This window comes from Somniosus microcephalus, chromosome 10 (genome assembly GCF_052327205.1).
Source record: "Somniosus microcephalus isolate GS21.2 chromosome 10, FLI_Smic_1.0, whole genome shotgun sequence".
In the NCBI taxonomy this organism is placed as follows: domain Eukaryota; kingdom Metazoa; phylum Chordata; class Chondrichthyes; order Squaliformes; family Somniosidae; genus Somniosus; species Somniosus microcephalus.
In genome coordinates, this window is record NC_140996.1 from 106,047,748 (window position 1) to 106,119,836 (window position 72,089).

Below are 72,089 nucleotides of genomic sequence, written 5' to 3' on the forward strand. Positions count from 1 at the left end.
GTTTTGCTAATATTTGACTAGTTGTCAGAAAGATGTCTGCAATTTCTGTGTTAACTTTTGGACTTCTCTAAATGTATCAGATCAGTGTTGCACAACGCAGTGATATAAATCAGAACATTTCTACATGATGATTACCATGGTTAAAAGAAAAAAAGAAAATTAAAATGACACACAGCTTTTCTGGTTCCATCTCACTGTCCCTTTAAAACACATACAGTGAATGTATTAAAATAAGGGATTAAAATTTTTCAACTTCATTAAAGCCCAGCGATTTCCAATTTAATTCTTATCCCCACTATAACATCACACTAATCTCCGCATCAAAGTACCTTTGGGCACATTTTCAATATAGCTGACACACGTTAATGGAGACAGTTCTTTTCATAGGGCATTTTCTCCATCACCAATTATTTCCTGGCGTATGTCAATAAGAATGTATCTAAATGCCAGGGCTAATGGAATTGCTTAATGAGGACAATCTGATAAATGCATGATTTTATTTTGGTCACAACATTTTAATTAGCAGGCTTCAATTTCAATTCTGCAGAACAGTCCCTGAATGAACAGTTAGTATTTACGTACATTCACAGTTTGATCTTGGATGAAAATTTCCAACTGGATCCTATCTCTGGTTAACAGCGTCTTAAATTTAGTGACGCACATAATCCAATATTATTGTCAAATCCACTCTATTTGTTTGTAATTATTGGTGAGATGCTTGATTACAGCCTGTAATTCTTATAGTATATATCCTAGCAGGTGGTAGTGACTACATGTTTATGGAATAACTTCTTAATTTGCGGCAATCAATTCGTTGAGCAATTTGCATGCAATTCTCGTTACCCATGTAAGATGTGATTAGTATAATGCATTCAGTTCAATGCATCTGATTTCACTTTGGCTCCAGTTTTAATGGACAACATATTTCTATGTGAATGCTTAACATGCAATACTGCCCATAAAATTTTAATTTAAGGCAAAGTTTAGCTACAATTTTAACTGGAATTGTTCCATTTTCAGCTTCATATTAGAAGAGTACATGACAATTACATTTAAAAAAGGATATATTTTCAGTACTCCTTGACGCAACCTTCCCACTCTGCCCAACACACATTAAATGTCACAGTCTCATCTCCAACATATCCCATTCCCAATTGAAAACCAAACTTCCAGTTAAACAGTATCAAGTAGAATTTCTGAGTTCTCATCCATGATGCAATACCTCGCAGGACACAAGTGTGAATAGGAAAATTGCAGGCCTGACACCCTTGATTAGCTGTTCATTGAGTTTAGCCTGCAAGTTACCTCAGCATGGACCATGACTCAGGAAAAATCTACCCATTTGGCCCAACTTTCCATTTTGTGACACGCAGCAGAAAATGAGAAAAGGGTAGATTTTTTTTCGATGTGCAGAAATGGTTTCCACTTGTGGGTGAGTCCAGAGCAAGGGAGCATAGATATAAGATAGCCACTAACAAATCAAATAGAGAATTTCAGAGGGATTTCTTTACACAGAGAGTGGTGGAATGTGAAATTGACTGCTACATGGAGGCTGGATTTTTCCTTACCTTGGCGGGTCCGGTGCGGCCGGTGTCTGTGGCGGGCCCCGACTCCGCTGCTGGCTCCATCCCACTGTACAAGATGAACTTACCTTAATGGAACCTATTAGGCCCACCCAGTGCGTTACCCGGCCTAATGAGATGGAGCAGGTCTGGTGACATCATTCATGACACGTTTTAAGCCAGGATCCTTAAAGGAACCCTGGCCACTTTAAATTTTAAGTTTAATCTAACATAGTGGGTATTGAATGTTTACCGCACAATAATATAATAAAAGTTATATATGAATGACAAGGAAATATTTAAATTAAATTATTAAGTAATATGACTCCATCTACAAATACGATCAAGAACATAATAAAAAAAGTACATTCGTTGTGAAGTTATTGGTGCTTCAGTCACAAATCTATAGGCTTTTGTATCAGTAACTGGTACAAATAAAAGATGTGTGTATATAGATAATACATAAAATTAAGCAGATTGTAAATGGGTGGATTTACAATTGTATGCAAGTTCAGCAGAAGAGCTGTGGAATCCCTGATAAACAGTGTAAGTGGTGCTTACAATGTGTTTCTGGGTATTCTGCAGCTCTTCTGTTGAAGTTGACAATGGACAAGTGAGAGAACTTCTGCAGAAATTCACCCTAAAGTCTCAGACTGAAAAATTAAATTAGTTATATTCAGGGACTGAAAGCAAATTGAACCACTGGACTGAGTGATGAGAATGAAATTGTTATGGTTGATGACTTGATTTAATGTGTAACTGGACAATCACAGTATACTGTGAGAAAAACCTGACCAGAAACAGCACAAAAATTTATTTAAATGGTATATGTCAATTTTTATAGTGCAGATCAATTCACTGCAATTACTGTTCAGTTGGAAGGCAACAGCCGAGAAGAGCCAGTGAAAAATTAACATTTACCTTTAGCTTTTCAAGTAGCACAGAATACCACCAATCTGTTAGCTGATGTAATCAACATGTTTTTATTTTGGTTTGTTTTCCATGCTGTCAAGTAATCAGCTGGAGCAATGGCCACGGAACTCACGCCTCAGGTTGACAGACGTGGTTCCCGAGCTGCGTGAATCCTGTGGCCATGCAGGGAAGTTTAAAAAGTAGGGGGGGAAGGCTCTTAAGTGCTTGTAAGCTACCTCATAATGATTTCAATTGGGTCCCCCGCTGCTGCAGGTCGTGTCAGCTCCAGGCTGACAGATGCGCCTGTGGGAAAGTCTCATGGGAGCGAGTTGGCAGTGGGTTCCCGATCTGCTGTCAAAAATAACAACTTTCCCACCTGACCCGCCACCGATTGCGTCCACTACCACCCTGGAAAATTCAGCCCAGAGTGTTTGAAGCAGAGAGCATTGATGGATTGAAGGGGAGACTTGGGGGGAAAAATTGAGTCGTGCCCCTTTTGGGGCACTAACTTCACCGGGGTGCTACTTTTAGCGCCCTGAAAAAATTAGCACCCCCACAGCTGAAATTCACTGGTAGTGCCCCAACAGGGACGTGGGGTGCTACTGGAAGTGCCTCGCCTCCCTCTTGGGGCGCTGCAAGTGAATTGTGCAGCGGCACATTGCGCCGTGGTACTGCAGGCCTACCTCCCCTTATTAAAGGGGAAGGGCCTAGCGCAGCGCAACCCAGGGTCCAGCTGGGCCACCAGGGATTGGAGTGCCAGAAAAAGAGCCCGGCACACAGGAGAATTGCTGGGCTCACGAAGTGCAGTTGGCACTCCGCTGGGGGGCTGCTCAGGAGGCCGGGGATGGCAACAGGGGCAGGTGCTAGCAGGTGGCCAGCAACAAAAATGGCCGCACGGCATCTTCCCTTTAATTAGTGCCGCCGCCGCAGCAGGTAGGCCCCCCTGATCCCATCGGGCATAGCGTCCGATGGTAAGTCAGGGGGTGCTACCGAAGATCACTACCTCTTAGGGCACTAACGGGAGTCACAAAGCAACCAAATTTTTAGACCTTGATGTCTACATGAGGGAGAAGGAATAGAGGGATATGGGGGCAGGGTGGGGTGAGGTCATTCGAGTGAGTGGAAAGGGATGTTCATGTGGATAATAAACACTGGCTGTCTGTCTTTTTCCTTCTTTCCTCTCAGGTAGAAGATGGTGGGTGATATGTTATGGAAGAAACCAGTGGCAGGTGCAAGGAAAATGTGGCCTGGTGTTCTCAGTGACACACTTCCCATTACACTCCAAACATAACCACCCCTATCCCTCTTGCTTCCCCATCCCTAAGTCCTATCGTATCCACTTCAATTTTGTCTTCCCACTAACCACTATACTTCTCACTACCTCCGCACTCCCATTGCCTCCCCTTCCCCTTTGAACTATACAGTCAGCTCCTATTCCTCCACTCCCCTTATCCTTCTATCCACGCCCCTCGCATCTCCATAAGATGTGTAGGAATTAACACCAGCGGGGTTGGGGTTATTTGTCTCTGGTCAGTCAGAAGCCTCTCAGCTGCTCCAGGGACCCCCGTGCGGTTTTGAAGCGCTCCCCTATTCCTGGTTCTGACCGCCGGACTTATTCGGTAGCGATGTGGACAGAAAACGTGACTCATGGTTTGGGTGCAAAACAGACCAGTATTTATTGAAACAAAAAGAAAGAAACAACTTAAAATGTAATCGATACAGCACTTATGCCTGGTACAGCACTTTTGCTTAATGCAGTATACTCAGTGTCCACTAGAGCACTCCTTCCTCAGTGCAACACTCCTTTACATACAGTACACTTAAAAAAAACAGCTACACAGTGTTCACCACAGCACTTCTCTGCTTGGTGCAACACCCCTTTTAATACAGTTTCAATATAGAACTCAGTGTTCACTATGGCACTTCTCTGCTAGTGCAACACTGTCTTGCTTAAAATAGGGGAGGAGAAACGGACACAACAAGGGAAAACCGACTAAAATCACAGTTCTAACAAAATTCCCACTTAATTCCCACCCCTATACCTATTCTAAGTTGCCTTGTAAAAGGCCAGAAAAATATATGCTCACCAATGAAAATGCTTGCTCCGTGCCCTGCAATCTTCGATCTTCACTGCCCCGAAGTAAAAACATCCCAGTATTTTAAAAGTAAACTGCTGGTGTTCCACTCCTTTAGGCAGGCTCCCACGTTGTAGAGGCATGGAGGCGAGGCCACAGAGAGAGCGAGAGAGAGAAAGATGGCATCTGAGAAGCTATCTTTTATACCCCATTTGGGGCCTGCCCAAATCAGGATGTACCTGGGATAAACAAAAAGGGATCCAAACTGCCCCATTGTCTATAATGGGTTTGGATGAATTGCTCATTCGTTTAAACTGAGTTTTTTTTCAGTTTAAATGTGTCCTCATTGTCCGTGATGGGCTTTTGAATAAAGCTGCAGTTTAAATGTGTCCTTTGAATAAAGCTGCCATGGTTTGAACTATTTCCTTGATTGCTTGAGTAAACAGTGTCATTGTCCTTATGGCCAGGCTGAAACCGCAGTAAATCCTTTGTGTACACAAAGTAGCAGTTTCTGTAAACACTTCGATTGTCTGCTGCAGGGAGGGGAACTCTCCTTTGATTGGAAGATTGACTGCCCCATTGAACCTTTTCACAGACACATCCAAGCTGCCTTTTCAAGTCATTTATCTTCTGCCATGTGGTCCGATGGCCATTTTGGTCCCTGGATTTTTAAAGGTATATCACCCAGGTATTCTTTAATCAAAATTAATCTTCAGAACTGTAGGAAATTTCAAAATTATTGCGAACTCCCTACAGTCTCCCATCGGATACTAAAACTTGCTTGTAGTATCCTTGCCAAAAGTGAGCAATAATTTCTGACCCCCCACAAACAACCTTCCCTTATACTTAACTAAATCTATCTTTGATCCCCTGACACCTCCATCTCCCCTGCCCAGAGAGAATCGTAGTACGGCAGGCATCTATCGACAGAAAACCCAAAATTAATTAAATAATCAATACACGGAGGGGACCCAATGCCCCTGCACCACTTATATTCACAATAAGTCAAGCATGGAGGGGGTCCTACGCCCCTGCACCACTTGTAACATAATTTTAACATGATACAACATCTTTAAAGGGATTGTCACCCAGCCAACATATCTGCTAAAAAAAAAACACGAGCTTCCCCTTTTTTTTTTATTACATTGCAATTGCCAGGCACTTTATTAAAATGGCCCTGTTCTTCAGCCAGAAATTTATTTTAAATATTCTTGAACTGCAAGCACAACAACTCCTGGGCATATGCTGTTTGTTCCCTTAACTCCAAACAAGCAGTAAAATAATTAACAAGTTCTGTAAATTGTGTTTCCAGCAACAGTTTACAGGTTGTGGGCATCCGCCTCCCGCGGACCCCTTCCTTCGCGAGCTGGGAGTGCTTTCTTTCTCGAATCCCACGACACGCTGGTCCCCTGTGCTTTCCAGAACTCTGAAAAACACAAAGAAAAAACATCTCGCCAGGTCCCCTGGCTCGGGGGGGGGAGGGGGGGGGGGGGGGGAGTGTAATCAGGTCCCACGACTTTGATCCACAATACAATTCTGGAACAGTACTACATTTAAAACTTGTACACTAATATTAATTGTAATATAAAAATTAAAATTAACACGTTCTACCTTAATCCACGTTCTACCTTAACCTTATACACACTACTTGAACAAAGTTATATACAAGCGCCGCCCATCTCCAGGCGGCCAGCTTAATCCCTGGTTGGGCTGCCACAGGCTGCTCCTTGCGGCATGGCTGGACTGATTCCAGCTTCTTGTCCCTCGCAGCTTATGGCTGCTAGTTGGGGACCTCGGGTGACTGTCTGTGTGGAGTTTGCACATTCTCCCCGTGTTTGTGTGGGTTTTCTCCGGGTGCTCCGGTTTCCTCCCACAGTCCAAAGATGTGCGGGTTAGGTTGATTGGCCATGATAAAAAAAAATTGACCCTTAGTGTTAGGGGGGATTAACTACGTGGGATTACAGGGATAGGGCTTGGGTGGGATGGCTGTCGGTGTAGGGACCGGGTGCTAGGGTTTGGATGATCAGCCATGATCTCGTTGAATGGCGGAGCAGGCTCGAAGGGCCGAATGGCCTACTCCTGCTCCTATCTTCTATGTTTCTATGTTTCTATGACCTCTGCCTTTTGGCCTCTCCCTGACTCACGAGACCGCCCTACTCCACTGGAAAGTGGGTGACCATACTTCCTTGGGCTGGGGTACCCGAAGAGATCTCCTAGGGAGTGTCGCCAGTGGGGCTACCTTGGCGAGCAGACCCTTAGCTCGGGTCACACTCCCTGCTGGCTGGGGACCTCCTCCTTCGGGTCCCTCCCTTCCCAAACCTGAGCTGGGGACAGGCAATCCCTTGCCACCGGCTGCCGGTTGCTGAGAGCCTTCCTCTTCAGGTCTAAAACCTGGTTCAGGCTCCTCCCTGGAGTACGACAAGAGAGGGGGAATCGCTCGGGCCAAGTGCTGGGGAGCTTCTACAATCCCAGCTGCCTGTTCCCCTGCCCCCTGCTTAAATAAACTGCACTGTTTGATATAACTGGCTGCCTGCAAGTAATCCTGTTCAAAATCATGAATGGCTCCTCCCCTGACACAAGCCACAGCGCCTGCCTGTGCAGCCTGTGAACTTGTGCCTGCTGTGGGCTGGGGATTTCTATTCTCAGGTTCACTCCCAGCTGCCTGTTTCCCTGTGGGTCCCATTAAGCTAGATGGGACCCCGTTAGACCGGGGTGAATTGGTCAGGTCTTCCGAGTGGACCACCGTGCTGGAGGCTCCAGTGTCCACCGAATATCTCCCCTGCACCATCTCCACCCCCATCTCAACATAGGGCCTGCTCCCCTCAGCATTTTCGCGGGGACACAGGTCAACAGGCTGCACTGGCTCTAGTCATTGCTGGGAGTGAGGTGGGGCAGACGGGGTTAAAATACCAGTGGTGGCTGCTACTCTCCCCTGGCCAGTCAGAAGAGACCGTAGGGACTGTAAAAATGACTCAATTACTGCAGGAGGGATGTCTGGCCCTGCCTTTTGGGCTGGGGCTGTGGGATCCTTTCCCTTATCCTTCCAAGAATTTTTACAGTCTTTTCTCCAGTGACCATCTTTCCTACACCCATAGCAATTTAACCTAGCCTGGGAGGGATGGTTCCCCTCCTGGTGCCACTCTTTCTTACTCTGGCTCCCAGGTTTAACCTCATAGACTCTTCCCTTGGGTTGGGGAGCCTCGATACCCCTCATGTTCCTGAAGGCTACTGTGAGCCGGCGGATCACCGCTTCTTTGGTGGTCTTGGGGTTTCGGGGGTCAAACCAAGCCATGACCTGGGCTTGGATCTGGGATAGGCTGTTTGTCATGAGACACCGGAGCCAGTGAGTCAATTGAACTGGGTCCAGTGCTGTTTGCCCTGGCATTCCCGTGCATGCACTCCGGTAGACTGGCCACAGCCTGTCTGCGAACGCCTGCGGGGACTCTCCTGGGAGCTGCACTGTTCTTTCCACCCGAGCGAACGGGCTACCATCATTGAGTACCATGGCCTCCAATACCTCATTCTTGAGACCCTCATAATCCCTCTGCCCCCTTTTTCACTCACCAGATAGGGACTGGAGGAGAACACCTGCCAGGGAAAACAGCAGCATTTTTGCTTGCCCTGCCTCATCGCAGTCATTTACACAAGCTGCTTGCTCTATCCCCCTGAAGTGCAGAGAGGGGTCTCCCTTTTTAGTGAGCTTGGGGATGTGGCTAACCATGTCCCTGAGCTGGTGGGTGCCATACGGCACCAGAAACTGATTCTGGATGGCTCCTGGGTCATCTTCATCAACGGGCAGACCGTACCTCCGTTGTTGGAGGGGGTACACTGGTCCTGGTCCTGGCCTATCTAGCGGGGCCTGCTGTGCTTCCTCTACCACCTCATCCTCCACCCCCCTTTGCTGCCAGAGCTCCTGAAAGCTCAGAGCCATGGGTGGCGGTCGTGGGACCTCTGATTCCCTGACCAACCTTTCCCTGGGTGTTGCCTGTGGGGCTGTTTTACTTAGGTTGCCAGTAAAATCCAGCTGACCTGCCTTTGGGCTGATCAGACATATCATCCCCTTTGCTCTTTTTAAAGCCATACTCAGGCTTTCTATCTCTGCCCTACAGGGGCCATGATCTGCTTCCTCAAACCCTTGCTCGCAGGCCAGCTTATATGCTGCCTTTACCTCCCTAATCTTCTCCTCCTGCTCTTTTATTTCTAGCATGAGGCGAGCGTTCTCCTCCCACACCCTCACCTCATTATTCTTGGCCTCTGCAACTAGGCACTTCAGGTACTCTGACTTGTGCCTCGTGTGGCTTTTGCCCTCACTAAACTGGAACACCAGGCGCTCTACCTTGGCCTCGTATTCTTTGACCTCCCTTTCCCTATCCCAACTCTCTGCTCTGGCTTCCCTAAGCCTGCGGGTGACTTCCCCAAGCCTGCAGGAAACTAACCACAAACAAACCAGTGGGATAAAAAGAAACCCAATAACTGCTGCTCTCTCCAGACTCAAACCACTGTCTGCCACATCGCACACCATGGCTGATGTCCCTGCCTCGGTCGCCATTTTGTAGGAATTAGCACTAGCGGGGTAGGGGTTATTTGTCTCTGGTCACTCAGAAGCCTCTGAGCTGCTCCAGTGACCCCCGTGCGATTTTGAAGCGCTCCCCTATTCCTGGTTCTGACCGCCGGACTTATTCAGTAGCGATGTGGACAGAAAACGTGACTTGTGGTTTGAGTGCAAAACAGACCAGTATTTATGGAAACAAAAAAAAGAAACAACTTAAAATGTAATCGATACAGCACTTTTGCTTAATGCAGTGCACTCAGTGTCCACTAGAGCGCTCCTTGCTCAGTGCAACTCTCCTTTACATACAGTATACTTTTAAAAAAACAGCTACACAGTGTTCACCACAGCACTTCTCTGCTTGGTGCAACACCCCTTTTAATACAGTTTCAATATAGAACTCAGTGTTCACTATAGCACTTCTCTGCTAGTGCAACACTGTCTTACATAAAATAGGGGAGGAGAAACGGACACAACGAGGGAAAATCGACTAACATCACAGTTCTAACAAAATTCCCACTTAATTCCCACCCCTATACCTATTCTAAGTTGCCTTGTAAAAGGCCAGAAAAATATATGCTCACCAATGAAAATGCTTGCTCCGTGCCCTGCAATCTTTGATCTTCACTGCCCCGAAGTAAAACCACCCCAGTATTTTAAAAGTAAACTGCTGGTGTTCCACTCCTTTAGGCAGGCTCCCACATTGTAGAAGCACGGAGGCGAGGCCACAGAGAGAGCGAGAGAGAGAAAGATGGTTTCTGAGAAGCTATCTTTTATACCCCATTTGGGGCCTGCCCAAATCAGGATGTATCTGGGACAAACAAAAAGGGATCCAAACTGCCCCATTATCTATAATGGGCTTGGATGAATTACTCATTCGTTTAAACTGGGTTTTTTTCAGTTTAAATGTGTCCTCATTTTCTGTGATGGGCTTTTGAATAAAGCTGCAGTTTAAATGTGTCCTTTGAATAAAGCTGCCGTGGTTTGAACTATTTCCTTGATTGCTTGAGTAAACAGTGTCATTGTCCTTATGGTCAGACTGAAACCGCAGTAAATCCTTTGTGTACACAAAGTAGCAGTTTCTGTAAACACTTCGATTGTCTGCTGCAGGGAAGGGAACTCCCCTTTGATTGGCAGATTGACTGCCTCGTTGAACCTTTTCACAGACACATCCAAGCTGCCTTTTCAAGTCCTTTATCTGCTGCCATGTGGTCCAATGGCCATTTTGGCCCCTAGATTTTTAAAGGTATATCACCCAGGTATTCTTTAATCAAAATTAATCTTCGGAACTGTAGGAAATTTCAAAATTATTGCGAACTCCCTACAGATGGCTAGTGGCCTCCTCACACCCTGTCCTCTCCCCCTTCCACCATCCTATATCCCCTTCCCCTCCACCCCTTCCCACCACCTTGACTCCTCCCAGAAACCTAACACTTCCCCCCATGATTTTCATTGCCTTTATAACATCCCTCTGAACCCTTTTATTTGCTGACAGCAGCCTAAGCACAAAGCAAGCTTTCCAGCACTAAGTTGGGAATCAAGCAATTTGTTTTTAAAGCGTTTATAGTGCTGTGTTCTATTCATAGTGCCAAAAGTGCTTTAAAAACAAATTGCTGGGAAATTGGTGGAGGCAGAGCATGGCAACTGGGACAGGGAACACAGGGGAGTGAAGTAAGATGGCAGAGGACCAAGCGTCCTGATGGTGATAAGCATGGGAGGGTCGCAAATAGCTTGACCAGAATGGCACAATGGGCTAGAATGGACAATGGGGAGGGAGGGTGGCCACAGGCCCAAGCCAGGGAGCCCTGTAAGGTTGGCCACGCCTTGGGAAGAGGAAGCAGGCAGGAAGGGGGGGGGGGGAGACTGTGGCCTGTGCAGCCAACAATAGGTAATTACATTTAAATAAAACTTAGATGGTAGCAATGAGAAATGAAAGTGACATCAATTTTAAAAAGTACCTGAAGGGAACAGGGGCTAGCATAAGTAAAGATTAAAAAGAAACTTATTTAAATTGCTATGTAGGAGAATGGAGCTAATAGAGAGAGTTTGGAGAAGCAGCAGTGCCATCTAGTGATAGGCAACCATAATGGTACTTTACAGTTGAAAGTAGCACCCAGGTATGGCAAAATTATGACACCAGAAATAAGTGTGACAAAGGGGAAGTGGATACTAGATCCAAGGCTTTAATAGAGGTAGGATGCTGATTTCCTGTGCAATTGCTGATGGTTTCTAAAGCCTACTTGGGAAAATAAAACCAACTAGGATCAGCTAACAGTGAAGGGAAAAATAGACGAGGATAATATTCACATAGAAAAAAAATAGCAAGAGGGATATGGAGTAGAGGAATAAAATCAATTGGACCATTCATAAACGAGGAAAAGGTAGGGGAAGCTTAGACAAAAACAGCGTGAGAAAAGGAGTCATGATCAAAAGGCAAAAAAAAAAGGTTAAAGGCTGTATTGCAATGTGAAGTGTGGGGGAAATAAACTGAGGGAACTTATTTTACAGGCAGATATAGACTTCGTAGCATTAACAAGAATCTGGCTATAAACTAGACAAAAATAGAAAATAAACATCAGATATAATATATTCTAGAGGGACAGAAAATATAAGAATAGAGGTGGAGTGGCAATATTAGCAAAAGAGGGAACTCATGCTGTAGAGAGGGCTGATGTAGAGAAGGAAGGGGCACTGACATAGTGAATATGGTTAGAGCTCAAAGATAAAAAGAGGTTTGCTAAATTAGTAGGGTATATTATGGATCTCCAAATTGTGGGAAGGAAATGGAAGAGGAAATCTGCAGTCAGATTAGAGAGATGAGTAGGAATAACAAAACAATTGTTCTGGGAGATTTTAATTATCCACTTGTTGATTGGGACAGAGAGAATAAATGCAGAAAAGGGAACTGAATTCCTAAACTGTGTGCAGGACTGGAGATTGGCCAATGTAGTACACATTTTTAAAAAGGGAGACAGAACTAATCCAGGTAATTACAGGCCAGTTAGTATAACATCTGTGGTAGGGAACATTTTAGAGTGTCTAATTAAGGATGAAATTACTGCGTATGTAGATAAAGAGAAAATAGAAGTAGCCAGAACTGATTTCAAAAGGGATGATTGTGCTTGACAAACCTCAGATTTCTTTAAAGAGGTAACAGGCAAGGTAGATGGGGGAAATGCAGTGGATGTAGTGTGGACTTTAGAAATGTTGACAATGTATCACAGAGGAGATTATTGGAGAAGGTTAAGAGGTATGGAATTAGGGGGAGGATAGCAAATTGGATTAAAAGTTGGTTAGAATGGAAGAAACAAATAGAGTAGGAGTTAAGAGCGATTTTTCAGGGTGGTTGTTTGTAGGTAATGCTGTCCCTCAGGGTTCAGTTCTGGGGTCACTTCTGTTCACTGTGTGCATCAATGATTTAGATTTAGGGCTAGAAGGAGTGTTGTCAAAATTTGCAGATGATACTAAAATAGGAGGTCTAGTTAATTCTTTAGAAGACCAAAGGAAACTGCAAAGGGATATTGATAAGATAGGGGAAGTAGGCTAAAAAGGTCTTCAATGCCAATAAGTCGTAAATTATACATCTTGGTTAAAAAAAATATAGCAGTAATTATACTCTGAATGGAAGTAGGCTTGGTGTTGTGGAAGATCAAAGGGATTTGGGGTGTAAAATTCACTGGATATTGAAGGCAGCACTTTTATCACAAGAGGTATAGGGCTAGAATTTGCGTAGTGCCCCATTTGGGGCGATAACTTTTGTGAGAGCACAAAAGTATTGCCGGGCGCTACACAACTGAATCTGATGGAAACTTCCGATTTAGCGCTCCAGGAGGGAAGTGGAGCACTAAATCAAGCGCTACCACTTCCCTTGGAGAGCTAAAGGGAGCGAGAGGGGCGATAGCTGCAGATCTCTGCACAATGTCCTGTGCAGCGCTGCCGGATTCACAGGCTCCTTCCCTCCCTTAAAGGGAAGGGCCAATGCTGAGGCCATTTCAAGGTGAGGCTGGGAATGGTCGGCGATGGCAACTGCGATCCACTAAGAGCAGCCCCAAGCACTCTAAGAGAGTGCAGGGCTGATCAATCGCAGGATGGAAAAAATTCAAAATACAGCACACTGGGGACATTATTACATTTTGGCCTACCTAACCACCACTGCCTTTAATTACCACTCCCCAAGCAGCCATCCGCAGTGACAACGCCTCCTGAAGCTGCCATTGTTGATGCCCGGCAATAGTGCAGGAGGCGGAAGCGAATTTCAGATCCGGGGCAAAAACGGGGAGCTGCGCACCAGATGACATTACGATCACTGGGGCGCTAGGGACCAAGGCACTAAGTCTTAGCGCCAGCGCAAAAGCGGCAGGGATTTTGTGGGTGTCACTCAATTTGCTGCGCCCGGTCCGTTATCGCCCCCCAGGTGCGCTTACAGGAGGCGCAAAGGTGATCAATTTCTCCACCATGGAATATAAAAGCCAAGAGGTAATGATGAGCCTAATAAAACTTCAGTTAGATGACTGGGTTCCACACTATAGGAAGGTTAGTGAGGCTTTAGAGAGGGTACAACACAGATTAATTTGAATGCTGCCTGGTATGATGAAATACAAATACAAAGAAAGACTTGAAAAATTAGATTCCTTTTTGTTAGAAAAACAGAGTTTGGGATAATATGAGTGTTTAAAATTATGATAGAATGGGATAGAGTAGACAGAAGCAGATTGTTTCCAGCAGTTGATGGATCTAGAACAAACGGCCATAAATATAAATATATAAGAGATTTAGAACAGAGATCAGAAGAAATTTGTTCAGAGAGCTGTGGGGCTGTGGAATTCACTTCCAGGGTTAGTGGTTGAGGCAGAAACTATAACATTCAAGATTAGATTGGACAGTTGGATTGAGGAAAAGGAGATGAAGGGATACGGAAACATGGTGGGTAACTGTGATTAGAACTATTTGCTCATGTGAAGGGTAAGCACGCTGCAGACTGGTTGGGTCAAATGGCCTGTTTCGGTGTTGTATTTCTATGTTTAGCTGCTAGCCTACCTGTCCCTTTAAGTCACTTCTCGAAGGGTGACAGATGGGTGACAGATGGTCCAACGACTTAGATAGATATATAGATCGGCCTTACTGCTGGTACCCACAATATAAATATAGTATTAAGGGCATTAAAATTTATAGGTGGAAAATCCTGGGGGATTTGCTGATCTCTGCCACAATTCCTGATATGACCTCTGAGCAGGTGAATCTCCATGCCAAGTGTGTAAATTCATAAAATGTATCCTTTAGGGTCCATTGAAAATTGTATTTATCCAATGTGTACACCCCACATACATCCTCCATTGATGTGATGCAGTTTAAGTACATTTCCAGAATGATTAATTTCAGCTCGAGAATTTGATTATCATCAAATCTTCTTATCTTAAAGAATGAATGTCATCATCACTGCTCCTTTTGAAAAGTCAAACAGTAAAAAGAATTCTGGTTAACTTTAACATAACTTTCCTTATTGCATTTTGATTCAAAAAAATATATATTTTCTTTTAAAGAATTTGTGTCGATTGCATCATCAGAGTAAATGGCTTGGAGTAGTAAGCAAACCAGATAGTGCGAAAGAGTTGAATTGGTGTGCCCAACTTAAAGTGAAGTTTGCTGTGGTTAATGACTGTCGCCCTGCTAATGTTAGTTAAACTTCCTTACAGGATTTAGCATCAATACGGTTTAAATGCTTTTCTTAAGTCAACAGAAAGACAGTAACAAAATATTTAATAATTTTAGTAAGCATTCGATTTATTTTACGTGACCACTTGTACTTTAATTTGGGAAGCAGTCTTCATTCCCTGCCAACCAAAAACTAAACACAAAAAAACTAACATCTTAATAATATTGTCAATTTTAACAACAATTCTGTCAATTCCCCAGCTAACCTGATGGAGTTTTTTGATGAGGTAACAGAGAGGGTCGATGAGGGCAATGTGGTTGATGTGGTATACATGGGCCCCGATTTTCTGCCAGCCGTTGGGCGGGTTTTCAGGTGGGCAGGGGCCGAAAATTGCAGAAATAGGGGGTCATGACACCCCCGCCTGATTACCCGCCCCGTCCGACTTTCGGACCGCCATTTCTCCGCGACCCGAATCAGTCCCGCCCGCCGCTGGCGGGACTGGCCATCGAAACACTAATCAGCAATTATTACCATCTTTAAACCTATTTTCAGGGGCCATTGCGATTTTGTGGGGTTCCCCACACTAAACATGCCTGCAGGGAACCCCGCTGATGAAACCTGGCGTGGAGCTTGGCGGCTTGCTTGCTGTCAGCTGCAGGTCATTTGGGAAAGCCGCGATTTAAATGGAGAGCATTTGTATGGTGAAGGACCTTGTTGCTGCAGGCTTGGGGCTACTTCTTCAAGGCTTAGGCACAGCTGTGGAAGGTTGGAGCCCCACACACTTCTCCAATGTGATCTCCTGGGAAGCCCCTCTCGTCACCCTCACTCAGCGCTTCCTCAGCGGAGGCATCTACGAGAAGCATGGGATGCCTTTTTTCCTTCCCTTCTTGTCATTAGGGGATCTCCAGCAGCAGAGGCGGCAGCAGCAGAACCAGGAACAGCAGGATGAGCACCAGGAGCACCAGGTTGCTGCTCACTCACCTGAAGCTGCACAGGCCAGAAGGGGCCAGCGCTTGGAAGTGGCTTGAGAGCACCTTGCTGCGCTTTAGGGGGCCATGGGGACCCGTATCTGCACTGGCAGTCCTACTCAGAAGGACTTCCATGAAGGTCTGATTTCTCTGTTCAATAGATGGCCAACGCTCCTCAAGAGATGTCATTCTCTTATGAGCACTCACCATGTTTTCCGTACCCTGCTGAGTTATCTCCTCCATGGAGGTTGCTAACCTTTCCATGGTGATGCGTTCATGCGCCAATGACTCCACAAAGGCTCTGCTCATGGTCACTATGGACTCTTCCATTTGCTCCACACTCGCAGCGACCCTGGAGACAAAACCTGCCAGAGACTCCTGCAGTTGTGCATGGAGATCCATCACCTCTTCTCTTGCAGATGGACCCAGAGGCAAAGGGTTGACATGCAGCGCAGCTGAGCTGAGCTGGCAGTGTCCTGCACACTCCGACGAGGACTCTCCACTGCTGTCCCTGTCTCCAGAATCTGCTGAGGCTCACTTGTCAGCTGTGAAACACCAGTTGACAACACTACTCTATGTCCCGAAGGTCCCCCCGAGGTGTGAGTGTCTGCGCTGCTGCTGGGTGCGCTTACTTCTGCTGACGCTGCGCCCTCAGAGGTTGGAGCTTCCTTTGAGGAGTCTGGCTGCACAGCCTCTTCCTCCTCCACAGTGGGGATGGGGGCTCTGGATGGTCCTGTGGGAGAGTAGAGGAAGGAGTTAGAGATGTGATGCCAAGGTTACATGCACATTCGAGTTGACATCTGCTGACACCTGCATCCATGCAGCCTTGGTCTCAGTGGGAGGCCTCTTCCTGCTTGACCTAGGGAAGAGGACCTCCCTGTGGGCCCTAACCCCATCCAATAATGCCTGCAGTGAAGTTTCATCGATTTTGGAGGCTGGCACTGGCCACAGCTGCTGCAGGCTCCTCTGCCATCCTGTATGGTTCGTTTGGAAGCCAACAGAGGAAGCAATGCTTGCTGTGGACCTTGAAAGCACCATGAATGATGATATCATACTGTGGGGCTTTCTGACTAGAAATGGACAATTAGCAAGGCTGACCACACGCTGGAAATTAATTTGCCACTTGAGAGAAAATTGCATGCAGCTGGCTGACACATTTTTCTGTGTGTCAGAACCCCACATTCGGGGAATCTGACCATTTCCCACACAATCCACAAAATCGGGCCCATGGACTCCGAAAAGGCATTTGATAAAGTGCCACATAATAGGCTTGCCAGCAAAGTTGAAACCCATGGAATAAAAGGGACAGTGGCAGCATGGATATGAAATTGGCTAAGTGACAGGAAACAGAGAGTAGTGGTGAACGGTTGTTTTTTGGACTGGAGGAAGGTACACAGTGGTGTTCCCCAGAAATCAGCAGTAGGACCACTGATTTTCTTGATATATATCAATGACTTGGACTTAGGTGTACAGGACACAATTTCAAAATTTGCAGATGACACAAAACTTGGAAGCATAGTGAACAGTGAGAAGGATAGTGATAGACTTCAAGAGGACATAAACAGGCTAGTGGAATGGACAGGCACGTAGCAGATGAAATTTAATGCAGAAAAGTGCAAAGTGAAAGAAAACGGGGAACTACAGACCAGTTAGCCTCACATCAGTAGTAGGGAAAATACTAGAATCTATTATTAAGGACTTGGTAACAGGGCACTTAGAAAATAATAATAGGATTGGGCAGAGTCAACATGGATTTATGAAAGGGAAATCATGTTTGACGAATCTGTTAGAGTTTTTTGAGGTTGTAATGAGCAGAATAGATAAGGCGTGTGGTGTATTTGGGTTTTCAGAAGGCATTCGATAAGGTGCCACACAAGAGGTTATTAAACAAAATTAGGGTTCATGGGATTGGGGGTAATATACTAGCATGGATTGAGGATTGGTTAACAGACAGAAAACAGATGTAAGATTCTCAAAATTCACAGATCCCCCAAAACTCAGAGAAAAACCCTAAAGAAAAGGACTTTGGACTCTTTTTCTAACCACTTCAGGGTGATAAAATATTGGGCCTAACAGGGAGATTCAAGGTCAAGAACCAACATTTGTCATTTTAAAAGGCATGTTTGGGCTTGTAAAGAAAGAAAAGGCTGCAACAGGAAATGGGATCAGCCTCTGTAATAGACAGTTTGAGTATTCAAGTTAATCAAACTGTCTGGGGAACTGTCTAACGTCACTCAGCCCCTATCAGACAATTTACATTCTAACAATAGACCCACAGAAGTACAGCCTCACCCAAAATACAGGACCCATCCAAAACATGCATAAAACAAATCACCTGGCCCAACTCCATAGAAATCTCAGGCCCAGTCAGGAAACTCGAATCCGGAACACAATGACTACTATCAAGTAAGAGCTCAACAGCTCATGGAACCATCCCGAAACCACTTCACACATTCATAAACATGTTACTATTAACGAGCCCACCAAAATCTTACAATAAACTGAGATTGATTTGGCGTGCAGATTAGGAGGCCCCAATTAGTATAATTGAAAGCCTGTTTTCTCAATAAGTAAGTAAGGTTCAGCAGTTAGTTCGGTTCAGCAGTTACACAGTTACAAGTTCTCTACAAGCTCTACAGTTCTTGGCAGCTCTCAGGAGTTCATTGAGTTCGAAGAAGTTCACAGTTCTGGAAGCAGGTCAACACACAAGAAGAAACCACAGCAACAGTTTCAGTGACCATCAGACACCTTGCAGCAACAAGGGCCTTATGAAACAACCAACCGAATATTACCACCAACCAACCGGGTAATATTGGGCCACCGTGACCAAAGAAAACCAACTCGGGAGAAAACTGAAGATTCGCAAGTTTTCCACTCTGCAATCTATTCCTGACTTACCCCTGGGTAAAATTTTTACTTAAAAAGACTCTAAACCCTATCTCTAACAGAAGAAAAGTGGGTACTCACCTGATAAATCCAATACACACCCTACCACATCAGCGGACTTGCGAAGGCTGACCAGACACGCGGTCGAAGTCCTCTACCGCGTCTTGGGTATGGCAGGCACCAACCAACACATCCAGCGAACCCCGAAACCACGAACCAGCTCAACTGTCAAGGATTCGTTTGGTGAGCATTATCCCTGGTCCTCTAGAGCCCAACTTAGCTAGTAAAGTGGGATTGGGAGAGGTGAGGTATTTTTTCTACTGTAATTTCCCTCGTGTGTATTGAAGTGTTTCCCATTTTATTAGAGTATTAAGATTATTGTGTTGTATTTTCTTTCTCAAATAAAGATCAAAGTTTTCTTGCACCAAAACCAGTTGTCTGCTGCACTTTTGTCACAACCCCCAAATAAGTCCAAGGTCTAGAACCAAGGGAGTGGGAGCGATTTGAACCGCTCATAAGTCAGAGGCAAAGCTGACCCCAAACACCGCCCCCTACACAGAGAGTAGGAATAAACGGGTCATTTTCGGGTTGGCAGGCTGTAACTAGTGGAGTACCGCAAGGATCAGTGTTGGGCCTCAGCTATTCACAATCTATATCAATGATTTGGATGAGGGGACCAAATGTAATATATCCAAGTTTGCAGATGATACAAAGCTAGGTGGGAATGTAAATTGTGAGGAGGATGCAAAGAGGCTTCATGTGGATATAGGCAGGCTAAGTGAGTGGGCAAGAACATGGCACGTGCAATATAATATGGAGAAATGTGAATTTATCACCTTTGGTCAGAAAAATAGAAAAGCAGAGTATTTTCTAAATGGTGAGAGATTGGGAAATGTTGGTGTTCAGAGGGACCTGAGTGTCCTTGTACACGAATCACTGAAAGTTAACATGCAGGTACAGCAAGCAATTAGGAAAGCAAATGGTATGTTGGCCTTTATTACAAGAGGATTTGAGTATAAGAGTAAAGACATCTTACTGCAATTATATAGGGCCCTGGTGAGACCACACCTGGAGTATTGTGTACAGTTTTGGTCTCCTTACCTAAGCAAGGATATACTTGCCATAGAGAGAGTACAACAAGGGTTCAACAGATTGATCCCAGGCTGGGATGGGGGGATTGTCCTATGAGGAGAGATTGAGTAGACTTGGCCTATATTCTCTAGAGTTTAGAAGGATAAGAGGTGATCTCATTGAAACATACAAAATTCTTACAGGGCTTGATAGGGTAGATGCAGAGAGGATGTTTCCCCTGGCTTGGGAATCTAGAACCAGGGGTCACACTCTCAGAATAAGGTATTGGCCATTTAGGACTGAGATGAGGAGATATTTCTTCACTCAGAAGGTGGTGAATCTTTGGAATTCTCTACCCCCGAGGGCTGTGGAGGCTCAGTCGTTGAGTATATTCAAGACAGAGATCGATAGATATTTGGATATTAAGGGAATTGAGGAATATGGGGATAGTGCAGGAAAGTGGAGTTGAGGTAGAAGATCATATTGAATGGCGGAGCAGGCTCGAGGGGATGAATGGCCTACTCCTGCTCCTATTTCTTATGTTCTTATGTTCTTATACATTTTGGTAGGAAGAACGAGGAGAGGCAATATAAACTAAAGTGTATAATTCTAAAGTGGGTGCATGAACAGAGAGACCTGGGAGTATATGTGCACAAATCATTGAAGGTAGCAGGGCAGGTTGAGAAAGCAGTTAAGAAAGCATAAGGGATCCTGGGCTTCATAAATAGAGGCATAGAGTGCAAAAGCAAGGAAATTATGATGAACCTTTATAAAACACTGGTCCGACCTCCACTAGAGTATTGTGTCCAATTCTGGGCACTGCACTTTAGGAAGGATGTGAAAGCCTTAGAGAGGGTGCAAAAAAGATTTACAAGAATGATCCCAGAGGTGAGAGAGTTCAGTTACATGGATAGACTGTAGAAGCTGAGGTTATTCTCCTTAGAGCAGAGAAGGTTGAGAAGAGATTTGATAGAGGTGTTCAAAATCATGAGGGTTCTAGACAGAGTAGGTAGAGAGAAACTGTTCCCATTGGCGGAAGGTTTGAGAACCAGGGGACACAGATTTAAGGTGCTTGGGAAAAGATCCAAAGGCACCATGAAGAAACACTTTTTTTACGCAGCGAGTGGTTAGGATTTGGAATGCACTGCCTGAGAGGGTGGTGGAGGTAGATTCAATCGTGACTTTCAAAAGGGAATTGGTTAGTACCTGAAGGAAAATTTTTTGCAGGGCTACGGGGAAGGATGGGGGAGTGGGACTAGCTGAAGTGCTCGACGGGCCAAAACAGCCTCCTACTGTGCTGTAACCATTCAATGATTCCAGCTGCAGTAGCAGAATTCAAACCCTTCCTTTATGACAGCTCATGCCACTCTTTGAAGCAATTTTCCCCGATTAGAGTAGATGTTTCCAGAAACATATTTTTGTTTTTTCAGGATTCTGCTAACATCACGCTCATTTTGGTGATTTTTGAGTGTTATTCTGGCCTATCCAAATTCACCTCGCAGTGTAAACACGTCCACAGGAAACATTTCTTGAATGTAGGTGGGGGTCTAATAATTCCACATGGTATCACACAAAAGTGACCCAAAGATAACTGCTCTTCATTTCCCCCACAAGGAGTTATATAGTGGGTATAGAGGAGGTAGTTTTAACCTTTTCACCATCAGTTGGAAAATTAGTGGTAACAGATCAATCGCCCGTTTTTACAGGAAAATAAGGCGTGGCGCAAAATGGGCAGCCAATTCGCAACCGCCAGTCTTCTGCCTGGCGGTGAAAGTTAAAATTATGCTCAGAGAATAGGTAAAATTTGGCTGCTTTAATTAGCTAGAATTTGGACATTTGTAGCGTGAGGCATCAAATGGTTTAACGGTGAAAGACAGCACCTCCGCAGTACTCCCTCAGTACTGTACTGGAGTGTCAGCCTCGATCTTGTGCTCAAGTCTCTGAAGTGGGACTTGAACTCACAACCTTATAACTCAGAGGCGAGAGTGCTACCAATGAGCCACACCTGACACCGCAGCTATACCAAGATGTTCTAATAATTGCTTGTGGTTAACTAAATCCTCTTTGCATTAATCATACCCATTAATGTTTGCTCAGTGAGGTTTGATTTGCTCAGTTTAAGAGATTTTGCAGTTTAAGAGATTTTAAGTCTTTTGCAACCCAGTCACAGTTGTCTTTCCATTCCAAGCTCTCATCCATTCACTCATCAATCACTCTCCCGTGGGGATTGCTGTTGCAGGTTGAAACGATTGATCTGGCAAACCTTACACTAGTCTGTTACATATCACATTGTGCTAAAGAGTCAGATACATGTACAGAATATTAACAAAATAGTCTCTCATTTATCTCATTAACATATTAGATCACACTAATACTACACTAGCTTATTCTCAATACAACAACAAAATTTAAGGAGAGAAATTCCTGTCCTCACTATTTTTCACAACAATAATGATATTCTACCCTATCTTCGCATCGACATTTGTGCTAAAATTAGCAGGTTGAAATTGCACTCACTAAATGACATAAACCTGCAACCATGATGTAATGGGGCTAATACAAACCCTATGCCAAGGGAGAATACATCAGCAAATATGTCCAGCAATTACTGCCAGAGAAAGTGCTTACACAAGCATCGTACTGTTGGAGAAATGTGACTTTCTCAACCCGCTTGCTTTCTGTACGCTCTATGCTTTGAATTCCTGACTTGGCTGCCATGATTGTGTGAGGAATGGAACTTGGTGAACCCAACTGCAGGAAGGCAAACTGAGGCAGAGGTTAGGTTGCAAAAACAAAGATAGACTTTACTTGAAATAAACAAACTAACAACAGCACAGATATAGGCTAGCAGGCTGGCAAGAGGATCACAAGGCAGTGAAACTCAAGACTGAGCAATGAACATAAACTAAGCACCACTTAAATAGCAGGCATATAACCATGCACAGGTGAGTACAATTAGGAATAAAGAAGGAAACAATTAAGAGTTCATGGTGCCCTCTGGTGGTGAGGTGAGGCAGAACCTGGGTCATTCCTGACAGGACCCCTCCCCCCTAGGAACGGCCCCTGACGTTCCCCCAGAAGGTCCATGGTGACGATGAAGAAAGTTCTGCACTAAATCGCGATCCAGGATGTTCCGGTCCGGGACCCAGGAGCATTCCTCCGGAGCGTATCCCTCCCAGTCCACCAGGAACTGGAGGTCCCCGCGAACCCGGCGAGAGTCCATCAGGCGACGGACCGTGTAGGCAGGCTGGCCTTTGATGATGCGGGGAGCAGGAGGAGGCCTCGTAGTGGGCGCCAGGGAACTGATGGCCACTGGCCGGAGCCGGGAGACGTGGAAGGTAGGATGAATCCACATGGAGCGGGGCAGCTGGAGACGGTAGGACACCGGGCTGACCTTCCTCAACACCGTGAAGGGACCGATGAAATGGGGCGCCAGCTTGCGGGACTCCACTCACAGCGGGAGATCCTGTGTAGAAAGCCAGACCCTCTGACCAGGACAGAATGAAGGAGCCGGTCTGCGCCGCTTGTTGGCCTGGATCCGTCGTTGCCGAGAAGCTCGTTGTAAGGCCAGCCGCACTCTCCTCCAGGTCCGTCGACAGCGCTGGACAAACTTCTCCACGGAGGGAACCCCCACCTCGAGCTCCTGCTCCTGGAACAGTGGAGGCTGAAAACCGAACTGGCACTCGAATGGCGACATTCCTGTGGAGGAGCAGCGCAAGGTGTTGTGCACGTACTCAGCCCAGACGATGTAACGGCTCCAGGTCGCAGGGTTAACGGACACGAGACACCTCAGGGTCGTCTCCAGGTCTTGGTTGATCCATTCTGTTTGACCGTTAGACTGAGGGTGGAAGCCCGAGGAAAGGCTGACAGTAGCTCCAATGAGCTGATAGAAAGCTCTCCAAAACCGGGAGGTGAATTGTGGACCACGGTCAGAGACGATGTCAAGAGGCAAACCGAACAACCTGAAAACATGCTGGACCATGAGCTCGGCTGCCTCTTGGGCTGAGGGAAGCTTGGGCAAGGGCAGAAAGTGACAGGCTTTGGAGAAGCGATCTACGATGACCAGAATGACAGTGTTGCCTTGAGATAGTGGAAGGCCTGTGATGAAATCCACAGTGACGTGTGACCAGGGGCGGGTGGGAATGGGGAGAGGATGCAGCAAACCCTGGGGGCGAGATCGAGGGTTCTTGTTTCGTGCACAAATAGCACAAGCTGCCACGAACGCCTTTACGTCCTTCTCCATGGTGGGCCACCAGAACCGTCTGCGAAGGAATGCCAGCGTCCTGGATGTGCCTGGATGACCAGTGATTCGCGACAAATGCCCCCACTGCAGGACTTGAGCGTGCCGTGTTGGGAACAAAAAGGTGACCTGGTGGGCCGTTGCCAGGGTCTGCCTCCTTCTGTTGCGCCTTTCTGACCAGCGTCTCGATCCCCCAGCGAACCGGTGCTACAATTCGAGAAGTTGGAAGAATAGGATTGTCTCTCCCGCTCAGGTGGATCAAATTGCCTGGAGAGAGCGCATCAGGCTTGAGATTCTTGGATCCTGGACGATATGACAGGACAAAGTCGAAACGATTGAAAAACAGTGCCCAGCGAGCTTGACGAGAGTTAAGCCGTTTGGCCTCCTGGATATAGGCCAGATTCTTATGGTCTGTCCAGACAATGAACAGGTGTTTAGACCCCTCCAACCAATGTCTCCACTCCTCCAGTGCCAACTTAACTGCGAGTAGTTCCCTGTTTCCAATATCGTAGTTTCGTTCTGCAGGAGTGAGTCAGCGAGAAAAGAAGGCGCAAGGGTGCAGTTTGTTGTCGTTAGACCGCTGGGACAAAACGGGACCCACTCCTATATCAGAGGCATCCACCTCGACAATGAAGGGGAGTGAGGGATCCGGAATCACGAGGACAGGAGCAGACGTGAAGCGTCGCTTGAGATCCTCGAAAGCCTGCGCAGCCTCAGCGGACCAACTGAACCGGGTGGAAGTGGTTTTGGTGAGGGCGTTGAGAGGGGCAGCAATGGTGCCGAAGTTCCTGATGAATCTCTGATAGAAATGAGCAAACCCCAAGAAACGTTGCACCTGTTTGAGAGAGGTGGGTGGTGGCCAATCTCTGACAGCTTGGGTCTTGCCAGGGTCCATTTGGATGTTGCTGCTGGAGATGATGAAGCCCAGGAATGAAACCATGGAAACGTGAAACTCACACTTCTCAGCCTTGACAAACAAGAGGTTATTAAGCAGACGTTGCAGGACTTGCCTTACATGCTGGACATGATCGTGAAGAGTTTTGGAGAAAATGAGAATGTCGTCCAGGTGGACAAAGACAAAACGATTCAGCATGTCTTGGAGGACGTCGTTGATGAGCGCCTGGAACACAACAGGGGCATTGGCCAATCCAAAAGGCATGACCAGGTTCTCATGGTGCCCAGTAGGTGTGTTGAATGCCGTCTTCCACTCGTCTCCTTCACGGACGAGGTTGTAGGCGTTGCAGAGATCCAATTTTGTGAAGATTGTGGCTCCCTGTAGTAGCTCGAAGGCCGTCGACATGAGCGGAAGAGGATAACGGTTTTTTATCGTAATCTTGTTCGGCGATCACGTTCAGGCTGCGAGAGAGGAGTTACTCCCAACTGCATGGGCTCCTCTGGATCAGTCAAAGATGGACTCGGGATGGCTCGGAGGTTCTCGGATGGCTTCAAAGCAGGGAAGGCTCTTGTCTCCGGAAGTGGGGTGAAAAAGGAGAGGCGTTCTCTTCGCCTCTCACGGAGATGATTATCCACTCGAATGGAGATATCAAAGAGAGACTCCAAATCACTCACCGGATCTCTGGAAGTCAGTTCGTCCTTGATTTCATTCGTGAGACCATGGCGAAAAGTGGCGATGAGTGCCTCCAAATTCCATTCGCTCTCTGCAGCGAGAGTGTGAAACTCAATAGCGTAGTCCGCAACGCTACGAGCCTCCTGGCGAAGCCGAAGCAGTTTGTTAGATGCCTCTCTCCCACTGACAGGATGATCAAAGACCCTTCTCATTTCCTCAGAGAAAAGTTGGTAGTTTGAACATGCCGGAGTTTGCTGTTCCCAGATGGCCATAGCCCAGGTAAGTGCTTTGCCGGTGAGTAGCGAAATGATGTAGGCTACTCGGGAACGGTCACTGGGAAATAATGAACCTTGCAGTTGGAAAGCCAGGGAACACTGGGTTAGAAAGCCTCGACATCCTCCCGGGTTACCATTGTAGCGCTCGGGTGCAGGTAATCGGGGTTCTTTCAGAGGGGGAGGTGAAACCGGAGGAGCGGGTAATGGTACTGCAGTAGCTTGGGTCGCCTGACTCTGGCTCTGATGGAAAGCAATGACGAGGGCCTCCAGCTGTTTCTGGCTTCGGGAGAATGACGTGGCGAGGCACCGCAGTTCGTCCAAGACCAGTTGTAGCTGTTCAAAGACTTGTCGTAGCCATTGGTCCTTCTCTGCTGGGTCCATGTTTGGCTCAGTCTTGCTGTGAGGAATGGAACTTGGTGAGCCCAACTGCAGGAAGGCAAACTGAGGCAGAGGTTAGGTTGCAAGAACAAAGATAGACTTTACTTGAAATAAACAAAATAACAACAACACAGATACAGGCTAGCAGGCCGGCAAGAGGATCACAAGGCAGTGAAACTCAAGACTGAGCAATGAACATAAACTAAGCACCACTTAAATAGCAGGCATATAACCATGCACAGGTGAGTACAATTAGGAATAAAGAAGGAAACAATTAAGAGTTCATGGTGCCCTCTGGTGGCGAGGCGAGGCAGAACCTGGGTCATTCCTGACAGATTGCTCATGTAGTGTGCATAATGCCACAACCAATTCAAATGTGGTTGTAAATACGGATTAATGGGGGAGCCTATGATTTTCTTGGATTCAAACCTGTTTCAAATGGGAGTTGAAAGATGAGTCAGGTTCTCACATGTTGGGGACAGATCCACACACTTGCAAACTGTGGGGATTGTTTTCAGTGCTGCACTCTTAACGGATTTAATGAAAAAGGATGAAGAAAAACAAGCCATCAATCATGTCTATAGGCCTAAACACAACTGTCAAGCAATGACGGAGGAGAACTACCACCACAGGGAAGCAATTACAGAAGTGTGCCATATACTTCAAGGAAACATGCAGCTGACCTCTGCTACATGGACAACATTGCCAGAGGCAATCAAAATGACCACAGCCCTCTTGCAAGCTAACAATGGGAGATCGGCAATACTAACCAATTTGCTGCCCACAATTGTCTCAGGCAGGTTATTGATGCATTATTCAGCACAACCAGCACATTCATTTTCAAACCCTTATGAACAGCAACGGCAGCATGGCAGGTGGATTCCCAAATTACAGGGGTCATCAATGACACCCAGGTGGCCATCTGGGCCCCTAGGCACAATGCCATGACCTAAATGCACGGAAAGGGGCTGTATTCCATTGGCAGCTGGTCAGTGACGAACAACATCATATCAGACAGCTCAATGCTGCTTCCCAAGCTTGGACCTGTTGGGCCGAATGGCCTGTTTCTGTGCTGTAATTACTTTGTAATACTCAAGTCTCTTTCATTTGAAGACAGTTGTTTGTGCAGAAAAAAGAAAGAAAAACATGCATTTATATAGCACTTTTCACAACCTCAGAACATCCCAAAGCGCTTTCAGAAGTGTAGTCACTGTTGAAATGTAGGAAACGCAGCAGCCAATTTGCTCAAACAAACAGCAATAAAATAAATGACCAGGCAATCTTTACTATACTTTACAACCTTCCAGACTCAACATTGAGTTCAACAATTTCAATAATCAGTGCTCCCATTTTTTTCACACAGCAGGTGCAGGTAATGGTGCTGCTGCCTGTTGTTGCCATTTACAGTTCCGCTCGACTCATCATTTGTTTAATAAATAATAAAGCAAAATACTGCGGATGCTGGAAATCTGAAATAAACACAGAAAAAGCTGAAAATACTCAGCAGTTCAGGCAGCATCTATGGAGAGAGAAACAGATTAATGTTTCAGGTCGATGACCCTTCGTCAGAACTGGAAAAAAGTTAGAGATGTAATAGATTTTTAAGCAAGTGCAGGGGCAGGGAAAGTGGAGGGTAGGAAAGAACAAAAGGGAAGGTCTGTGATAGGATGGAAGGCAGGAGAGATTAAAAGACAAAAGGGATGATGGTGCAAGGCAAAAGGAGATGGTAATGGGACAAGTTATGAAACAAAAGATGAGTCTAAATGAGATGTAAATGGGAATGGCAGAATCATCAACAGCTGCTATGTGGAAAAAATAGGGGCTGAGGTTATAGTCTGAAATTGTTGAACTCGATGTTGAGTCCAGAAGGCTGTAAAGTGCATAATCGAAAGACGAGGTGCTGTTCCTCGAGCTTACATTGAGCTTCATTGGAACAGTGTAAGAGCCTGAGGATGGAGAGGTCAGAGTGGGAGTGGAGCAGAGAATTAAAGTGACAGGCGACCAGAAACTTGGGGTCACCCTTACGGACTGAACGGAGGTGTTCCGTAAATCGGTCACCCAATCTGCGTTTGGCCTCCCCAATGTAGAGGAGACCGCACTGTGAGCAGTGAATACAGTATACTAAATTGTAAGAAGTTCAAGTAAATCACTGTTTCACCTGGAAGGAGTGTTTGGGACCCTGGGCAGTGGGAAGGGAGGAGGTGAAAGAGCAGGTGTTGCATCTCCTGCGCTTGCAAGGGAAGATGCCGTGGGAAGGGGAGGGGGTGTTGGAGCTGATTGAGGAGCGGACCAGAGTGTTGTGGAGGGAGCGGTCCCTCCAGAATGCTGAAAGGGGAGAGGAGGGGAAGATGCGTTTGTTGGTGGGATCATGCTGGAGGTGGCAGAAATGGTGGAGGATGATCCGTTGAATCTGGAGGCTGGTGGGGTGAAAGGTGAGGACAAGAGGGACCCTAGCGTGGTTCTGGGAGGGAGGGGAAGGGGTGAGAACAGAAGTGCGGGAAATAGAACGGACATGGTCGAGGGCCATATCAACCACCGTAGAGGGGAATTCTCAGTTGAGGAAAAAGAAAGACAAATCGGAAGCACTAGTATGGAAGGTGGCATCATCAGAGTAGATGCAACGGAGACAAGGAAACTGGGAGAATGGAATAGAGTCCTTACAGGAAGCGGGGTAGGAGGAAGTGTAGTCCAGGTAGCTGTGGGCGTCAGTGGGCTTATAGTGGATGTTTGTCGATAGCCTATCCCCAGAAATGGAGACAGAGAAGTCGAGGAAGAGAAGGGAAGAGTCAGAGATGGACCATGTGAAGGTGAGGGAAGGGTGGAAATTGGAAGCAAAATGAATCAAATTTTCTAGTTCAGGGCACGAACCGGAAACAGCAACAATACAGTCATCAATGTACTGGAAAAAGAGGTGAGGGAGGGAACCTGAGTTGCACTGGAACAAAGAATATTCCACATATCCCAGGAAAAGGCAGGCATAGCTAGGGCCTGCTGTAAGAAAACTACTAAGCACTTGATTTGAGTATAAAACAAGGCTTTAATCAACTGTTTCACAACCATGAGATTCTAGTTACATCTCTAGTTCCTGGTTACAAAAACGTCCTGGGCAAGCTGGGCCCACGCCCGAGTATTTATACTCCTTGGACGGCGCCACCAGCTGGCTGCCCAGTGGTATTTCATGAGTCATTTCTTCATGAATGATAAGATTCATGACATTCTTCCCGCCTGAAAGATTTGGAAGTGCGACGACTTCCTTCTAGCGGATTAGGCGGACCACGAATAGCCGCAGTCTTTCAGATCTTTGTTTGCGGCTGGAAGGCACGTCTCCTCGGACCGTGTCTTGGTCCCTGGGTTGCTTGGTCCATACTGGTAGATTGACAAGGCCCGTGTTGCCTTGATAGACCTGAGGGAGACTGGGGAGATCGTGACTCCGGGTGCGGGTCCCCACAGGCGCAGAGCTGGCTTCATCTTGTTTGGTAGCTGGGGATTGACTGGCGTCCTGGCTTCGGGTGGCCATCCCGTGGGGAGCGCTCGGCTCCCCGAGTTGATCCGGTGGAGTAGCTAGCAGATCCCTTGATGTCCCAGGTAGGGCGTCATCCTCAAAGGAGCGCAGAGCGTCGGCATTATTGCTATGGGTCCTGTAGGGGGTGGTGTGTGAGTCAGCCTCACCACTGACTTATGAGCGGTTCGAATTGCTCCCACTCCCTTGATTCTAGACCTTGGGCTTATTTGGGGGGTGTGACAAAAGTGCAGCAGACAACTGGTTTTGGTGCAAGAAACTTTGATCTTTATTCATGAAAGAAAATACAACATAACAATCTTATACCCTAATAAAAATGGGGAACATTTTAATACATACAAGGGAAAATACAGTAGAAAATACCTCACCCCTCCCAATCGTACTTCCTAGCTAAGTTGACCTCTAGAGGACCAGGGATAATGCTCACCAAACGAATCCTTGACAGTTGAGCTGGTTCGCGGTTTCGGGGTTCGCTGGATGTGTTGGTCGGTGTCTGCAGTACCCCGGACGCAGTACAAGACTTCGGCTGCTGGTCAGTCTTTGCGAATCCGCTGATGCGATAGGGTGCATTTTGGATTTATGGGGTGAGTACCCACTTTTCTTCTGTAGACATAGGGTTTAGAGTTCCTTTTAAGTAAAAATCTTACCCGGGGGTAAGTCAGGAATAGATTGTGGAGTGGAAAACTTTTGAATCTTCGGTTCTCTCCTGAGTTGTTTTTCTTTGGTTGCGGTGGCTCGATATTACCAGGTTGGTTGGTGGTAATATTTTGTTGGTAGTTTCGTAAGGTTCTTGTTGCCGCAATGTGTCCGATGATGTCCTGGGTCACTGAAGCTGTTGAACTTGGGTGTACGGTAGAATGCTGCCCCGTCTCGATGCTCCAGTTTCCTTGTGTGTTGCTTCGAGAGAGAACTGTCATCTTGAGAAAACAGGCCTTCAATTATACTTTGAGGGGCCATCTAATCTGCACGCCAAATCAGTCCCGGTTTATTGTTTGATTTGGGCGGGCTCGTTAATGGTAACTTGATTAGAAATGTGTAAAATGGTTTCGGGATGCTGTACTGATTATTCAATGAGCTGTTGAGCTCCTAGTTAATTGTCATAGCTATACTCAGGTTTCGAGTCTCCTATCTGAGCCCAAGGTTTCTATGTAGGTTGGCGAGGTGATTTGCATTATGTATATTTTGGATGGGTCCTGTGTTTTGGGTGGGGACTGATCCTCCGTGGGTCGATTGTCTGATGGGGGCTGAGTGAGGTTACATAGTTCCCCAGACAATTTGATTTACTCCAATACCCAAACTGTGTTTACAGAGGTTGATCCCATTCCCTGTTGCAGCCTTTTCTCCCTTTACAGGCCCAACATGCCTTTTAAAATGCCAAATCTTGGTTTCCAACCTTGAATCTCCCTCTGTTAGGCCCAATGCATATTTTATCATCCTGAAGCTTGTTAGAAAGAGTCCAAAGTCATTTTCCTTAGGGTTTTCTTCTAGCTTTGGGGGGTCTGTGAATTTTGAGAATCTTACAGTCCCTCTATCAGTTGGGTCCGTGGGATCGGTTGGACAGGGAGCCAGATCTCAGAGTGAAACGGTGGACTCCCGGCCATCAGGGTACTGCATGTGCGCGTATGTGGGATTAACGTCTGTCATTTCAACCTCGTCGACGAGGGGATCGTTTTTGGAAGATCGGACAAATCTTCGGAGCAGCACGGGGCCGAGAGCTGCCAACCATGACGGTAGGGACGTCCCATGAGTGGAACGACGCTGGAACCTGAAGAATCGCTCATGAGGAGTGACATTGGTGGACATAGAAAGAAGAGACCTGATGGAATGCAACACATCAGGGAGCACAGTTTCCCACTGTGGGTCTGGTAGGTGGCATGACCTCAGTGCAAGACGAACAGCGTTCCAAATGATAACATTGTATCTCTCAACCTATCCATTACCAATGGGATGATATGGTGTCGTTTTACTTGTGGCGATTCCACGTTGGGAAAGATAACTTTTGAGTTCGCTTGACATGAAGGAGGGACCCCGATCAGAGTGGATGAAATTGACCGTACCGCAAAGGGAAAAGACTTGATCGAGGCATTTTATCACTGTGGAAGTAAGCATATTGGGGCAGGGGAAAGCGTGAATACTCGTCCACCATAGTAAGTAAGTAGGTGTTTCGTGTTGAGGAAGGCAATGGCCCTTTAAAGTCAATGCTGAGTAGCTGCATAGGCTGTATAGCATGCATAAGCGAGCCATCCGATGGACGGAAGAATTGCGGTTTTAATTCCGCACAAATTCTACTGGTGGAGCATGTTCTTTTCACATATTCCGTAGAAAATGGGAGATTTTTAGATCGCACAAAGTGCAACATATGGGTAATGCCAGGATGGCATAAGTCAGTATGAAGATCCGTAAGAGTCGAAGTTGAAATAGAAGAGCAGAATGCACGCGTGAGGGTATCCGGGGCTACATTCTCTTTGCCGGGTCAATACTGTACGGTGTAGCCAAAGGCAGCCAATTCCATCCTCCAGAGTTGTATTTTGTTATTCTTGATCTTAGTGCGTTTCCGGTTATCCAGCATAAAGGCCATGGAGTGCTGATCGGTTATATGCGTGAAATGGCGACGAGCGAGAAAATGACTCCATTTACGTACTGCTTCGATGATGGCTGTAGCCTCCTCGACAGGAGGATAATGGAGCTCGCTACCCTGCAAAGTTCTGGACAGAAATGCAACGGGTCGACCACCTTGATTCAAGGTAGCCGAGATCGCCACCTCCGATGCATTGCACTCGACCACGAAAGGGAGATTTTCATCAATGGAATGAAGCGTGGCTTTTTCCAGTTGTTGCTTGAGGAGGTCGAAAGCTGAAATAGTCGTTGCCTCCAACAGAAATGACTTCGCGTGAAGCAGGCGCTGGACCTTGTCGGAGAAGTGGGGTATCCACTTCACATAATAGGCGAACATGCCAAGTGCCCGATGAAGAGAGCCGAGATTCATAGGGGGAGGGAGCTCCTGAAGCGGATGAAGTCACTCCGGATCTGGTTTGATGACACCATTGCCCACCCAGTAGCCAAGGATGTTGACTGATGGTACTGATTTCACAGATTTGGACTCATTTAAGGTTAAGTTGCGGCGACGGAGAACGTCAAAAAAATTCTGGAGGTTGGCATCATGCTCCTTCTGGTCATGACCAGCAATGGTGATATTATCTAGATATGGAAAAGTGTCCATTAAGTTCTCTTGTTTGACTAGGCTATCCATTGCCCGTTGAAAGACAGCCACCCCATTGGTGACCCCAAATGGAAGGCGACAAAACTGGTAAAGGTGACCATTGGCCTCGACGGCTGTATATTTTTTGTCAGGGTCTTTTAACGGTACATGATGGTACGCGCTCTTTAAATCAAAAGTTGAAAATACCTTGTAGTTGGCAAGGTTATTGACCATGTCATTGATGCGTGGTAGTGGGTAGGCCGATATACTGGTTAATAGTTTGTGTGTAATCGATGCAAAGACGTTTCTTGTGTTGCTTCAGGGGATTTTTAACAACGACGACTTGAGCCCGCCAGGGAGATGAACATGGGTCAATGATACCATCAGCTAGAAGGTGAGAGATCTCTGCCTCGATAAAGGATAGATCATCCTGGCTGAAACGTCGTGATTTAGTGACTATGGGCTTACATCTGGGGGAAAGATTGGCAAACAAGGAGGACTCATCGAGCGAAAGCGCACTAAACGGTACTTTGGAAATAGTGTAAGAATTCGCAATAATTTTACAGTTCTGAAGATTAATTATTTTTGATTAAAGAATCCCTGGGCGATGTGCCTTTAAATTTCCAGGGATAAAAATGGCTGTCAGACCACATGGCCGAAGACAAAAGCTTTATTCGATAGCCATCACAGACAATGGACACATTTAAACTGCAACTTTATTCAAACCCACCCGAGACAATGGGGCAGTTTGGTTCCCTTTTGTGTTAGCCCAGAAACATCCAGAGCTGGGCGGGCCCCAAAAGGGGGTATAAAAGATAGCTTCCCAGAAGCTCTCTCTCTCTCTCTGGCCTTGTCTCCGCGTGCCTCTATAGCGTGGGAGTCTGTCTGTGGAAGCGAAACACCAGCAGTTTACTTTTAAAACACTGGGGTGTTTTTCACTTTGGGGCAGTGAAGATCGAAGTTCGCAGGGCACGGAGCTGGCATTGCAGTGGTGAGCATATATTTTTCTGGCCTTCCACAAGGCAGCTTAGGATAGGCATAGGGGTGGGGGTAAAGTGGGAATTTCGTTAGAATTGTGTATTTTAGTCGATTTCCCTCGTTGTGTCCGTTTTTCCTCCCCTATTAAAGTAAAAGGCAGTGTTGCACCTAGCAGAGAAGTGCTATAGTGAACACTGGATTTGGTATTTAAAACTGTATTAAAAGGGAGTAGCTGTTTTAAAGTACTGTATTTAAAACTGTATTAAAAGGAGTGTTGCATAAAGCTGAGTGCTGTGGTGAACGCTGTTAGCTGTTTTAAAGTAACTGTAGTAAAGTGATGTGTTTTTAAGTAAAAGCCACTAAGCTGAGGTGCTGTAGTGAGTAAAGGGTCTTTTAAGTAAAAAGTAGTGGATTTAAAGTAAAAGCAGTGTTGCACTGAGCAGGGAGCCCTCTAGTGGACACAGAGTGTACTGCGTGTATTAATCAAAGGAGAATTGCACTGAGTACGGAGCCCTCTATTGGACACTAAGTGTACTGCGTTTAAGCAAAAGTGTTATTTTAAGTTGTTTCTTTCTTTTGTTTTCAATAAATACTGCTCTGTTTTGCACCGAAACCACGAGTCACATTGTTTTCTGTCCACATCGCCACCGAATAAGTCCAGGGGTCAGAACTCAGGAATAGGGGAGCGCTTCGAAACCACAAGGGGGTCCCTGGAGCAGCTCAGAGGCTTCTGACTGCCCAGAGACAAATAACCCCAGCCCCGCTATTAATTCCATACAATAGTAAGCTCCGGCTTTGAACTTCCAAACTCGAAAGTGAGTCTTTTGTGTTGTTTCTGGAAATCCTGTCCCAGGAGCATATCACTGCATAGGTTTTTGAGCACCCCAAGCCTCTAAGATTCGCAAAATTTCCACATTTCCCCAAGGGTTATTATTAATAAATGGGACCCTGCATGGACGTTTTAAAAAAGGTACCCAAAGATGGCGTCCGCACCTCATGACCAAAAGCCTGCAAGGTTTTTAAAGCTTGGACTCTGTGGCACAAGCAGCTTTTGGGGAAATTGAAACCCAAGCTGCAGTTTCTGTGAAGAAGGACTTTGTGTTTTGGAAAGCAGACAGAACTTTGAATATGCATTAAGCCAAATCGTAGACAGACCAAAACCAGTTAGGCCCATACTTGAGGCCATCAAGTTGTTTGCATCTATAATCGGAAACAGCTTAAGGAAGCCATCGGGGCTGGACAGGCCGATTAAGATGCATCAATAACAATGCAGTTCAGACATCAGGCCATTAGGTGCGATCAATGGCCATCTAAAAACAGTTAGTTTAGATTGCTACAATTATTTAAACTAGCCCGCCAAGATTGGGACAATGAACTAACCTGATTTGGTGCGCAGATAAGGGTTATCGTGAGGAGTATAACTGAAGGCCTCGGGTAGCAATCACTCTCTCTCTCTCTTTTGCTCTTGCACTTGGCTCTTGCTCTGCTCTCGTGCCTCCAGCCTCTTGGGCTGCCGCTCATACTTGTGCCCTGGCCTCGTGGTGGATTCTCTCCCCGTAGCAGATTTTCAGTAACCAGTTACACCATACCAACAGCAGGGGAGGGGAACGAGACCCAAGTCCATAGCCATCCAGGATGCCCAGGCCGCAGAAAGGGGCGAGACGAAGTCAAGCAGGTAGCCCAGGACTTGTATAGTAGTCCGGCGAGACGAGACGAGTAGAGATGAAGAAGACGATAACAACTCGATAAGGGCAGAGCAGGGCAGCGAAAAACGTATCGATAAATACCAAGCGCCTAGTTATAAGCTGGCGTTTGGGAAGACAAACATCTCGTTGAGCACTGCGAAAATGCAGGTGGCCACGCCACGATGAATAGACTGGCGTTCTTCAGCTTGGGTAGGAAAATCTAGGCAGCTAAAACTGCCAACTGCCCTGTAGGCACAACGGTGCCGCCGACGACCGCCCGAGGGAGAAGAAGAGGAGAACCCATCGTGACGAGACGATGACAGCAGCGGCGGGGAGAAGGTGTGTCGCAGTAGCAGACCCAGCACCGCGCCCCTGAAGACCACGTGGCGACGGGGTACCTAGAAGGACCAAAGAGCAGACTTCAAAACTCGCACTCGTTAAAAGTTGGCTTTATTTTGGATTGGTGAGCATGAATTCTGGCCCCTCATAGCTTAATCTAGTTAGGTATAAGGGGTGGGATAAGGATAAGGGGATTGTTAAGATAGTTTGTTTTCCCTCGATGTGCCGTGTGTTCCGCATTCCCTGTATAAGTATAGTTATTTGTATTTGCCTGTAATTTTATACAAGTAACTTCTCGTAAGATTGTGTTCATTTCTATTTTAATAAAATCTTGGTTTTCTTACATCCAAACCACCTGTCTACTCGAGTCTTTTCTGTATCGCCGCCTGTACCTAAGTCCGGTGTCTAGAACTCAGGGGCGTGGGAGCGATTCGAACCGCTCACAAACAGTCAGGGGCATAACTGACTGGACGCACGCTCCAACCACACCACCCCCTACAGAATGGCGACTGCGGCAGGACACCGGCAACAGGGTTGCGATACAGTAGCCAATGGTTCGGATGGGCAAACCATGATGGAGGAAAGGATTTCTGATTATGTGTTTAGCAAGGTGAATATCACTAAGAAATGGATCACCACTCTGTTAAAGGCTGGGCATCTGGTAGATGCAGCAGCTAAGTGGACAGAGGGAAAGGAACACAAGAAGTCCTTAGAGAAGGCAGTTTGGCTGATGTGTTTCAAAAAGCAGGTCCAGCTTTTGGACAGGCTTGTTGCAGCACAGGCAGTTGAGTTAAGGGAGTCAGCCCTGGAGATCCAGGATAAGACTCTAGCAGGGGAGAAGTTATTAGTAGCTTTGCAGGCCCTGAATCAGGAGAGAGTGCATTTTAATGGGTGAACACAAGGCCCAGTTGGAATACCTATGGTGCCAAGTCACCGAGGCCAAGGGAAATGAGTTAAGGTTGCGGGAGAAAAACGCCCGCTTGGCAAGGCAGATTAGGGAACAGGAAGAGAAAGTACAGTAGGTAAAGGCAGCATACAAGCTAGCGTGCGAACAGGGGTTTGAGGAGGCAGACCACAGCCCCTATAAAGAGAGGATAGAAAATCTGAGCTGGGCCCTCTGGAAGGCAAAAGGCATGGCATGCCTCATAATCCCGAAGGCAGGCCAGGCAGATTTTATGGGGAACGAGGGGAGGACAGTTCCAACGTCACCGGTAGTGCCTAGGGACGACCCGATTGAGAGAGAGGAGATCGCACGACCACCACCCGTAGCGCCAAGTTTCAGCGAGGTTTGGCAGCAAGGGGGTGGTGGAGCCAGAGGTGGAGGCGGAGGTGGAGCAACCCCCGCCAGAGAGGTCGGAGCCAGGACCAATGTGCCCAGCACGGCATCGGAGGTTCGGCCCACCCGCCAATGGCGACAATGAGGGACCCCTCCAAAACCAGTTCGTATTACCCTGTAACACCCAACAGCTTAGGGCTATGGTGAGCCATATCCCAAAGCTCTCCGAAAAGGGAGACCCCTCGATCCACTTCAGGGAAGTAGAGCAGGCAGCCAGCGTCAATGACTGCGATGACGCTGAGAAGGCCAAGAGGCTGCTATTCTCCCTGGAGAGTAGTCTGACGAGTGTAAAAGGGGGCAGAGCGGGTACGAGGAGCTTAGAGATGCAGTTCTGGAGGCCATGGGAATGAATGAGGGAAGTCCTTTCTCCCGTGTGGAGATGATGATCCAGCTCCCAGGGGAAACCCCGCAGGCTTTTGCGGACTGGCTGTGGCCGGTGTACCGAAGGGCCTGTCCGGGGACGCCGGACCGAGTGTTCCTGAATGGGGATCTCCTGGCCCATTGGCTCCGTTGCCTGGTGGCAAACAGCTTGCCACAGGTCCGGGCCAAGGCAGAAGCCTGGTTCAACCCCAAAAATCCCCAGACCACCGAACTTACGGTGATTAGGCAGCTAACTCTGGCCTATGAAAACGGTAGGGGAGCCGATGCACACCCACCCAAGGGAAAGGTGCATGAGGTAAAACCCAGACCGGGTAGGAAAGAGTGGCACCAGGAAGGGAGTAACCCCCGCAACATAAAGACCAATTGTTATGGGTGTGGGAAGGATGGTCACTGGCGGAAGGAGTGCAAAAACCCTTGGAAAGATGACAAGGGAAAGCATTCCACAGCCCCAGCCCAAAAGGCGGGGGCAGGGATCCCTTCTGCCGAGGTCGAGTCACTTTTGGACACCATGAGGTCCTTATTGACTGGCCAGGGAAGAGAAGCAGCCGCCACCGGTGCTCTGATCCCCGTCAGCCCCATCTAACCCACGGCCGTGACTAGAGCCAGCGCAACCTGTTTACCTGTGTTCTCTCTGGTATGATGAGTGGAAAAGACCCCTTTTGGAGATGGAGGTAGAAAAGGTGACGGGGCCCTATCTGTTAGACACGGGGGCATCATGCACTGTGGTCCACTCAGCTAACCCCACCACCTCGCCTCTCTCTAACGGAGTCGCATACAGTCTGTCGGGGTTCACGGGTAAAGAACAGGCTGGCTCGTTTTCCATCCTGCTCGCCATTCGTTTAGGGCCGCTCCGCTCCAAGTGGACCTGTGTCCTGATGAAATGGGAAGTGGAGGGTGGAAGAGGGGTCCTGGGGGCCGATTTTATTGTAGGCCACGGGATCCTAGTAGATTTGAGGAATCACTGCCTTTGGGGGGCAGGTAAAGTAAAGAACGGTGAGATCGTAGTAATCCCAGGAAAGGAAGGGAAAGGGACCCTGTGCACCATGAAGCCCAAAGAGGATTATAACCTCGAGCTTATGGTCAGCAACACCCCACAGGAGTTCCAGGCATTTGTGCAGGCCCACCTGGCCACGTTTGCCACTCACAAGCACGACTGCGGGAGGGTCACAGCAATTGAGGTCAGCGTAGACAGGGACCCCATGGCCCGACCACAGAAACAGTATAACTTCCCCAGGGAAGCAGAGCCAGACATGGAAGCAGCCATGTCCTCTTTAGTACCACAGGGAGTTCTGAGACCGATAGCTACCCACGTGAACTCTCCGTTATGGCCGGTCAGAAAGCCGGACAACTCCTGGATGGCCACGGTGGACTATCGAGTACTCAATAGTAACATCCCAGCCTGTGCACCCACAGTAGCAGCAGTTGCCGACCTGATAGGAAGTATTACAGCATCCGCGACCACTTTCACGGTGCTGGATATTTCCAATGGGTTTTGGTCCATCCCTTTAAGGAGGGAGGATCAGTACAAGTTTGCCTTTACGTTTAAAGGGCAACAGTACACGTGCAACTGTTTGCCTCAGGGCTTCCACAACAGCCCCAGCATTTCCCATCAGTGCATGGCCAACAGTTTTAAGGATTTTAGCCAGCCCAGACAGTTGGTCCAATACATGGATGACCTGCTCCTGTTCACTGATTCGAAAGAGGAGCATGGCCCGCTATTGGCCGAACTGCTGGAGCTGCTAGGGCAGAAGGGTTTCAAGGTAAACCCCAAAAAAGCGCAGGAGGTGAAATTCCTCAGCCTGACCGTGCGCGCTGGAGAAATGGCCATAGATAAGGCTAGGAGAGAAGCGTTACAAGAATTACCGGTCCCCAACACAGTAACGGGTGTGAGGTCATTTCTAGGGCTAACCGGGTACTGTAGAGACTTTATTGAGGACTATGCAGCCACCGCAGCCCCTCTGCTCCGACTCCTTCACAAGGGAGTGGAGTGGCTTTGGGACGAGGGTTGCCAGGCAGCATTTGTCAGGCTCAAGAAAGACTTGCAGACCGCACCAGCTCTAGGGGCCATAGATGGGGAGAAAGAGTTTTTCCTGGAGGTAGCGGCCAGCGGGGACAGCCTGAGTGCTGTGCTGCCCCAAGAGCGGCACGGCAGGCTGAGGCCGGTGGTCTACTCCTCCCGGATACTCACGGATGTGGAGTGGAGATACTCCAATTGTGAGCGGCACCTCTTGGCCACACATTGGGCTGTGAAGAGATCACTGATCTTCACAGGCACCTCTCCCATCACACTCCTCACCCATCACACACCCACCCAGATGCTTCTGGATGGGAGGATCAAGGATGGGACGGTGAGCAGTGCCCGCATTGCCCGCTGGACCTTGCTCCTCTCACAGATGTGAAGGGTCTCTGTGAGCCAAAGCTCACAGCCAACCTGGTATATCCTGGAACAGCCCACCGGTGTTCCATAGAAGGGGTTTGGGAATTGAATATAGGTTTACGGGCCGGGATACATCCCACGGGCCGCGAGATCTATGTAGACGGTTCCAGCACGGTATCTGCTGGCGAGCGTCTCACGGGGTGGGAAGTTTACAACCCAGTGGCAAACATTGCCCTGGCGATTAAGCTCCCCAGCACCATGAGCGCCCAGCAGGCTGAACTGTCTGCGGTGGTGTACGTCGTTATACACCCTGAAATCTTCCCCACCCCCTACATGATTTGCTCGGACAGCATATTCAGGTGCAATTTGTGTATGGAGTACCTAGCCATCTGGTCCTGCCGCGGATACACCTCCGCTGACGGGAGACCCCTCACAGTAAAACCCCTGCTGGAAAAGATCCTGGCAGCAGTGGGGGAGGAAGGGGAGGTTTTCATCCACAAGGTGAAAGCTCATTCCTCCACAGAACCCCACGGCCAAGGCAACCAGCAGGCTGACATGCTCGCCAAGAAGGGTGCCCGCACAGGCACTTTCTGGGACCCATTTGGGTCCAGACCCATGGCGGCAGTCAGGGGTAGGGACGGGACCCAAGGGAGTGTAGGAGTAGCGTTAGCCCCGGACCTTAAGATGGTCCAAGCCCAAGACCCCGTCCTCAAAGCAGTCCTCAGCGCTGTAGCGGAGGGAAAAAGAGTAGAGGGCCCGTACGGCACAGCAACCCTCTCCATAAAAGAAGGCATGCTGTTCCGGGGGGAACAGTGGGTTGTGCCACAGCAGCACCGGAGGGAATTCCTTCAACTGGCCCATAAGGGTCCAGGAGCGGGACACGCTGGGCCTGAGACCACCTGGCAGCGGGTGGAACAGGCAGGATGGTGGCTGGGACTCAGGGATGATGTCCGCGAGTTCTGTGCAGGCTGTCTTGTGTGCGCTGCGAATAACCCCGACCCCCACAAAAGGAAGGTACCTATGGGACACGTCAGGAGGGTAGAGGGACCATGGCAGTCGATACAGGTCGACTACATCCGGCCCCTGCCCACTGCCCAGGGGGGCTATAAGTACTGCCTAGCCCTGGTGGACGTGTTTACCAAATGGGTAGAGGCTTTTCCCTGCAGAACAGCCACAGCTCTGTGTTCTCGCAGTGGGGACTACCACAGTATATGGGGTCCGACCAAGGGAGCCACTTCACCGGACAGGTGATGTAGAACACCCTTATGCTGTTAGGCATCGAGGGGAAATGGCACATGGCCCACAACCCACAGTCATCAGGGATTGTGGAACATATGAACAGGACTCTAAAAGAAAGGTTGAGGAAGGAGACGGTGGACTCGCACCGTAAATGGGCCGAGGCCCTACCATTGGTTTTGATGGGGATCCAGGCCAGCCAGTCTAAAAGCACGGGGTATTCCCCGTATGAGCTAATGACTGGCAGGGTTATGCGGACCCCCACCCATGTACTAGCCCCGGTGCTCATGGAGGGTGAGCTCAGAGAGGTAAACCGGGACAGGTTCGCCCGAAATCGCTTTAAGCACCTGAAGCAGGTCCATGAGCAGGCGGCTGGGAACATGGGAAGGCAGCATCGGAGTAACCGATTGCTGCTCGAACCCAGAAGGCACCACGAGTGGGAGGTAGGGGATCAGGTTATGGTGAGAAATTATGCCCGAGTAGGAAGCCTGGAACCATTGTACATAGGGCCCTACAGCATTGTAGATAAAGCCAGCCCCATGCTATATGCCGTTAAGATGCCCCAGCGTAAAAATGGTTTCATATCAACCAGTGCAAGCTGTTTACACCTGAAAGGAGAAAGCAGCCAGTTGGGGAAAGATCTGAGGATAAAGATCCTCAGCCTGCAGCAGGAGCAAGTGCACAGACTGCACAGGCAGGCGCTGTGGCTTGATTGAAGGGAGGGGCCATCCCGCCCATCGATTGGGACACTCCCTCATTCTTCTGGGATCCAGACAAGGGGGAGGGACCTGAGGGCAAAAACCTCGCCCCTAACCCAGGTGTAGCGAGGGAGGGACCCGAGGTCGAAAACCCCGCCCCGGACCCAGCCATGGGACCTGGAGGCGGAGACTCTCAGCTCGCAGCAGCAGGCTGCGAAGGGTTACCTGCCCCTAGCCTAGGTTTGGGAGAGGTCAAGCCTGAGGGAGCAGCGGTTCAGGTTAACGGCCCACCAGCCAAGAAAGCCCCACCCGCCAAAGTCCCTAGAAGGTCCCCACGGACGCCCCAGCCGAGAAAGCCATGGTTACTAGCTCTCCAGTTACCAAGGGCCACCCCTCGAGTCAGGGAGAGATCCAAGGACAGAGATCCTCAGCCAGCAGCCACGGGCTGCGAGGGACCAACAGTGCGGGACGGTGCGGTCACGCCGGGGGTAGCGGTGAGCCGCAGTCCAACCAGGAATTAGCCTGGCCACCCGGAGATGGGTGGCGGATGTACATAGTTTAGGTAGTTTAAGTTTTGGTTATTGTTAAGTTTAATTATTTAGCTTAAGTTTGGGTGTTTTAGTTTAAGTTAAATAAGGTGATGGGTAGTTTTAGGTAAGGAAGTAATCTGCCAAGAGTGTGTATTTGGGCCGAGGTCGCGGGACCCGACCATGCTTCACCAAGCCAGAGAATCTCTTGAGGACCTGGCTGCGTGTTTTTGTATCTTTTCGCAGAAAGACTTTCAGGATGAAGGGGATCGTGATTCTACTCGCCCTGATGGGACTGAGCCTGGGAAGGCGGGGCAATGTACAGGATTCCCACATCTACGGGTGCTCGGGAGACAGGGCGCCTATAGCGACCGACGGAAGCGGTGAACGGGATGCGGAGGAGACCGCCGTCTACGTCCACGAGGGAAGGTGGGCAGGATGGCTGGGGTCCAATTCGTCTCAGTACTCCAGCCAAACCGGATTCACATACGGGGAGACCTCACTCCTGTGCCCCAGGGTACGGGTCATTACCATGAGGGTCAGCGTCACTGTTGGAAAGCGTATATCTTTAACGTGTAAAGGACACATTCCTCTGGATAGGTGGTGGTGGCTCAGAAAGCCCGAGGAACCCCGAAGTCGAGTGGGAACGGTTGGGGAACAACACCCACCGGACAATTACAGGGACTCATGGAGGATTAAGTGTGTGTTGGGACAAGTGGTGGGAACCGGACCAAGGGATTTATATCTGTATGTGGGGGTCAGAGACGGTCTGCCCCACAGGCATATCCATCGTCTTCCACCGGCAGAGGCAAGAGGATGAAGTGGGATACCAGCCTGAAGGTGTGTGCGGTCCCATACACCCCGATCCCAGTCAATGCCACTGAGCTTGTGCCCCGCCCACGGCGCAGACGGCGAGGATACACAGGAAAGGTTGCCCCACCACCACCAAGGGACCAGGGAATGGGTTGGTACTAGTCTCTACCGTTCAGATGCTGTACCAGGGGGTATACTATGTGGTAGCCTCCGTGATTTTAAATCTCACCGAGGTACATTTACTGGAGTGGTGCCCAAAAGAAACAGAGCAGCTATACCAGGCCCTATTAAAGGACATGTTCAAGAAGTTCTACGAGTTCAATTTCGCCCACGTGGACAAAACCGAACTGTACACCACACACCGAGAGTTTTTGGGTAATGCAGGGAGGCAAAGAAGGGGAGTATGGAATGATGTTTTTACTGCATTTAATACTGGGTCCTCTGTCATCAACAGTTTAGATGACATCGAGCTGCAGACCCAGTTTATCTGTATGTGGGGGTCAGAGACGGTCTGGCCCACAGGCATATCCATCGCCTTCCACCGGCAGAGGCAAGACACCGGGGAGGGGATGAAGTGGGATACCAGCCTGAAGGTGTGTGCAGTCCCATACACCCCGATCCCAGTCAATGCCACTGAGCTTGTGCCCCGCCCACCAGACCCCCACATACAGGTTTAAAAACACAATTAAAGAAGATATTACTGGATGATAACAAAGTAGTTGGCTTGGAGTTGCATGAGGACCAGGCCATGACGGTCCATTTAAAAGAAATCATAGCAGAGTTGGAAAAGCACGTAAAGACGGTAAATGCCCTCATAAGGGAGGACAGAAATGCTTCTGACCAGGCTGCGCAGAATGAGATGTGCGTGCTATACGGGGCGTGGTTACTGGGCGAGGGCCGCAGTAATCTGAAGGATTTAAAACAGGGTTTGGTCCCCTCCTGGATTAGCAACAAGCACCTCGCAGCCCTCCACCTGTTTGAGAATGCATTGAGCTCGTGTCAACTCCGGCTAGCTTCCGAAGCCTACCCAATCCCCGTGGATTGTGGGCGGTCCAACCACACGATCATGGGAGTAGTAGTTAGGATGCCGGTCATGGGTAGGACAGCCTGACCCGCACCGGTATACAGGGTTGAGAACATTGGAGTCATTCAAGGGGGTGCACACATTTGTTTCACAGCGGTCCCACCTTACATCTTAAAGTGGGAGCACGCTACGACAGTTACAGACCTCTCGGGGTGCTGGAGCCGGGGAGCACACATAATCCTGTGTCCCCAGCACTTGAATGCCTATTCAATACCACAGTGTGGGTTCAGAGCTGCTGGCGCAAAGCCTATAAATTGTATCATGGAGGCAATGGCACAAGGCCATATTCCCCCGCAGGTAGCATATATAGGAGGTGGGACATATTGTGTCACCACCGGCGCGTCCCACTACCAGCATGGACAGCATAGCTGGTGTCCGGTTAGTGACAGCAGCTTCTGTTTTAAACCTGAGGCAGAAGTTCAAGTGGCCCAGGAGCAAATTGTCCCCATTCCTGAACCCTCCAGTGTTCACCTCCCTGTGAAGGAGAATTTTACGAATTTGCAAAAGTACATAGCGCACTTTGGCTATGAAATTCCCCCTCTCCCTGAACACCTTACCAAAATACTCAAAGCCGTTATAATTTCGCAGATACATTTTTAAACTCTAGAGCAGAAAACAGTAGAGATAGAGATTGGATATTTTGATTCCACCCTGGTGGGACATTTTCAATAACATAGAGGTCCCTCCGTGGATCAGACTGGCTTCCCACATTCTCGTGGTTTGTCAGTTAGGGATAGTGTTGTATCTAGTTTGCATTCAATGTAAGGGAAAAGGTCAGTTGTTAGAGTTCTGAAACCAGAAGATTTGGAAGGAACATTATGTGAAGGTGGAGGGAGATACGCCTGTTTAAGTCATCTTTTTACTTGTATTTTTGATTAAAGATTGTTGTTTTTTTGTGTTTGTTGTTTTTAATAAAGGTTTTCTTTTGTTTTTTTTGCGATGCGGTTTAATAAAGATGTATGTGTACCAAGTGGTGCAGGGGTGCTGGACCCCCTCCATGCTTGGATATGTGTAAAAGTCTGTAATTTATCCTATGTATGCTTATGTACACTACATTTTCACAGAATGGGAAGTGCATGTGTTATGGATATATTAGATAGGTAATTAGAGGGGAAGGTTGACTATGGAGGGTCAGAAAATTTTCCTCACCTTGTAAGAATGATACTTCAAGCAAGTTTTAGTATCACAGGGGGGAGTGTAAGATTTGCAACATTTCCACATTCCCCCAAAGGTTATTAATAATAAATGGGACCCTGCATGGACATTTTAAAAAAGGGTACCCAATGATGGCGTCCGCACCTCGTGACCAAAAGCCTGCAAGATTTTTAAAGCTTGGACTCTGTGGCACAAGCAGCTTTTGGGGAAATCGAAACCTAAAATGCAGTTTCTGTGAAGAAGGAGTTTGTGTTTTGGAAAGCAAACAGAACTTTGAATATGCATTAAGCCAAATCATAGACAGACCAAAACCAGTTAGGCCTATACTTGAGGCCATCTAGTTGTTTGCATCTACAATCAGAAACAGCTTAAGGAAGCCATCAGGGCTGGACAGGCCAATTAAGATGCATCAATAACAATGCAGCTCAGACATCAGGCCATTAGGTGCGATCAACGGCCATCTAAAAACAGTTAGTTTAGTTTGCTACAATTATTTAAACTAGCCCGCCAAGATTGGGACAATGAACTAACCTGATTTGGCGCGCAGATAAGGGTTATCGTGAGGAGTACAACTGAAGGCCCCGGGTAGCAATCACTCTCTCTCTCTCTCTTGCTCTTGCTTTTGGCTCTTGCTCTGCTCTCATGGCTCCGGCCTCTTGGGCTGCCACTCATACTCGTGCCCTGGCCTCGTGACGGGTTCTCTCCCCGTAGCAGATTTTCAGTAACCAGTTACACCATACCAACAGCAGGGGAGGGGAACGAGACTCAAGTCCATAGCCATCCAGGACGCCCAGGCCGCAGAAAGGGGCGAGACGAAGTTGAGCAGGTAGCCCAGGACTTGTATAGTAGTCCGGCGAGACGAGACGAGTAGAGACGAAGAAGACAATTGATAAGGGCAGAGCTTGGCAGCGAAATACGTATCGATAAACACCAAGCGCCTAGTTATAAGCTGGCGCTTGGGAAGACAAACACCTCATTGAGCACTGCGAAAACGCAGGTGGCCACGCCACGACGAATAGACTGGTGTTCTTAAGCTTGGGTAGGAAAATCTAGGCAGCTAAAACTGCCAAATGCCCTGTAGGCACAACGGTGCCGCCGATGACCGCCTGAGGGAGAAGAAGAGGAGAACCCATCGCGACGAGACGATGACAGCAGCAGAGGGGAGCAGGTGTGTCGCAGTAGCAGACCTAGCACCATGCCCCTGAAGACCACGTGGCGACGGGGTACCTAGAAGGACCAAAGAGCAGACTTCAAAACTCGCACTCGTTAATGTAGTGTATGTACTTTGCAGAAGGAACTATATTCTGCAGCCCCTGTATACTGCAGTACCAGTAGTGACCACCCCTGTATATAAGCCTGTGTAGTAACTTTGTATAGTAGTTCCAGTTTTGTCTCCACTCAGTAAACACCTGTTGTAACCTACTCCTGCAGTCCGTGTCTCAATTACACATGGACATAATACTGGTGACGAGCAGATCCGAACTTACCTACAGTTCTGCACCACCTCATGGGGATCCATCCCTGAAGCGAAGTTGTTGGAGATCGAGGCCAGAAAGAAGAAAGAAAAAAAAAACAAACAGAAGAAACGGGCGTCAACCGTGGACAACCGCCTCTGATTCATCGGAGTTGAAGATTTGCAGGAGAGGCTGTCGAGAGCGGGGCTTGGTTATCCTGTCTATGGTGTTCCAGCTAATCGGGCTGGTGGCAGGTAGTACACTGATCCTTCCTGGGCTGCAGCGTGCTAGAGCTCGATCGGGTGGCTTTTCAATGGGGCCGAGCAGCGTTGTCGGGAAGAGGAGAGAGAGAGAGAGGGTGGAGCACACAGGGCGCGGCCGGTGCTACGAAGCCGGGCAGCGTACAGACCTGAGAAGAGGGAGGAAAGTGTCCCGGAGGGTTTGCTCTGACGAGGGGAAAATAAAAGAAATTAGAAGCGCAGAAAGCCGCGAGGAGCTGCAGTTTGCCACGGGGACCGCGGAGAGCGGCGTTAGCAGCAGCGCGGGGGGGAGGTGCACGAAGACCATAGGGCGTCGCCATCAAGGCATAAAAATGCCAGTAACAGCGCTAGCAGCAGTGGAGAAGACAGAAAGCGCGGGAGGCGCCATCATAATCCAGCGGGGAAGAAGGCAAAGCGCGGGAGGCGCCATTTTGTTCAATCGGGGAAGAAGGCAAAGCGCGGGAGGCGCCATCTTACATTTCCAAGATGCCGAAGACTGGCAATATCACTGCCTTCGATAATGCAATAGAAGACTGGACCACGTATGTGGAAAGAGTCGAAGTATATTGCAAGGTAAATGAAGTAGCCGATGAGAAAAAGGCATCGGTACTACTAAACTTAATGGGCGCAAGAACGTACGGCCTATTGCGGAACCTGATCACTCCAGCCAAACCGATGGTGAAGAGTTTTAACAAAATTGTTGATATCCTACAGGAACACCTAAATCCTACACCGCTGCTGATAGCAGAAAGATTTAAATTCCACAAGAGAAATCAGCATAAAGAGGAGAGCAATGCTGATTACCTTACGGAACTACGCAAGCTATCAAAGCACTGCCAGTTCGGAGCAGGACTGGCAGATACCCTACGGGACAAATTTGTCTGTGGACTCCTGAGTGAAGGAACCCAGAAGAGGTTACTCTCAGAGAAAGAGCTGACGCTAGATAAGGTTTTCAGCGTGGCAGTATCGTACGAAGCAGCAGCAAGGGGAGCTGTGGAAATACAGCAAAAGCCACAAGAATACGGCACCCATGAAATGACACGGGGATTTGAAAAATGTTATCGCTGCGGCAGAACAACCCATGACCAGAAGGACTGCTGGTCCAAGGACAAAATATGCAGGCAATGTGGAAAGATGGGACACATTGCACGAGTTTGCAGGTCTGGAAAGAAGACTAACGACAACAAAAAGGCTACGAAGGAACAGTACAGGACAGTACAAAAGATGACGGACAGTAGTTCCGAAGATCAGAAGAGCGATAGTGAATCCGGGAACAAGAGACTAAGCTGTCTCAAACTTCACAACGTAATCGCAAAAGAGGATCACCGAACCATTTGGGTCACCCTCACGATAGCAGGGTCCCAAGTCAAAATGGAAATGGATACAGGATCAGCTCTGATCGTCATGAATTGACGAGACTATGAGCGGTTATTCTCACACATACCCTTGAAAGAGACATCCATTGTCTTGAAGACGTATACGGGGCAGAAAGTATACCCCAGAGGAAAAATAAGGGTGCCTGTCGAATACAACGGCAAGGAAATACAGAAATTGTATCTGTACATACTGCAAGATGGTGGACCACTGTTATTGGGATGTGAATGGATCAGAAAGATAAGTTTAGACTGGCACTCCATTCAGGTACTGACTGTGGCTGGTAAAAAGGATGACGACGTCACACCTGGACGATTGGCAAAAATCTTAGCTAACGCCAAAGAGGTATTTCAACAAGAATTGGGAACTCTTAAAGGCGTAACCGCCTCGATAAAAATAGAAGGGAAGGCAATTCCCAAGTTTTTCAAAGCAAGACCGGTACCATATGCAATTTGCCCAGCCGTCGAGGCAGAGCTGGAGAATCTGGAGAATGCAGGCGTGTTATCTAAGGTAGAGTGGAGCAAGTGGGCAACACCCATCGTTCCTGTCATGAAGAAAACGTTAAATAATAAGCCTGAGGAGCCAAGGAAGGTCCGCATCCGTGGGGACTTCAAGGTGACGGTGAACCCAGTCCTTCACACAGTGCAGTATCCTCTCCCGAGGATAGAAGATATTTTCGCCTCACTATCGGAGGGAAGCGTTTTACAAAAATTGACCTAGCACAAGCATATTTGCAGATGGAGGTTGAAGAATCCTCTAGGAAGTATCTCACGATAAGCACTCACAAAGGTCTTTACCAGTATAATCGACTGGTATTCGGAGTAGCATCAGCTCTGGCGATATGGCAAAGAGCGATGGAACAAGTCCTGCAAGGGATTCCGGGGACTCAGTGTTACTTGGACGACATCCTAGTGACAGGTGAAGATGACAGTGAACACCTTGCCAACCTAGAGCAGGTGCTCACTAGACTAAGAGAACATGGGCTACGAGCCAATCGCCCCAAGTGCGAGTTTTTTAAGAAACAGATATCGTATTGTGGCCACGTGATTGATGAAGAGGGGTTACATAAGTCCCCTGACAAAATTGAAGCGGTAGTTTGGGCTCCAGCGCCTGAAAATGTGTCGCAACTGAGGTCATTCCTCGGATTGGTGAATTACTACCATAAGTTTTTGCCGAATTTGTCGACAATTCTGCACCCACTGAACGCTCTACTACAAATTGGAGTAGCATGGAAATGGAGCGATGAATGTAAGCAGGCCTTTCAGAAGAGTAAAGACTTAATCACTTCAAGAGAAGTATTGGCTCACTACAACCCATCACAACCGATAAGACTGGCGTGTGATGTGTCTCCCTACGGCATTGGAGTGGTACTGTCACATAAATTCCTTGATGGTTCCGAGAGGCCAATAGCTTTTGCGTCACGCTCGTTAACTTCAGCCGAGCGTAACTACGACCAGATTGACAGAGAGGCCCTCAGCCTGGTGTGGGGGGTGAAGAAGTTCAATCACTACCTGCACGGTCAGAAATTTACTCTACTAACTGATCATCAACCTCTTGTCTCCATTTTCAACCCTCAGAAGGGCGTCCCGATAATGACAGCACAACGGCTACAGAGGTGGTCCCTTTTCCTAGGGGCACACCAATATGACATCGAGTACAAAGGAACTAAACAGCATGGGAATGCTGATGGATTGTCGCGCCTACCGTTGCCGACGGTGGAAGTGGATCCTGTGGAGATATTCCACTCGACCACAGTCGAATGTCTACCTGTGATGAATGCAAACATAGAAAAGGAAACACGAAATGACCCGACACTCTCCAGGGTCTATGATTTAACGGTGAAGGGATGGCCAGCACATGGCGAACCACTGTTGCCAGCATTCTCGCCGAGAAGAGAACAGCTGTCAGTGTGCAGAGGAACCTTGATGTGTGGATCCAGAGTAGTAATTCCACCCAAATTGAAGGATAGAGTGCTCAATGAGCTTCATGAGGGTCATCTGGGAGGAGTAAAAATGAAGAACTTAGCCAGAGCGTCTGTGTGGTGGCTGGGAATTGATAGAGAAATCGAAGAGATGACCAAGAGCTGTACAGGATGCCAGAAGGTCCAAAACGCCCCACCACAAGCCCCTCTACATCCATGGGAGTGGCCCTCATCTCCATGGCAAAGGGTACACATTGATTTTGCTGGTCCATTTATGGACTCGATGTTTCTAATTGCGGTGGATGCACATTCAAAGTGGCCAGAGGTAATAAAAATGTCCTCAACCACCACAGAAAAAACTATCACAGTCTTACGAACCATATTCGCCAGAAATGGGCTGCCTGAACAGATTTGCTCTGACAATGGACCACAGTTTGTGTCTGAAGAGTTCCGGAGGTTCTTAAAGAACAATGGTGTTAAGCATTACACATCCGCCCCATATCATCCAGCCACCAATGAATTGGCTGAGAGGTTCGTTCAAACATTCAAGAAGGCTATCAAGGCAATGTGTAATGAAGACATACCCCTACAACACAAGGTGGATAACTTTTTGTTTGCCTACCGGAATGCGACACATGCGGTTACCAACCAAACTCCAGCCATGACGTTCTTCAATCGAAGACTACGATGCCGCTTGGATTTGGTTAATCCAAACATCAGAAGAGATGTGGAGAACGGGCAGTTTCAGAATATGAATGAAAGGCCGACCAGGAGTTTTAAGATAGGTCAACCAGTTTTGGCCCGGGACTACCGCACAGAGAAATGGCAGCCAGGAACGATCTGCACAGGCAAGGACCTCTAATGTATACCGTGGACGTTGGAGAGAGCATTGTAAGACGCCATGCTGACCAGATTCTAGAGTCACTGGAAAACGTCAATTCCACACCACGATCCGACACACCTGGTGATGAAACCAAAGTACCAATTGCATCTACCTCAGAATCGGTGATATTGGAAGCAGACGAACCAAACAACGACGTTGATCCCGAATCAACTTTGCCAGAAGAACCAGATACCCCAAAGAGGCGTTATCCAGACAGAATCAGGAAGCCTCCTCAAAGACTGAACTTATAATTGCTTAACTTCAGCTAATGTATCTAGCAACTGTAATTGTAAGTATGTTATTTATTTATTAATCGAATGTTATGTACTGTTTAGCTAAAAGGGGAGGAATTGTAGTGTATGTAATTTGCAGAAGGAACTATATTCTGCAGCCCCTGTATACTGCAGTACCAGTAGTGACCACCCCTGTATATAAGCCTGTGCAGTAACTTTGCATAGTAGTTCCAGTTTTGTCTTCACTCAGTAAACACCTGTTGTAACCTACTCCTGCAGTCCATGTCTCAATTACACATGGACATAATAGTTAACAGTTGGCTTTATTTTGGATTGGTGAGCATAAATTCTGGCCCCTCATAGCTTAATCTAGTTAGGTATAAGGGGTGGGATAAGGATAAGGGGATTGTTAAGATAGTTTGTTTTCCCTCGATGTGCCGTGTGTTCCCCATTCCCTGCATAAGTATATAGTTATTTGTATTTGCCTGTAATTTTATACTAGTAACTTCTCGTAAGACTGTGTTAATTTCTATTTTAATAAAATCTTGGCTTTCTTACATCCAAACTACCTGTCTACTCGAGTCTTTTCTGTATCGCCGCCTGTACCTATGTCTGGTGTCTAGAACCCGGGGCGTGGGAATGATTCGAACAGCTCACAAACAGTCAGGGGCATAGCTGACTGGGCGCATGCGCCAACCACATCACCCCCTACAAGCTGTTTGGAGAAATAAATGCGGCCATTGAGAATAAGGTCGACAAGACAAAAGCCAGAAGAGTTGGTGGTCAGTGTCGTCAGAGCCATTGTAATTTCCCTATCCAAGGGGTAAATACGCATTTTTAACTTACTGACAGCCCGCTCACTAATGAAGCTGTCAGAGCTACATGAGTCGATTAGTGTACTCAAAATGTGTCCATTTACTGAAACCTTCATGGCTGCATGGGACAGGCTTTGTGGTAAAACAGCTGTGATGGGAGGAGGAGCAGTTTTACCCTTGACAGCTGTAACCTTAGTAGTGGTTCTTGGGGGAGGAGCAGTTTTATAGATAGCAGCTGTAACCTTAGTAGTAGCTCTTGGGGTGGAGCAGTTTTATAGATAGTAGCTGCAAAACTAACAGGGGCTCTTGACTGCCATACCTTAGAAAAGTGATTTTTCTTACTGCAATGATTGCAGGTTGCGTTACGAGCAGGACAAAATTTCCTATAGTGGAATGCACCTCCACAGAAGAAACACTTCCTTCCAAATTGCCAAGATGCCACTAGGGCAGGGTCATCGTCAGTGAAGGCTTCTAGGGTAGGGTTGTCATCAGCTAGGTTAGAGTCATCATCAGTGAGGGCTTCCGCCCGAGCCTATCGAAGGAGTCACTGAAAGTGATAGCAGCAGCCCGTGCACGTGGTAAAAGATAGGTATCTGCATTTCTCTTTGCTAAGTCCAGAGAACATGTCTGGTTTTAGGCAGCCTGTAACTCAAGGGATTTATTCTCCAACAGACGCTGGCGTATGAAGGGAGATGCAATCCCATTCATAAAGGAATCACGTATTAACTCCTCCTGGTACTGCTCAGCTGTGACAGTTTTAAGATTACAATCCTTGCTGAGCCTGTGAAGCTTTTGTAGGAATTCGTCAAGTGATTCCCCAGGTTGTTGTCGAGTTGTGGCCAGTAGCTGCCGAGCAAAAATTTTGTTTTGGGCCTTAACATATAGTCGCTGTAATATTAGGATAGCGGAGTCATAGTCTGCACAGCCTTCGATATAGTCAAACACATGAGGAGATACATAATTGGCAGGTATCTCTAATTTATCAGGAACATTTTCTCTACACACTCTGAGGAAGTTGCTGAAGGTACAATACCAGTGCTTCCATACCTTAGTAGTAGGTGAATTCGGGTCCAGGTCAAGATGGGCGGGTGTGAGTCGTTTCTCCATGATGGATTGATACTATGTCAGAATTCCCTTCTACAGTTGAAGTCGTAGCTGGCTGTTCCCGAAATCACTGATACACAGTTGATTAAATTGATGTAAGAAAACTACTAAGCACTTGATTTGAGTATAAAACAAGACTTTAATCAACTGTTTCACAACCATGAGATTCTAGTTACATCACTAGTTCCTGGTTACAAAAACGTCCTGGGCAAGCTGGGCCCACGCCCAAGTATTTATACCCCTTGGACGGCGCCACCAGCTGGCTGCCCAGTGTTATTTCATGAGTCATTTCTTCATGAATGATAAGATTCATGACAGGGCCCATGCAGGCTCCCATAGCAACACCTTTAATTTGGAGGAAGTGAGTGGAGTCAGAGGAGAAGTTGTTCACTGTGAAAACAAGTTCAGCCAGACACAGGAGGGTGGTGGTGGATGGGGACTGGTTGGGCCTCTATTCAAGGAAGAAGCGAAGCGCCCTCCAGTTGGCCTATTGGGGGATGGACGTCTAGAGGGATTGGACGTCCATAGTGAAAAGAAGAAGGTTGGAGCCAGGAAACTTAAAGTGGCAGAGGGCATCGGAAGAGTCGCGGATGTAGGTGGGAAGAGACTGGACAAGGGGAAAAAAAGTAGAGTCGAGATAGGAAGAAATCAGTTCCGTGGGTCTACCAGGGCAGTCCTGTTTGTGAATCTTGGTAAGGAGGCAGAAGTGGGCTGTGTGGGGTTGAGGGACTATGAGGTTGGCGGCCATGGAGGGAAGATCTCCAGAGGAGATGAGGTCAGTGACAGTCTTGGAAATGATGGCTTGATGTTCGGTAGTGGGGTCATGGTCCAGGGGGACATAGGAGGAGGTGTCAGCGAGTTGGTGTTCAGCCTCTGCAAGGTAGAGGTCGGTTCGCCAAACAACAACAGCGCCACCCTTGTCAGCAGGTTTAATGACAATGTTGGGGTTGGAGCTGAGAGACCGGAGTGTTGCAAGTTCAGAGGGAGGTAGGTTGGAGTGAGTGAGGGGAGCAGAGAAATTGAGATGTGCAGCGCTGCTGAAGTCTCCACCTCACCTGCTGCCGATTGCGCTCCAAGAAGGAAGTGGAGTGCTTGACTTGGTGCTCCACTTCCTTCCTGGAGCGCAAAACCAAATTTTTTAAAAGTTGAGAAACATTAGCGCCTGCTGCTAATTTTCTCAGCTTTTAGGGTGGAAAATTCGGTGGCGCTCCCTTTGGGGCACTAACGTGGCCGGGGCGCTAATTTTAGCACCCTTGCAGCATAAATTCAGTTGTAGCACCCGAAGCAGGAGGCGGGGCGCTACTGGAAGTGCTTCCCCTCCTTCTTGGGGCGCAACCAGTGAATTTTGCGGCGCTACATGCAACAGCGCCACGCACGTCGGCACACAGTGCCGCATAATTGCAGGCCTCCCGCCCCTGATTAAAGGGGAGGGGCTTAGCGCTGCGTGCACCGGGGCCCTGCTGGACCACCGGGGAGCGGGGTGCCATGAAAATAGCCCGGCACTCAAAAGAACTCCCCTGCTCTTCTTCGAATATTGCTGGGAGATCTTTTACATCCACCTGAGAGGGCAGTTGGCTTAACACCTTATCTGAAAGACAACTGAAGTACCAGCCTGGTTTATCTGCTCAAGTCTCTGGTGTGGGACTTGAACCTACAGCCTTCTGGCACAGAGCTGAGGGTGCTACCACTGAGCCAAGGCTGACACTAGTAGTCTTTTTACCTTAGTGACTGCACAATTTCTAATCCTTAACCTGTGACTGCTAAGTGATTCCCCAGCATAAGGAGCAAGCGTGTTAAATGGCTGTTGAGTTTTAGTGGGAGCTGCTTAGGATTCAGGTAACCCTTGACCTTCCTGTGCTGGTTACTGAGATGGCACTGTAACTAACTCAGCCATGTCCACTGCTACTGTGGCCGATTCATCCGGCCAGCTTTCTGCTATCTACTGTCGCTTGTGCAGGGGGATTGTATGGGCCGGTTATGGCAAGTCCTTGAACAGTAGCCTCACTCGCCTTCAGTGTGAGAGTGCCCAGCAGTTATAAATGAGACCACTGTGTCAAAGCAATGCCAATCCAAACCATTGAGCCCCTCCATGCTCAAGCAACAGTAGATAGAATCATAGAAATAGATGTGCCAGAAAGCAGCAGACAGATCTGTGTAAAAGACTTGACGGTAACAATGAGGTTTCTGAAGCCTTGTCTCATCGCTCTGTCCATTTGACCTCACAGTATGTTGAAGCCACCTCTGTAATATCACCCATCTCCACCTCTGCCTCAGCCCATCTGCTGCGGAAACCCTCATCCATGTTTTTGTTATTTCCAGACTCGACTATTCCAATGATCTTCTGGCTGGCCTCTCATCTTCCACCTTCCATAAACTTGAATTCATCTAAAACTCTGCAGCCCGTGTCCTAACATCCCAAGTCCCGCTCACTGACCAACATTGGCTCCCGTACCACCAACGCCTTGAATTAAAATTCACATCCTCATGTTCAAATCTCTCCACGGTCTGGCCCTTCCCTATCGCTGTAACCTCCTCCATTTCTAAAACCCTCCACCAACTCTGCTGTCCTCCAACTCTGGCCTCCTGTGCACTCCTCCCCCCACACCCCCCACCCCCCGCCAACTCTTTTTATCCCACCATTGGCGGCCATGTCTTCAGCCGTCTAGGCGCCTAAGCTCTGAAACTCCCTCCCTAAACTTCGCCGCCTCTCTCTCCTCTTTTAAGATCCTCATTAAAACTTACCTTTTTGCTCAAGCTTAGAGTTATCACTCCTAATATCTTTTATCTTGGCTCAGTGTTAATTTTTTGACTTATTATGTTATTGTGATGCACCTTACGACATTTTCCTTAATAAATAGGTGCTATCTAAATGCAAGTTGTTTGTATAATTTGAGTCCAAGTCTGCATTTGTCTGTGCATATTTGAGTGTAAATCTGCTTTTGTGTGTGTATTTATTTAAGTATATGCTTGCTTTGTGCGTATGTGTATATGGATGCATAGGAGCCTGTTTTGCATCTGTAAAATGGGCATAGTGTCATCAAATTTCTAAGCCATTGGTTCTCAACCTTCTGAATTAGATAATCAAATGTTTTTAATTTATTGAATGGCAGAAAATTAATAATTTAACGAGTGACTTTAATATGCAAAGTTGAGTGACTCTGGTGATTAGCTCGTATTACAGAATGACTTTGTCCAATAAATACTTCAATGACCAGAGAGTTCCAACGGAATAAAAACACAAACACTTAATCAAGTGTTAATGGTGGTCAGTAGCAATAAATTGATACCAAAGTTATTTGTTGGCTTCTGTCCACACTGCTCCCAACATGGACGTACCTTGGGGAGTGGAGCTCCAGTCACCTCGATGTTGCTTTCTGACTTTTGGTTTTATCTTCTTTTTCAGTCACAGTGCGTGTGCAGGTTTGGTAATTGCTGGATCTGATTCCACTCAGCCCTCCTGCTGCTGCCAACAGCATTTCTTTCTTCCAGCAGCATTTTCTGCTTCACCTTTGATGTTTTTTTAAGTGCTCATTTTTATCAACACTTTGGGCTGCTTCAATGAGCCTCTCACGTCCTCTTGGTCAGCAGCCTCTTGATGACTCCCATTGGTTCTCTGGGCTGCTCCAGCGACTACTTTCTCACTGCTCCATCGTCTCCAAACACAGACCTAAACAGGAGAGAGAGGTAAGAAAAGGGAAAAGACAAAGAAGAGACAGAGGCCAGAATTTTCCCGGTGCCGAGCGTGTGGGTTTGGGGGCAGGTCAGCAGTAAAAATCAGCAAAATTGCCAGCGCGTCGGGAACCCGACGTCATCCTGCCAACTTCCGCATTTAACTCGGGCGCGATTCCCAGCGCGCCACGGACCCGATCGGCAAAGCCGGGCAACCTAAATCAAGTAATTATCTGCTTGTTGAGAGACCCTTAAGAGGGTTTTTAACACCAGCTTTTGGCTTTAACTTGGATTCATGCACCTCGGGACCATCGCCTGTGAAGGGGAGGCAGAAGCTCCATGGCTATTGTGTGAGGGCATTAATTGACAGCTGGGAAAAACACATAAATGCTGCCACATTACACCTGAGCACTTGGCTAATGGAAAGGCTCTTGCTGACTCCATTTTGTGCAGAGATTTAGCTGTCAGCAGTTTGCAGGTCATTTCTGTAACATCGGAAGCCGCTCGCACCACATTGCTAGTCATTATCACTACATTGAGGGATTGGGCCTCTGATCTCCACTTTACCTGTCATCTATTACATCAGCATGGGTGCCGCTTATGCTGTCTCACCTTGGACCTCAGAATCGGACCAAGATGAGCCCCACCACCAACAACACCTGCCACACCAGCAACAGTAGTAACCACAACAGCAGCCTTCTCTTCAATGAACTGAGGCTCCACAGGAGAGAGGGGGGCACCACAGGACTGCAGCGTGCCAGACACGATACCCCCAACACAGGGTATGTAGGCAGAGGATGAGCTTTCTGGACATGACTGAGTAGCAGTGCTTCAGGAGGCTCAGGCTATCATGCCAGGTCATCGCAGACATTTGTAGCTTACTGGAACAAGACCTGCTGCCCAGAGGACCTGGTGGACACGCCTTACCAGTGGCTGTCAAAGTCACCGCCGCCCTCAACTTCTTTGTCTCAAGCTCCTTCCAGGAATCTGCAGCAGACATTTGCGAGATCTCACAGTCGGCCGCCCACAGATGCATCACACAGTTGACTGATGCCAAGTTTGACAAGTCAGTCAATAATGTCAATTTTGCCACTGATGGAGCCAGTGTTACTGAGCGGGCACTCGGCTTTGCGGCTCTGGCTGGCTTCCCACGGGTGCAGGGCATCATCGGCTGCACACATGTGGTATTTAAGACACCCCCACATCATCCAGGAGTGTTTGTGAACCACAAGGACTTCCACTCCCTCAATGTGCAGCTCGTCTGCAATCATAAAAAGATAATCATGCATGTGCGCCAGATTCCCTGGCAGCTGTCATGATTCATGCTGTGTCAGTCCACCCTCCCTCAGCTCTTTGAACCTCCAAATAGACTTATCGACTGGCTGCTTGTATAGTGTATGTACCTTTAAGGGGAGAACTACTTTTTACAGCTCCTGTATACTGTAGTACCGGCAGTGACCACACCTGTATATAAACCCTGAGTAGGGATCTGTAGAGTTAGTTTTAGAGTAACCCTCATCCAGTAAACACCTGTTGATTATTCCCTGCAGTCTCTTGTCTCATTATTGAAGGAAATACAACATCAAGATACACGGATCTAACAGTGGCGACGAGGCGATTCAAACCTACCTGCAACTCTGCATCACCTCCCAGGGATTCGCTCCTGGAGAACAGCGAAAGAAGAAGGCCGAGTCCAGAAGCACGGGCGTCAACCATCCAGCGGAGATTTGAGCATTGCAGGGGAGGCTGTTGAGAGCTGGGCTTGGTTCTCCAGTCACGGTGGTCCAGCTAAACGGGCTGGCAGCAGGTACGGCGCAGACCCTTCCCGGACAGCGGCGGCTAGAGCCGACCGACGGCACAGAAAAGGCCGAGCAGCGTCTACGGGAGAAGAGAGAGGGTAGAGCGCACAGGGCGCAGCCGGTGTTCAGGACCGAGCGGCGTCGACGGGAGAAGAGAGAGGGTAGAGCGCACAGAGCGCAGCCGGTGTTCAAGGGCCGAGCAGCGGTAAAGAGAGAGAGAGGCGCGCAGGAAAACGCACAGAGCGCAGCCGGTGTTCAAGGGCCGAGCCGCAGCAGAGAAGAAGGGAGACCGTGGGAGACACCATTAAGAAGGGAGAGCGCAGGAGACGCCATTTTGAGCCGCAGTGGAGAAGAAGGGAGCGTGAAGGAGACGCCATTTTGAGCCAGTCTAACCACACCCAAAAATGCCGAAGAGTGGCAGTAACACAGCGTTCGACAATGAAGTCGAAGATTGGACGACATATGTCGAATGCATTGAAGTATACTGCAAGGTGAATGAAGTGCCAGATGACAAGAAAGCGCTCGTATTGTTGAATTCAATGGGTGCAAAAACGTATGGCTTACTGCGAAACCTAGTAACCCCAGAGAAACCAGCGGAAAAGAATTTTGAAAACATATTGTCAATCCTACGGGACCACTTAAACCCCACACCGCTGCTGATAGCAGAAAGATTTAAGTTTCACAAAAGGAACCAGCATAAAGATAAATGTAATGCTGAGTATTTAACGGAACTGCGCAAGCTATCGAAACACTGCCAGTTTGGAACGGGACTAGCAGATACTTTAAGGGACAAGTTCGTGTGTGGGCTTCAAAGTGAAGTAACCCAGAAACGGCTTCTATCAGAAAAGGATCTTACGCTGGACAAGGCTTTCAGCATGGCAGTATCACACGAAGCAGCAGCACGGGGCGCGGCTGAGATACAACGGAGACCGGGAGAATATGGCACAAATGAAATGGCATACGGAACAGTGAAGTGCCATCGCTGCGGCAGAACAACACACAACCATAAGGATTGCTGGTTCAAGGACCAAGTGTGCAGACAGTGTGGAAAAGTAGGACACATAGCAAGAGTCTGCAGGTCGGGAAAGAAAACCAGCAGCAAGAAATCTCCACAGGAGAAGTACAAGAAGGTACATAAGGTGACGGAGAGTAGTTCAGATGAACAGAAAAGGGATACAGACTCCGGAAGCAAGGAGCTGGGTTGTCTGAAACTACATAATGTGATCAAAACGGAGGATCACCAAACTATCTGGGTCACGCTCAAGATAGCAGGAGTCCAAGTGAAAATGGAATTGGACACAGGATCAGCCCTAACAGTCATAAACCGAAGGGACTACAAGCGGCTATTCTCACATATACCCTTGAGAGATACAGAGATCATCTTGAAGACGTACACGGGGCAAAAAGTCTACCCCAAAGGAAAAATAAGGGTGAACGTTATATATAACGGCAAGGAAACACCAAAAATGGACCTATATGTATTGCCAGAGGGAGGACCACCACTATTAGGACGTGAATGGATCCGGAAGATTAGGCTAGATTAGCATTCCATACAAGCACTGACTGTAGATGCCAAAAAGGATGACGACGTCACACCTGGACGACTGTCAAAAATGCTAACTGACGCATAAGAGGTGTTCCGGGAGGGACTCGGAACACTAAAAGGCATAACAGCGACGATCAAAATAGAGGAAAATGCAAGCCCAAAGTTTTTTAAGGCCAGACCGGTGCCTTATGCGATCTGCCCAGCCGTCGAAGCAGAGCTGGAAGGTTTGGAACGTTTAGGAGTACTGTCCAAAGTGGACTGGAGCGAGTGGGCTACACCCATCATTCCTGTAATGAAGAGGTCGTTGAGTAATACGCCTGGGGAACCAAAGAAGGTTCGCATCTGTGGGGACTTTAAGGTGACAGTGAACCCAGTCCTTCACACGGTACAATATCCGCTTCCGCGGATTGAAGATATTTTCACCTCGCTATCTGGAGGGAAACGCTTCACTAAGATTGATCTGGCCCAGGCATACCTGCAAATGGAGGTAGAAGAAGCCTCGAAACAGTACCTCATGATCAACACTCATAAAGGTCTCTACCAATACAACCGGCTAGTGTTCGGGGTAGCATCAGCTCCGGCTATTTGGCAAAGGGCAATGGATCAAGTCCTGCAAGGGATTCCAGGGACCCAGTGTTATTTGGACGACATCCTGGTCACGGGCGAAAATGACAGTGATCACCTCGCCAACCTGGAGCAGGTGCTCACTAGATTGAAGGAATATGGGCTCCGAGCTAATCGCCACAAATGCGAGTTTTTCCAGAAGCAGATCTCGTATTGTGGCCACGTTATTGATGAAGAGGGGTTACATAAGTCCCCTGAAAAGATTGAGGCAGTAGTCAAGGCTCCAGCACCGGAAAATGTGTCACAACTGAGGTCGTTCCTCGGGCTGGTGAACTACTACCATAAGTTCTTGCCAAATTTGTCTATCGTACTACACCCACTGAACACCCTACTGCAAATGTGGGTACCATGGAAGTGGAATGACAAATGTAAACGAGCTTTCCAGAAGAGCAAAGAATTGATCACATCAAAAGAGGTGTTGGCTCATTTCAACCCAGCATTACCAATTCGGTTGGTGTGTGATGCATCACCCTATGGCATTGGAGCGGTGCTGTCGCACAAATTCTCGGACGGCTCAGCGAGGCCAATAGCCTTTGCGTCACGATCACTAACCTCAGCCAAGCGTAACTACGCCCAGATTGACAGGGAGGCCCTCAGCCTAGTGTCGGGAGTGAAAAAGTTCAACCACTATCTGCACGGGCAGAAGTTCACCTTGCTGACTGACCACCAACCACTTGTCTCCATCTTTAATCCAAAGAAGGGCGTTCCGGTGATGACTGCGCAACGGCTACAAAGATGGTCCCTTTTTCTAGGGGCAAACCAATATGAAATCGAGTATAAGGGCACGAAACAGCATGGAAACGCTGATGGGCTATCAAGCCTGCCACTGCCTACTGCGGAGGAAGCACCAGCAGTGGACCCTGTCGAAATATTTCATTCGACTATAATTGAACGCTTGCCTGTAACTAACGCTGATATAGAGAAGGAGACCCGAAATGACCCGACACTGTCTCGGGTATATGACTTGACGGTGAAGGGATGGCCAACACATGGCGACTCACTGTTGCCAGCATTCTCATCCAGAAGAGAACAGCTGTCAGTATGCCAGGGGACCTTGATGTGTGGATCCCGAGTGGTAATTCCACCCAAGTTAAGGGAGAGAGTGCTCAATGAGCTTCACGAAGGCCATCTGGGAGGGGTGAAAATGAAAAGCCTTGCTAGGGCTTATGTGTGGTGGCCAGGGATCAATCAGCAAATCGAGGACCTGACAAAGAGCTGCTCAGGATGCCAGAAGGTCCAAAATGCATCAGCACATGCCCCTCTACACCCATGGGAGTGGCCCTCATCTCCATGGCAACGGGTGCATATTGATTTTGCTGGTCCATTCATGGACTCAATGTTTTTAATAGCCGTGGATGCGCACTCGAAATGGCCTGAGGTGATCAAAATGTCCTCCACCACCATGGAGAAAACTATTGCAGTCCTACGGACCATATTTGCCAGGAATGGCTTGCCAGAGCAGATTTGTGCTGATAACGGACCACAGTTTGTGTCCGAGGAGTTTCGAAGATTTATGAAGAGGAATGGGGTAAAGCATTACACATCCGCCTCGTATCATCCAGCCACAAATGGATTGGCTGAGAGTTTCGTACAAACCTTTAAGAAAGCAGTAAGGGCCATGTGCGATGACGACATTCCACTGCAGCACAAGGTGGACAATTTCCTGTTAGCCTACAGAAATGCGACACATGGAGTCACCAACCAGACCCCGGCCATGGTGTTCTTTAACCGAAGGTTGAGATCTCGTATGGATTTGCTCAGACCAAATGTACGAAGAGATGTTGAGAATAAGCAATTCCAGCACATCAATGAGAAGCCGACAAGGAGCTTCAATGTAGGGCAACCAGTCTTGGCCCGCGACTACCGAACAGAGAAATGGCAACCAGGAACGATATGCACACGGCAGGGGCCACTAATGTACACAGTGGATGTTGGGGAGAACATTGTGAGACGCCATGTTGACCAGATCCTAGAGTCACAGGAACGAGTCAACCCCATGTCTCGGCCATACGTACCTGGTTATGAACCCAACATACCGGTAGCATCTACCCCAGAAACAGTAGCATCGGAAGCTGATGAACCAACCGACGACAGGGGGCCAGAATCGCCTCCGCACCAAGAGCAAGACACTCAGGAAAGGCACTATCCAGAAAGGATCAGGAAGCCTCCCCAAAGACTGAATTTATAAATAGACTATTTTCAGTTATAATGTTGCATGTTAAAAGTGTTAATTGTAATTAGTTGATATTTAATTGTTAAATGAATGTTATGGTACTGTTAATCTAAAAGGGGAGGAATTGTAGTGTATGTACCTTTAAGGGGAGAACTACTTTTTACAGCTCCTGTATACTGTAGTACCAGCAGTGACCACACCTGTATATAAACCCTGAGTAGGGATCTGTACAGTTAGTTTTAGAGTAACCCTCATCCAGTAAACACCTGTTGATTATTCCCTGCAGTCTCTTGTCTCATTATTGAAGGAAATACAACATCAAGATGCACGGATCTAACAGCTTGGAGACAAGGGCTATCCACTGAAGACGTGGCTCATGACACCCTTGAGGAGGCCAAGTACTGAGGCCGAGGAGTGTTATAATGACAGCCACATGTCCACCAGATGTGTCATAGAGCAAGCAATAGGCATGCTGAAGATGTGCTTCAGATGCCTTGACAGGTCTGGAGGAGCCCTTCAGTACACACCAGCCAGGATCTCCAGAATCATCGTTGTTTGCTGTGTGCTGCACAACATAGCGCAGCAGCGAGGATTGGAGCTACAGGAGGAGCAAGGCGCAAAGTGCACAGCCTCTTCAGAGGGGGAGGAGGCGGAGGAGGAGGAGCAGGTGGAAGACATGGAGGAGGAAGAGGAACCTGAGGTGCAGATGGCACCAGCAGCTGTGCACATTACTGCACGGGATGGCCAGAATTACTTAATTTGCTCCAATGCATACATATGGCTGCCACACGCTGTACTAGGTTCCCCCGCCGCAGCCCTACAATGACCAAGCCATTCCTCTCACCCAAACCCCCAGTGCTCGAGGTTAAGTAATGCCTCACCATTCACTCCAAGTGACAAAGCCACTTCCAAGGTAGCAGGCAAAAATGGACAAGACCAGAAAGTGGTACAAAGAAATACATTTATGTGTGTCATCAAAATAACTGAAACTTAACACTAACATTTGTTCATACGCCCGTGTGCATACACTTGTGCATCTACTTTTGTGTCTTTTTTCTTTTCCGAGTGCTTCTATGAGGTGCAAACCCATATGGCTTCAACAGAGGTAGAGGCAGGCTGCTCACTTCCCTGCTGCGACTGGTTCAACACTTTTGTTGGACGTCCTCTGGGTTTTGGAGCCTGTGAGGGCCCCGCCAAAGCCTGCTCCTCCTGCAACTGTGCAGGGGTAGACTCGGCCATCGGGATCCAAGGAAGCAGGTGGGGCTCTGACTGAGGTTGGCGGCAACGGGGGTGAAGTGTGAGCGCTTTGAGAAGAGCCCCACTTCCATGCCCCCTCTCACCATCATCCCTCTCATGGGCCACCTGCACTTTCCTGCTAGCAAGGAGCTGGAGAGCACCCTGCTGCAAAGCAGTGGGGCAATGAATGCCCAAGTCTACGTTTAGATCCCTCCTTGAGATGAGGTCTATGAGCGCCTGCCATCTGTTGTCCACAGCCAGCATGTGCTCATGTGACTGGCGCATTTGCTGCTCCATGCAGGTGGTCATCCTTTCCATGGAACAGCACATCATCGCCATCGCCTGCGACATGGTGGTGCTCATGTTGGAGATGAACATTTGCAGAAATCGCGACTGCAAAAGCTACCAGAGCCTCATGCAATCAGTGCTGCCCCTCCAAGATCACCCTCTTTCTCAATGGCCCCAGGCTAAGCGTCTGGAGCTTGGAGCATCCTGTGCCCTCCAGCAAGGAGTCTCCACTGCTGTCCTTGTCAACACCATCTGCTCTTGCTCATTTGTGATGTGTGAGACACCAGGTGACAACACTACACAATCTCGCACAGGACCCACCGAGGTGTGCGTATCTGGGCTGGTGCTGGCTGAGCTTGAGTCTGCTGACTGTGCACTCTCAGAGGCTGGAGCTTCCTCTGAGGAGTTATCTTCCTCCTCAGGCTGGACAGTGGTGGGGGAGCGGTGGGGGTGCACTTGATGGAACTGTGGGAGAGTAAAGAGATGATTTAGAATTGATATATTAAGAATGGTTTATGTTACCATTATGCTTAGGATGAACATTTCACTGGCTGCTGACATCAGTCACCATACGAGTGACTGCTGTATGCCATGTAGCTTTATGAGATGTAATTCTGTCACCAGGTTGCTGGGATGTCCCCCTCTCTCCATCTCCCACCGCCAGCAGCTCTGCAACTCGAGATATCTCCAGTGCCTCCTCCTCTGCTGGAGTCAACTGTGTGAATACTGGAGGGCCACCTCTAGTTCTCTGTCTCTGCCTATTGTTCTGGGCTCTCTTCTCCTGCAAGGAGGGAAATAAGAGAACCTTGAGTGTGAGTGATGGAATGAGTATAAGGAATGGATGGGTTACGTCTGTAGAGGGTGACTATGAGGGAGTGGCGTGACATTGCCAAATGGCCTCCTTCTGTGTTGTTACTTGCTATGATTGCATTAGGATGAGCATGAGTGTCAGTGGTGGATAGTCAGATGGGAATGTGAGTAGGTACAAAGACAGAGAGGGATGGGTGGACGTGCAAGGTATGTTGGTGGGAGGAATGATGTTCAGGAGTAGGCTTGGGAAGGCAGAGTGATGGGGATGTGGTGACAGGCACATCAGGATAAAGGTGAGTGTGGCATTGCACTCACCTTTCCTGACCTCATGAGATCATTGAATCATTTCCTGCACTGGATCCACGTCCTCCAAATGACATCCCTGCTACTGACCTCGTCTGCGATCTCCAGCCATGCCCTTTTGGTATCTTTGGGAGGTCTCTTATGCCTATCTACAGGAAAGAGGACCTCCCTGCGTGCTTTCACTGCCTGCACCAGAACATCGAGGGAAGCATCGCTAAACCTTGGAGCCACCCTGTCCCTTTGTTTATCCATGAACAACACTCTTTTCACCTTGGTAATACATCCCAGGGCTCCGCAAATGACTCTCCACACTCCTTCATCAACCTTCAAATGAGTTGTGTGCAAGGCTGCTTTAAATATCAGCGCTGGAAACGAGTCATTGATGACCTCATCAGACCCACTACATTTAATTGGGCCGGGAAATGTGCATGACTGCTTTAATCGGGGCCGTTAAGTAAAAGTCTCTCTAAACAACGCGCAGCTCAGAACATTGCATTCCCCACCCACTACGCACCCCGCACACACAAAACCAGACTCCAAGGTAAAGATTCCGGCCAGAGAGAGGGAGAAGTAAGGGAGGGAGCGAGAGTTACAGGGGAGAGAGTAAGTGGAGCAGAGGAGAAAAGCGGGAAAGAAAGAAAGAAGAGTAGGGGTGAGAAAGTGGAGGAGAGAGAAAGAAGCAATGGGAAATGAGAGGAGTGGGGAGAGAGAAGCAGGGAAAGAGAAGCGGGGAGCTGGGAAAAGAAATGGAGAAGGTGAGAGAAGTAGGGGTGGAATTGGAGAAGGAAAGGAGAAACAGGGGAAAGCTAAGCTGGATGAAAGGGAGCGAATCAAGGGGAGAGATAGAGGAGCAGGGGAATAGATAAGAGAAGAGGAAGAGGAAAGGCACAGGGGCAGCAGAGAGATAGAGGAGTTGGTGGAAGAGAGAAGAGCAAGGGGAAGAAAGAGGAGCAAGAGAGAGAGAGACAGAGAGGAACATGACATGTTGTGATGTGGTACTTCTTAATAATCATCCAGCAGAACAGTCAGGCATCTGAATATAATTATGCTATCTACGGTCTGCTGTTGCAGTTTCCTTTGGGAAGAGGAGCCGCCAACAGCTCCATATCATAGAGACAACATGACCTCTCTCAACAGATGCAAATGTACAGGTGCCAATGGGAGGGCACAGCGCAACTCTTGTACAGCCAGACCTGCCTGCATAGGTTTTCCTCTTCTGAACACAGCAGCTTGAAGGATTTCCAACAGCACACAATTAATGCCAGTTAAAGAAAAAATAATAATAATTAATGATAATTAAAGCAAATGAATGCCTAGATACCAACAGGAAAGAAACAAAAAAAATCCAAAAAGTTCCCAAAAATGGCAAAAAGACACTGATCTTCAAAATCTTGCCTTTTAAATGACCTCACGGCTAAGAGATCAACCCCTGGATACCAGGTTTCCCAGATATGTTGTGGACCTGGTGTCCAGCCTGTCCATCGGCCAGAGAATGGAGCTTTGCACACACCCTTTCTGAATGAATCTCCCAACTCTTTGGGACCAGAGCTTCTACTGCTTGTCCCAGAGCACAAAAAGTAGGATGCAGCGCAGAGTGGATGGAAATCAGGCAGAAATTATTCCCGGTTTGTGCCCAAAATCAGGGTGTAACAGACATCAAAATCAGGCCAATATGTCAAGTAATACACGGATAAATTTTGGAATTTAACACACAAATACATATTGGTAACTCGAGTGTGACGATCTCCTCATCTGATTTGTGACTAGCATGATTTTCATTTAAATCATTAAAGTTACTCTATAATTATTACACATTAAGGAACTCTTGAATTACTGAGCTGTAGCTTGGTCAATTTCAGCTTGTTAAGTGTCATTCAGCTACTATTTTTATTTAAATTGGATCCTTTATCACCCTGAGGCTCAAAATGCTTTTCTAGCTGGTTTCCCTGTTTTCCACCCTTCACAAGTTACAACATATTCATAATGATGTAGAGTTTGCCTTCACCTCCACAAGGTACTGCACTCTCATTGCTCCTTGTCAACTATACTGGCCATCTGTGCTAAGTGAATTGATTAAAGATGTTGTCATAATTTCTAACCCTTCTTTAAACTAACTAGTGGGGGGGAGGTTCCTAGAGAGCAAATAATAAAAATGACAACAGAGAAGGTCACAGACTTAGGTAGCAGTGGGGAAATTAAAAACCAGAGCGTGTCAGGAAGGGGCAGAAGGTATGGAGTAAAAGGTAAAGTAATAAAAAGGGCAAAAGCAGGAACTAAGTGTCACAAAACATATTTGAAAGTTCTCTATCTGAATGCACGTAGCATTCGTAACAAAATAGACGAGTTAATGGCACAAATAACGACATATGGGTATGATCTTATGGCCATTACAGAAACATGGCTGCAGGGTGACAATGCCTGGGAATTAAACATACCAGGTTATTTAACAATCAGGAAGGACAGGCAGGAAGGAAGGGGAGGTGGGGTGGCTATGTTAATAAAGGAAGGAATCACTGTAATACAGAGAAATGATATTGGGTCAAAAGATCAGGATAATGAAACAGTTTGGGTGGAGGTAAGGAATAATAAGGGGAAAAAAACACTAGTGGGCATAGTCTATAGGCCTCCGAACAGTGGCAACTCTGTTGGACGGAGTATCAATCAGGAAATAGTTGAGGCTTGTAATAAGGGAACATCTATAATTATGGGGGATTTTAACTATCATATTAATTGGACAAATCAAATTGGGCAGGGCTGCCTTGAGGATGAGTTCATTGAGTGTATTGGGGATGGGTTTCTTGAGCAGTATGTAACTGAACCGACCAGGGGGCAAGCAACCTTAGATCTGGTCCTGTGTAACGAGACAGGATTAATTAAAAATGTCCTAGTAAAGGATCCACTTGGAATGAGTGACCATAACATGGTTGAATTCCATATTCAATTAGAGGGTGAGAAGGTTGGATCTCAAACAAGTGTGCTAAGCTTGAATAAAGGAGACTATGAAGGTATGAGAGCGGAATTGAGTAGAGTGGATTGGGAAAATAGATTAAAGGATAAGACGATACATGATCAGTGGTGTACATTTAAGGAGTTATTTTACAACTTCCAAAAAATATATATTCCACTGAGAAGAAAAGGGTGTAAAAGAAAAGACAGCCATCCGTGGCTGAGTAAAGATATTAAGGATAGTATTCGACTAAAAACAAGGGCATATAAGGTAGCCAAATCTAGTGGGAGGATAGAGGATTGGGAAAACTTTAAAAGACAGCAAAAAATAACAAAAAGATTGATTAAGAAAGGGAAGATAGATTATGAAAGTAAATTAGCAAAAAGTATAAAAACAGATAGTAAGAGTTTTTATAGTTATATAAAAAGAAAAAGGGTGGCTAAAGTAAATGTTGGCCCCTTAGAGGATGAGACCAGGAAATTAATGGTGGGAAATATAGAGATGGCAAAAACACTGAATGAATATTTTACATCAGTCTTTACAGTAGAAGACACTAAGAATATCCCAACACTGGACAAACAGGGGGCTAAAGGGGGGGAGGAGCTAAACACGATCAAAGTCACTAAGGAAGTGGTACTCGGTAAAATAATGGGACTCAAGACGGATAAATCACCTGGACCTGATGGCTTACATCCTAGGGTCTTGAGGGAAGTGGCGGTCGGGATTGTGGATGCATTGGTAATAATTTTCCAAAACTCCCTGGGCTCGGCAAAGGTCCCGGCAGACTGGAAAACTGCTAATGTAACACCCTTATTTAAAAAGGGCAGTAGACAGAAGGCTGGAAACTATAGACTGGTTAGCCTAACATCTGTGGCAGGTAAAATTTTGGAGTCCATTATTAAGGAGACAGTAACAGGACATTTGGATAATCATAATTTAATAGGACAAAGTCAGCATGGTTTTATGAAGGGGAATTCATGTTTGACAAATTTGCTGGAGTTCTTTGAGGAAGTAACGTATAGGGTGGATAAAGGGGAACCAGTGGACGTAGTGTATTTAGACTTCCAAAAGGCATTTGACAAGGTGCCACACAAAAGATTATTGCCTAAGATAAAAAATCAAGGAATTGGGGGTAATATTCTGGCATGGATAGAGGATTGGCTATCTAACAGAAGGCAAAGAGTTTGGATAAATGGTTCATTCTCAGACTGGCAATCAGTAACTAGTGGTGTTCCGCAGGGGTCAGTGCTGGGTCCCCAACTCTTTACAATCTATATTAACGATTTGGAGGAGGGGACCGAGTGTAACATATCAAAGTTTGCAGATGATACTAAGATGGGAGGGAAAGTAGTGAGTGAAGAGGACATAAAAAACCTGCAAGGGGACATAGACAGGCTAAGTAAGTGGGCAGAGATTTGGCAGATGGAATACAATACTGGAAAGTGTGAGGTTATGCACTTTGGCAGGAAAAATCGTAGAGCAAGTTATTATCTTAATGGCAAGAAACTGGAAAGTACTGAAGTACAAAGGGATCTGGGGGTCCTGGTGCACGAAACTCAAAAGGTTAGTATGCAGGTGCAGCAAATGATTAAGAAGGCCAATGGAATGTTGGCTTTCATTGCTAGGGGGATAGAATATAAAAATAGGGAGGTATTGCTTCAGTTGTACAAGGTATTGGTGAGACCGCACCTGGAATACTGCGTACAGTTTTGGTGTCCATACTTAAGAAAGGACATACTTGCTCTCGAGTCAGTACAAAGAAGGTTCACTCGGTTAATCCCGGGGATGAGGGGATGGACATATGAGGAGAGGTTGAGTAGATTGGGACTCTACTCATTGGCGTTCAGAAGAATGAGAGGCAATCTTATTGAAACATACAAGATTGTGAAGGGGCTTGATTGGGTGGATGCGGTGAGGATGTTCCCAATGATGGGTGAAACTAGAACTAGGGGGCATAATCTTAGAATAAGGGGCTGCCCTTTCAAAACTGAGATGAGGAGAAACTTCTTCACTCAGAGGGTAGTAGGTCTGTGGAATTTGCTGCCCCAGAAAGCTGTAGAAGCTACATCATTAAATAAATTTAAAACAGAAATAGACAGTTTCCTAGAAGTAAAGGGAATTAAGGGTTATGGGGAGCGGGCAGGAATTTGGACATGAGTCTAGGTTCGGATCGGTCAAGGCCCTGTGGGTAGCGGAGCGGGCCCAGGGGCCGTGTAGCCTGATCCTGCTCCTATTTCGTGTGTCTAATTCTGTTAGATTCAGGAGATGGTTCTGTGATAGTGGATTGGCGGTTAGGATCAGATCAGCCATGATCTTATTGAATGGCGGAGCAGGCTCGAGGGGCCAATTGGCCTACTCCTGCTCTTATTTCTTATGTTCTTATGTTCTTATGTTCTCGGCCCTCACACACCTCAGTGATCTCCAGCCATAGGTTTAAAATATTCCATTTGCAGGTGTGAAGTTGTGACAGGATGGCCAACTCCAGATTCTAACTCAGCCTTTTTTCTGTACAATTATATTTTTTGACTAGCTGAAGTGCCCGGCGGTGCCGAGGCTTTTTCAAGGGCATGTTGTTGTTGGAAGAGAGAGAGAGAGCGACTGGGGGGGGGAGGGAGGGCGGGGGGGAGGGCGGGGGGGAGGGAGGTGGGGGGAGGGTGGGGGGGGAAGGGAGGGCGGGGGGGAAGGGGGGAAGGGAGGAGGGAAGGGAGGGCGGGGGGAAGGGAGGGGGAGGGCGCGGGGAAGGTGGGGGAAGGGGGGAAGGGAGGGCGGGGGGTAGGGGGGAGCGGGGAGGGGGGGGAGGCGGGGGGGGAGGGAGGGCGGGGGGCCCCCCGAGGGTCGCGGCCCCCCCGAGGGTCGCGGCCCCCCACCCGAGGGTCGCGGCCCCCCACCCGAGGGTCGCGGCCCACCCGAGGGTCGCGCCCCCCCCCCGAGGGTCGCGCCCCCCCTGAGTGTCGCGGCCCCCCTGAGGATCGCGCCCCCCCCGAGGGTCGCGGCCCCCGCAGAGGGTCGCGCCCCCCCGAGGGTCGCGGCCCCCCTCCCGAGGGTCGCGGCCCACCCGAGGGTCGCGCCCCCCCCCCGAGGGTCGCGCCCCCCCTGAGTGTCGCGGCCCCCCTGAGGATCGCGCCCCCCCCGAGGGTCGCGGCCCCCGCAGAGGGTCGCGGCCCCCCTCCCCGAGGTGAAGACCGC